At 46.1% G+C, this 60,948-nt stretch overlaps 1 protein-coding gene across 1 annotated transcript; it reads right to left on the bottom strand.

Moving 5' to 3' along the window:
- Window positions 1-718: 718 nt before the first annotated feature.
- On the bottom strand, window positions 719-39,707 carry FBXO32 (F-box protein 32). Its single transcript, XM_028736202.2, has 9 exons — window positions 39,363-39,707; window positions 25,691-25,803; window positions 24,283-24,332; window positions 23,086-23,178; window positions 13,300-13,393; window positions 11,095-11,279; window positions 10,797-10,979; window positions 9,481-9,624; window positions 719-6,761 (listed from the first exon to the last, which is right to left on the bottom strand). Exons 1-9 carry the CDS (start codon window positions 39,485-39,487, stop codon window positions 6,672-6,674), a joined length of 1,077 nt encoding a protein of 358 aa, XP_028592035.1. The 5' UTR covers window positions 39,488-39,707; the 3' UTR covers window positions 719-6,671.
- Between the last annotated feature and the right edge of the window lie 21,241 nt (window positions 39,708-60,948).

Genomic DNA, 60,948 nt, shown 5'->3' with positions numbered 1-60,948 from the left:
AAAGTGTTGGTGCTGACCTTTAAAGCCCTAAACGGCCTTGGCCCAGTATACCTGAAGGAGCATCTCCACCCCCATCATCCAACCCGGACGCTGAGGTCCAGCGCTGAGGGCCTTCTGGTGGTTCCCTCATTGCGAGAAGCAAAGCTACAGGGAACCAGGCAGAGGGCCTTCTCGGTAGTGGCACCCGCCCTGTGGAACGCCCTCCCATCAGATGTCAAAGCAATAAAATAACTACCTGACATTCAGAAGACATCTTAAGGCAGCCCTGTTCAGGGAAGCTTTTAATCTGTGATATTTTACTGTATCTTTGGTTTCTATGGAAGCCGCCCAGAGTGGCTGGGGAAACCCAGCCAGATGGGCGGAGTACAAATAAATTATTATTATTATTATTATTATTATTATTATTATTATTATTATTATTAACTGTAAAATGTTTGGACTGTTATGTAAGAACATGAGAAGACCCTTGGCGGATCATGTCAAAGGCCTATCTAGTCCAGCATCCTGTTCTCACAGTGGCCAACCAGATTCCCATGGCTATTGTGATTGGGGAAGAATGACTTAAATAAAATTAGGAAGAATGGAGACGCACAATGCATTTAAGTTGTCCTCATAGCTGGGTGAGCATGGGAGGGGGGAGAACAGAGAGAGATAAAAGGGACTGAAGCAAAAGGGCAAGTTTGAGTCAAACAAAGACAGGGGGAAAATACAACATTCATAATTTCTGAACATTTTATTTATAATTCAGTGTCAAAAAAGTTTACAAAAAAATCTTTTTACATCGCTGCTTGTTCCAAACAGTTGTAAAAATCAAAAACGGCTGAACATGCAAGAAAAGAATGTGCAACATTTATATGAAAAGATTTTCAAGCACCCCATTATACACAAAAAGGGTTTCAATTACACAACAAGGTATGCTTTTCAACCTCTGAACCACCCTATTGAGCTACATCAAAGTAAACCTCCTTTAAACAAGTAAAGTTTCCACTTTTAGACAAATATAGGCAGCTATATATTATTAATGGCAATGGAGTTCTTAAAAAAAACTTGATTTTCTTTTTTTTTTAAAAAAGAAAATAATTCATTCTTGAGCTGGCCTATTGGCATGATGTAGAGTGAAATATAACTTTTTTCCTGTCAAGACAGTACGTGAGAGGGAAAAGGGCAGAAGGAGCCGGAGGGCCAAACGGATGCCTCTCCCTTTTCCCCAGTTTCCAAACAATGCACGATTCTGAATGAATGGAACGATTCTCATTTCTATAAGGCAATGACGGAGAGCTTTTACGAGCCCTGCTTTACAGAGGCTGCAGCTGAACTCCGCTGATGCATGGGCAACCTGTCGTCCTTCAGGAGATTTTGGATCATCCATGACATGCTGAAAGTCAACAGGTTCCTCATCTCTGGTGTACGGCCACAAGTCCCAGCCAAAGTACTCTGGAGAAGATCTGATGGTAACCAACAGGGTCATTCTGGAGTAAAGGGTTCTGAGGGCTTTCTTCAAACTGGTACATGCTACTAATCCCAAACACCCAAAAGCAGAGATCCATTGAACATGAGGATGGAGGCCCCTGGATGTAGGAATGCTACAAGGGTCTTATGGCTGTATCTTCAGGTTGCTGTCCTCCATCCATTCAGGGATGGAGAAATCTATCCATTTTGGTTCTCCCAAGTTTTCTTTCTTTTCTAAAAAAACCTCAGATTCAGTTCTCCGCCCTTCCACAACATTTTGCAATTCTTTTTTTAAGAAAAAACCTCATGAAAACGCACCAGCATTTCCATGCTAATTTCTCCTAATAGATGCATACCCCCCCCCCCAAAAATTTCAATTTCCTCTTACAGAATGTATTTTCGCACACATCACTTGGCCGGAGAATCTCACTGCAAAATTTCGGAAAGGTGCAAATTTCAAAAGATGGCTTTGTTCCGGTTCACGTATTGCTTCAAGATATGGGGCAAATTTGCCTTTAAATGCTAACTGGATCGAATTGCTCCCCAATTCCTGGCTGTGGTTAAAGGGGGGGGGGAGAAATGCCTGGAAAATATGTCTGGAACAGGGAGATAATTCTTTTGGGAGCGATTTGTGGAAGTGTACTGAGATTGTCATTCTATTTGCTGGATGTTCTACAGAAGGGAAGCCTATGGTTTTATCCTCTCAAAGAGAACAAACCCTATCCATTGATTCCAATAAGAAGAAAAGCCAGTTAAGGGCCAGTGAAAACTCCTCACTGTCCCAAGGTCATGTCAGGAAAATGACCCATGGCACCCCTCCTCTAATTCGCCTCTGCCTTTTCGTCCTCTTCACCATCGGAGCTCCAATTTGGGGGGAGGGGAAGCAATAGCACAGGCATAGGCAAACTCGGCCCTCCAGATGTTCTGAGACTACAACTCCCATCATCCCTGACCACTGGTCCTGTTAGCTAGGGATGATGGGAGTTGTAGTCCCAAAACATATGGAGGGCCGAGTTTGCCTATGCCTGCAATAGCACCAGTTCTTTCCAAGGCGGCTGAGAGGAACCCCCTCTATTGAGAGATGATTTCCCTCTCTGCCCATAGAATACGCGATCCGCCATATTGTATGGCCCTTGGGACACACTGAGGAACCATAGGATTGTGCACCCAAGTTCGTTAACCCTGAAATCAATGGGCCTTAAGTTCATCAGGATCAAGCCCATTGCCTTCACATCACATTTTGCAGCAGTACTCCTCCAAGTGCACATTCCCAGAGTTAAGACGTTATAGATAGAGATTGTTCAATGGGTGAAACTCTAGCAATTGTATGTTCGTTGGACATAAAACCTGTAGAAAAGACATAAGACTCGGTTCTGACGATGGAATGAGAAGGGTGCATTTTCCAGACACATCAGCATCTGAAAGCTAAAGGAGCTCTTTGTCACTTCCAGTTGGAAAACGTCTTTATGACTGCAGTTACATTTAAAAAAAGGGTTCAAAAAACAACCTGGTCGGTATTTTGCCTCACGTATGTCATAGGCAGAACTCCAGAATGCTTAACAATTTTTCTAAAATAGGGGTGGAGGGGGAAAGAGCTAATCTCATCTGCAAAAATTAAAAGGGAGCGTGACTTTAAGTCCTAAAGGCATCACATTGACAGCAACTCATTGTTTTCGCCAGCGAGTCAGCTAGCAAGAGGAGTGGTTTCAATTAAAAAGATGGGTTTATGGCAAGATGCAAGAAGGGTCATTAAAATGAGCCTTGCGACAGGTTGCACGGAAATCTGTGCCAACATCTCCCCCTTCGCCCGCCCGTACAACAAGTGGATGGTTTCAAGCCCAGGAACATCTCGTCAGTTTTACGAGAGACTTAACTGCACTTGGAAGGATCCTGGTTTGTTTCAGCTTAAGCCATCCAGGGTCAGATAAATCTGGAGGCAAAGTTAGTTAACTGTTGGGATGTACTCAAGGAGGAGTTTGGTGTCTGAAGTTGTACAGTACTACATATCCACAGGTATCCATCCTACAGGTGCCCCAGCATCTGATTTTATGTCATACAAAGAGTCCATACTTGCCAACCAAACTCCCAAAATGACCTGAGGTGCCATTGAGGGTTTTTGGTCACCTGCATGCATGTTTTTCGACACATGAAAAGAGATTCTGATTCATCCAATAGCTAAACAATAATATATACAAGGTGCGTACAAAACTCCCCCAAACAACAGGTGGAATAAGTGCTCTAGTAAAAATAAAACATTTCGTAAAAATAAAAAAAAAGTCCTATCCTAATATAAACCAGGGGAATTTGTTTGCCAGAGGCTAGTTTGGATGTAGGAAATGCTCGATAGGTCCAGAAATGTTACCCTACCATTTTTATTTGAATGGGCTTCATAATAAAAACAGATCGGCACACAGATGTAAGCAATCCCTTTAGTGGTCGCTGGCGCCCATTGGTACTGGTAAGGCAGAAGGCAGGGAGGCTAACAGTAGGTGGCGCCAGAGCCCAAGACAGGCACAGCCAACTCATTCTAGGTTTGCCCCCATGCTTCCCAATAGAAGGTTCTATCATGCCAATGCTGAGACCATGGAGGAGGAAGCCAATAGCCAGTGGATGCAAGTAAGAAAGGAGTTGGCATTGGCTGAGGGAAGACAGGATGTTGGTGGGACAACATCCCATTCAATCTAAGGGACCACTGAATCTTCTCCCTCTTTCATTCATGCATCGTCTAAACACCAAAAGCCACTTTCTGCTTCTACTCTCCTAAACTATATAGGCTGCTAAATTCATTTCCTGAAAGACCCAACCACATGGCCAACATATCAGTTCCATAACAACTTACACCAACTCCTCGCGTCAACCACCACCAACGCCTCTGCTCTCAGTTCCCTGTTCCAACCTCACTTCATTTCCGCAACTTCCTGGCTCCAGCAATGCCCCTCAACAACCCTTAGCGTAGTTAAAAACCTGTGCTTCTATATTAAATCTTAGCCCCCCCCCAAAGGTATTTTATGCACGTACCCTGCTGTCAGACTGTACCTTTGTTTTGGTTTACTGCTTTGAATAATACCAATAAAATGATCATGATTATTTGAAATCTTTTACATCCCTGTGCGAGGAATTTATCCTATGTTTCAGCACCAAACCCGATACAGTATATAGGAGAAGCAGCTCCAAAGGAGAAACGTTTTCACACGACACGGGGCAACTTTCATCCTGTTGGTTCTTTGGATAATGTAGCTTGTTTGAGCGCAGCTGTACCCTTTATTAAACCATGTGTTGTACCAACATAGGCTAAGCACAGATACATGTGCCTATGGGGGTTTAGACATTCTTAATGCAGACACCTGCCTGTGGTCTTATTCAAGCAAAAGGTAATAGCTCTTCTACAGTTCTCTAGGCCACACACTTCTCAGAATCCAACATCAACACTTATTAGGGGGACAGAGGCGAGTCCTCCACCTTTGGTGGAGTTTTAGTGTTTCCCCTGCAATTAATTTAATACTGGGCCGGTTCTGCAAGGAAGGAGAAGGGCAGTGATAGGGGCATCCACTTTGCAAACAGAAAGCCTCAGGTTTAATCCCATCCCAGCGGGTTCTACAGTTTGAGAGCAGGTGATGTGGAAGTTGCAAAATTATTCTGGGGGTGTGTGGGAAGGAGGAGGTGGGTTCATGTCACAGGCACCAGCCAAAGAGTGGATCTTCCACATTCAAGCTCCACAGAGCTTAAAGCCTACATAGCAGAATGTATTGCACATTAGAGCTTTCCCAAGAACAGACAAGCCACATCTCTTTGCAAAAAGCAATGCTGGCTACACCACTTTCACAGCACAATGTATTTGTACGTACGCAAAGTCAACCAGTGCTGAAGGCGACATTGCTGCTCCTTCGCTCCTCCCTGGTCATTCTGCTGCTCCATCATGCTGAGAGCTAAGCCATGGCTTGCTTGCGCATGTTGCTTGAACCCGGGCTTGTGGTATAGCTCTTCCACACAACCCGTAAGCTGTAAACCACAGGGCAGACCTTAGGGTACAGCTTGTGGTTAGTCTGGACCATCCATAGGCAAACTCAGCGCTCCAGATGTTTTGGGACTACAACTCCCATCATCCCTGACCACTGGTCCTGTTAGCTAGGGATGACGGGAATTGTAGTCCCAAAACATCTGGAGGGTCGAGTTTGCCTATGCCTGGTCTGGACAGAGCTTAGCCATAAGACTAGGTCTGGAAGACATGCTAATCCAAACTATGGTTTAGTTCAGCACAGCAGCTGAACAACTCCAGAGGAGCAATGCAGCTGCGATCTCCGCTCCCATGCCCATGCCTTCATGCTAAGCCAGCTTGGGCTCAGTGTGACATCTGAACTTGGGCAATGTATTGGAGAGAGATTGAGAGCAACAGCAGGCCTCCAGAAAATACACAGAGCTGATGTAATGTGGCACACCAACCAGAATATCCATCATTAGCTCTTCTTCGTGTTTGTTGTTTTACCAGCAATCACAACAGGCCCACTGTTCTGCTGGAGCCTTTCCTAATTTCTGAGAACCAGGCTTTTCGAACAAAAGAGCAAGCAGACTCTTAAGTAGTAACAAAAAAGGGGTTAAGTCTACTTTTGCCATCAACTTCCCCCCTTTAAATCTCTACAAAGTACAAACACTTCACATTGCATATCGGGTTGGCTGCAAAGCTTTTCAGAGGTAGAAAACGGTGCGGTGTGTACATTTTACATTGATTTTCATTTCATCTTAAAGGATAAAGGGCTATGCCCTTGTAAGCTACCGATTCTAAAAATGTCTTCGGTATAAATATCTATTGTAAACAAAACCCAGAGTGGGAAGTAGTTGAACAGCTTTAGCCTAATCATGGTGTTTTAATTTCTCTAGGCTTTGAAACCAAAGAGACATTTCAAACGGATGCAAAAAAACAAACAAAACAAATTTGAATTTCCTAAGCAGAATAAGGATTCCCCAGTTGCTTGCACTCAGATTCTTACAAAGCATCATATATTTACAGTGTTTACACATTTATCAGTTCAGTTGGAAGGCCATATTCTCAAAAAGAGTTCAATGCCACTGAATAATGACTCCCTTCGCCTCCTAAAATCCTCTTGTCCTCTTGACTCAGGAACTCCAAAGCCGTAATATTTACACACAATATACAGGTTGTTCGGCAGTATAAAGTGTCCCATCAGAATAGCAAAATATTTACACAGTGAAAATTACTTGGGGATTCAAAATCTGAACAAGTTGATGAAGTCCTGGGGTGAAAGAGAAGTCAAGCAGCCCTCTGGGTTGTTAGCTGTGCATGGATGATCGGTGCCCTGAAAAGGAAGAAAATCTGGATGTATAGAGATAGTAGCAAAGTAGATGGCATATCTGTAGGTACCGTAGCTTAGCGACAATGAAACAGCTTACTTGCAGCAAGGGGAGTTTTGCTGCTGCTGCTGCTGGAGGCACAAGCTGCAAACTCAGCAAAGTCACTCATGACGTCAACGTAGTACAAGTGGCTGTTGGTCCACATGCATCAGATATGGGGAACTTGGAACCTCGGGGCTACAATTAGGACCCTCGTACCTATGGGACCACCTCTCCTGGTATGCCCTGTGGAGGACCTTAAGGTCCATAAACAACACCACTTTGGAGGTCCCGAGCCTCAAGGAGGTTCAATTGGTTTCAACTAGGGCCAGGGCCTTTTCAGCCCTGGCCCCAACATGGTGGAACGCTCTGTCACAAGAGACTAGGGCCCTGCAGGATTTGACATCTTTCTGCAGGGCCTGCAAGGTGGAGCTGTTCCGCCTGGCCTTCGGCTTAGACTCAGTCTGACCCATTGTATGGGATTTGGTATATAAATTTTCCCTTGGCTTTTTTGCTGGCCCATGTAGGACCAGCATGGATAGCTGGCTTGGGTGAATATCTGATGTTTCTTCCCTTTATTTTCCTGATTTATGGGCTACTACTAAAATGAGGGGGGACGCGGGTGGCGCTGTGGGTTAAACCACAGAGCCTAGGACTTGCCGATCAGAAGGTCGGCGGTTCGAATCCCTGTGACGGGGTGAGCTCCCATTGCTCGGTCCCTGCTCCTGCCAACCTAGCAGTTCGAAAGCACATCAAAGTGCAAGTAGATAAATAGGTACCACTCCGGCGGGAAGGTAAACGGCGTTTCCATGTGCTACTCTGGTTCACCAGAAGCGGCTTAGTCATGCTGGCCACATGACCCGCAAGCTGTATGCCGGCTTCCTTGGCCAATAAAGAGAGATGAACGCCGCACCCCAGAGTCGGCCACGACTGGACCTAATGGTCAGGGGTCCCTTTACCTTTACCTTACTAAAATGAGGCTGCATTTTAAGCTGTATTTTAAGTCGTATTTTAATTAACTGGTTGTTGTTTTTCTATTACGTTTTATTATAATTTATATTTGGTGTTAGCCGTCCTGAGCTCAGCCCTGGCCAGGGAGGGCGGGGTATAAATAAAAATTAATTAATCAATCAATTAATTAATTATTATCATCATCCCAGGCCATTGGCCATGTTGGCCGGGGCTGATGGGACTTGGAGTCCAAGAACAGCTGCATGCCCACAGCTTCCCTTTTCCCCACCATGGTCTTTAAGTTTTAGGAAGTACACCAAAACCTGTCATTGTGGGCTATTCCGCCCACATCACAGCAACAAACATAGGTTTAAGGATGCTGAGAGGAGTCAGGAAACCCCTCGCAGAGCTACAATTCCCAGCACCTCTAATAAACTACAGTTCTCAGGATTCTTTGGAGGATGTCATGACTGTTAAAGTGGTATAAGACTGCTTAAATGTATGGTGGGGGACTCCTAGCGCAGAAAGTATTGATTTGATGTGTAGCAATCTTTCCTATTCTGCTTCACTCAAGAGGGTTCTGGAAGCTTCTCTGTGTGAGAGAAACTTCCAGAAGGTTCATGATGTTTGGGTTATTCCTTCAGAGAAGCTGAGTACAGCTGCCTTAAACTACAGTTATACCTCATGTTACGTCCGCTTCAGGTTGCGTGTTTTCATCTTGCATCCCACGGCAACCCAGAAGTACCGGAACGGGTTACTTCCTGGTTTGCCGCTCGCGCATGCGCAGAAGCGCTAAATCGTGCTTTGCACCTGCACAGACGCAGCGCTTCGAGTTGTGGGCTTTTCATGTTATGGGCTTGCCTCTGGAACGGATCCTGTCCGTAACATGAGGTACCACTGTAGTTCTCTTATCTCTTTCTGTCAAGGTCATGCTGACTATCAAAGTAAGGCCAGAAGGAGCCTGGGTTTTACTTTCTCTTTCTATCTCTTTTCCTTCTGGTGTGGTGTTCTGTACATAGTATGCTTAGTGCTAAGGTTTAGACGTACTATAAGTTATTGTAAGTTTAACTTAATTCTGCTTCAAGTGGATTTCTTATGGGCAGTGGCAATCCTGAATGTATTGGATTTGTGCTGCTCATTTGCCTTCAGTAACAATAAGGCTCTGCTGGATGAAATATTAATTGTCTATTTTTTGGGAATCCTGCAACGTGTTTAAGTTTTTACTCTGCTAACTATACATTGGAATCTACTCTGGATCAATATGGAGTAGAATTTCACAGCAGGGTTTGCCAGCTCACACTGATCTGTCTAGCTTTCAGTTTATCCCATGGCTGAGATCTCCACCCAACAGAAACGCTTCCACCATTGTAACACCGTGAAAGTGATCGACATCTTGCGGACTAGGCAAAGAAACCAGAGGACAGGAGTCACCTAACCAGCCCCTGTGCAAGGATTTATGCTCAGGCAATGGGGCTCTTGCACCTCCAAGAAACTGGCTCTGGTGGAAGTCAAGAGAACCTTCAGAACAATGCATGGAGGAGGAGAAGAGGGGAGATCGTGTCATCTAGCAAGCAGAACAGCTGGGAGAGTGCAGCACTGAATTCCACCCAGAGTCCAAGAGCTCAAGCTTTAAGACTCTTCAAGTGAGATGCTACAATTGCAGTCCATGCAACATATCCTCTGCCCCAAGCTTAAACCTCCAGCCATCAAGAGGACTTGGGACTGGCCACCTACCTTCCAAGACAAGATATGGCAGTGTCTACAGAGCTGCAAAGAATCACCATACTGCTCCTTCCTTGGGTAGCACCTCACAAGCTTGAAATACATCTTCTTCCAATCCAAATGCCCCTTCTCCGACATGATTAGCCGTTTACGAATCTGAAATGTAAGAGAGTCCCACAATGGAATCACAGGCCTGGGAAATTTGTCCAAGGACTGGCTAGTTTAAGGCAGCTGCCACAGCTCAGTGAGAGAGCCTCTGTTCTGCATGCGGAAAGTCCTAGGTTCAAATCCTTGGCATCTCCAGATTTGGCTAGGGGGAGACCCTGAATGAAGCCCCACGAAGAGCTGTAGGCAATACGGAACTGGGTGGATCCCAATGATCTGACTCTGTATATGGCAGCTTCCTATTCTCCTATGAGCCACACAAGAGTGAAACGAGGATCAGGCAAATCCAAGACCACCCCAGAGAGAATATACGCCACAACCAAACAAATTAAACACCCAAGTGTGGCATAAGTAGGAGACAGGAATAGTAGTAAATTTACATAAATTCAGATCAATAAAACCAGGATTGCTGCCTGCTAAATACTGAGAGTTGTTCAGCATAGGTTATAAGAAATTCAGGCGTTTTTCATGGTGAGTTCTGGAGCAAGCCGCTTTTTCAAATGAGTGGGGTCTTGTCTTTCTGGTGGCAGAAAATGCAGATATCTTGTTTCTTTGGATCCCCACCGTAGGACTTAAGAATGGTACAGGCATGCTCTCAGGAATTTTGCAGAAAACTGGCAAGTACCTTCAAGACCCAAGACTGGTCTGGGCAGTATGGATGGACTAATCTGTCAAGTTAGGTTGCTCATATTTCCTGTCTTAATTTTACTTATTCACATTAAAGTTTACTCATGTGTGTGTGTGTGTGTGTTTTAAAGTCCTCCTGAAAATCCATCAGCATGTAAGTGCTAATTTCGCCTAACACACACACTTTTATCTGCAATTTTGACTCATTGACACTTTTTTTTTGCAAAGCAGTTTTTTACTAATGCAATGCAACTCTGCATGTTACCATCACTAACACATTCATTTCTGCGAACATTTGTTTGGTTGAAGAGCTGAACAGCAAACTTCAGAACAGTGTGATTTTTGAAAGATGGTTCATGTATTGTTTCAGAAACTGAGTTACACAGGTTCGCCTTTAAACGCCTAATTTATCCTGCTTCACGACTGGGCAATAAAACTAAACAAAACCCTGGTCTTATTTTCAGCATTTCTGCTGCTTCTGTGATCATCACTCTCCCCACAGTTTCAAGATTACAGCAGCCTATTATTATTATTACCTGTCTGTCTGTGAAATGGTAGTGACAAAGCTTTTTCCACAGCAGCCGGTCCTCACTCAGCACCTGAAGACTTGGAGCTACTTGCCCAAGGCTCACCAGGTCTCTCCCATCTGTCAGGCGTTGCATGATGTTCAGTTGCAAACACAAGGGCAGGTCTGTGAAAGTCAAGCCCTTAAAGGCAGGCTGGGAAGGGAAAGACAGAGCATGCAAAAAAATAAGGTGTGAAAAGAGCTTCGTGGAAGAGCAAAGAAGCAATGTTTTCAACAAGAAAACAAACAAGGCAGAATACTCCACTCACCCTGGTGATTTGGATATTGTTCAGCTGCTGCTGCCAGTGAAGAATTGTCTCCATCCTATGGACCCACATGTTGATGTTGCCAACCAGGACAGACTTGCCAACGCTTTGGACCAAAGTGCACAGAGACAGATACAGAGTCTGCAGCAATTCCCTGATTAGACGGATATTCTGCTGGTCCTCCAAGACTTTTTGAATAGGAAAAGAGAAGGAATGAAATGAGACACAAAGAAGACGAAAAATGCTAAAGAAGCACGCATTATATTCTTAGCAGTGAGACCATGTTTGCTTATTGCAGGGGTCAGCAACCTAAGGCCCATGGGCCGGAAGCTGCCCCCAAAGGCCGTTTAACCAGCCCCTGAACCGAGACGCCCGCTTGGCAAGTCCCCGCGCAGTGCGCTAAACCGGTGCAGCACGGCACGGGGACTCTCTTCCACGGCTCTGGAAGTTGTTTCTGTGCATGCCAAGACGCCGGAAATCATGTCTGTGCATGTCCGCGGTGCCAGAAATTGCTTCTGTGCAGGCGCGATTTTCGGCATCTGAGCATGCGCAGAAGCAATTTCAGGCACTGCGGACATGCGCAGACGTGATTTCCGGCGTCGCGCTGCGCTGGTCCGGCCCACAGAGGATCTCTGTGGGAGTGATCCGGCCCATGCTCAGTAAGCCTTGCCGACCCTTGGCTTATTGTCCTTTGACTCCAGCAAGATGTGGCTCCACCTCAGACAGCAGGGGATGGCTATTCCAAAGCCATTCCTCCTAAACTCCCTTGTCCATGAAAAACACAAGTTGTGCATCCCACACTTATGGCCTTGAATATCCAAAGCGAGCCTGTAGTGTAGGTACCAGCACTAAGTAAGGACCCCATCTGAAGTGGACAAAAGTGTTCTGTTGCCCTAGCTCAGGGGTCCGCAACCCGCGACTCTGGAGCCGCATGTGGCTCTTTTACACCTTTGCCGCGGCTCCGGGGCGGATACTAGCGAGGGGAGGAGGCGCATTGTGCGCCCCGACACTCCCCACTGTGGCGGGCGCTGTACTGGCTTTGACGTCGCATGGGGGCGGTGCGTGCGTTAGTCACGCACCGTCCCGACGTCACCTTCCCGCCCGCTGTCAGATCGGAGGGCAGCAGCCCGCATGCAATGGTTTTGCGGCTTCCAGGGTTTTTTTCCTTCGGAAACGGGTCCAAGTGGCTCTTTTTGTCTTAAAGGTTGCAGACCCCTGCCCTAGCTCAACAAATACAGTCATACCTCGGGTTATGGACACTTCAGGTTGTGCACCGCACTGAACCCAGAAATACCAGAATGGGTTAATTCCAGGTTTTGGCGCTTTGTGCATGCGCAGAAGTGCTGAATCGCGACCCGTGCATGCACAGATGTGGCGCTGCAGGTTGCGAATGTGCCTCCCGCACGAATCACGTTACAACCCGAGTGTCCACTGTACTGGACTTTTCCAGAGTTAGGAAATTCATTTTATTTTTATTTATTATAATCATATGCCATCTTTTCTTCGAAGGAGCTCAATGTGGTGTACAGGGCTCTTCTCCCCCTCCCCAGTTCACCCTCACAACAACCCTGTGAAGTAGGTTAGGCTACGAGATGGCAAATGGCCCAAGGACACCCAAGGAGCTTCATGGCTGAATGGCAGCATTTGAAACTCAGATATATAATCTAATTGCCAAATGGCATTTTAAACCTAGGTTGAGTCACCACCATGATGATGACCATTATCCATCTAATTTCTACCCCGTTTTATCTCAAAGCAGTTTACAACACATTGAAACGTCAAACAAAACCATCCAGACAAAACAAACTCAAGCTTCTAGGAAAATATTTCAGATCCCTCTCTGACATTTTGCTTTCCCCAGTCGCCAACCAGGCACCCCGAGATCTCCACATGGTCGCAAACTGGACCTGCGCCAGGTGCAAAACACGTCTGGCTCCCGGCTAATTTCTAACACTGCCAATGGGGATTTGAACCGTGGTGTCTCAGGTCATCATCCAACACTCTGGCTCTGCGGAGATGCACTGAGAAGTGTGGGATGAATAAGGGAAGACATAGCCATCGCACGAAGAAACCAGGACGAATGTTCATCATTGAATGACCTCTATTTGAACAAATCAAATGTTCAACAAACAGCTTATCTGGAGGAACCCGCAGCCTATTGCTTGCGAAGTTGGTAACCTTAGGTTTGCACCCCCCTGTTGCCTTTACCTTTCTGCACTACTTTTTCCAAGATGTTCATAAAGTTTTTCTGGGCAATTCCGCTCAGTGACGTTAGCTGAGACTTTGCTATCAGCTCCAACAGCTGTGGATAAAAATAAAGACATTCAGCCTTAAAGAGCACAAAGGCAGTTTTCTAATCTTAGCTTCCTGGTCATGTGATGCACAGTAAAACAGTTCAGAAGCTTGTTTGTTGCTTGACACTCTCTCTCTCTCTCTCTCTCTCTTTTTGGAGGAGGGAGGGTGGGAATGGATAGACAAGAGAGCCAGAAAGGAAAGACAGATGCAGCAGCTTAAGCGATAGCAATCTTTCTGCCTCTTCTCGTTGGCTTAATTACTAAGCCAAGTCATTAAAACTGACAGTAGAGGAGAAAAATAGATTGTGCTCATCTAAGCTGCTTTGCTGAACATGGGAGCAACTTAACCACAAAGAGCGATGTGGGCAATTCGGTGCTTTTGCTACAGCAAGCAACAATATTTTGAGGTTCAGCTGCAGCCTCCAAGGGCAGCTACATTAAAAAAAAAATTGGGGGACACACTCGTTTCCGAAACATCCTTTCATATTTGCTATAGCACCAAGCATAACTTCATGCGGACCAGGGTCCCTGCCCCCTGGGAGCTTGCAATCTGAATTTCATAGCAGGAAATGCAACAGGATGGGGAGGGAGTGACAAGTGTAGCAATGGATTGTTATGAGCAAATGCGGTGAGATAATATGTAAACTCAGTTGGAGGACCAAGGGTCAGGCTTCCAAGGCAATGGAAGATATTGGTCCTGATTCAGTAGGGCATGCACACATTGCCAGCACGGATCAGATGCAGATACGTTGCTGGTGTCTGCTGTCCCCATTCAGGTCTGCACAACATAGATGGTGATAGGTCCTCTCATTTGTCTTGTGACACAGGGAGGGTGCAATAATGTGTGTATTGGCCCAAACTGCATTAAGAAGTGTGCCCATTGGGAGAAATCCACATCATTAACAACAACTATACAACACCTTTTAATAAAATATCTCAGGGTGGTGTGAAACATGAAAAACATATTTTATGGAACATAATAACAAAAACATAAAACAAAGCATAGTAATGGACAGCAATTTGATATAATAATAAAATAATAATAATAATAATAATAATAATAATAATAATAATAATAATAATAATTATTATTATTATTATTTATACCTCGCCACTCTGGGTGGTTTCCAACAGAACACTAAAATACAATAACCTATTAAACATTAAAAGCTTCCCTAAACAGGGCTGCCTTCAGATGTCTTCTAAAAGTTTGGTAGTTGTTGTTCTCTTTGACATCTGGCGGGAGGGTGTTCCACAGGGCAGGTGCCACTACCGAGAAGGCCCTCTGCCTGGTTCCCTGTAACTTGGCTTCTTGTAGTGAGGGAACCACCAGAAGGCCCTCGGCGCTGGACCTCAGTTTCCAGGCAGAACGATGGAGGTGGAAATGCTCCTTCACGTATACTGGGCTGAGGCCAGTTTTGGGCTTTAAAGGTCAGCACCAACACTTTGAATAATCAAAATAACAGCCCCTCCCAACACCTTCAACCTGACCATAGGTTATTCAATGGCTAAAGGCCTAGGTAGAGAGAAATGTTTTTGCCTGGCACCTAAATACATGTAACGATGGCACCAGGTGAGCCTCTCTTGGGAGAGCATTCCACTGATGGGGAGCCACCACAGAAAAGGCCCATTCTCATGTTGCCACCCTTTGAACCCCTCAGGGAGGGGCCGCGGATGAGAAGAGCAGGGTCTGGGTCAGTTTGTATAGAGAGGGGCAGTCCTTAAGGTATTGAGATCCTGAGCTGTGTAAGGCACTAAAAATGCTGGTGAATTTCCACAAGGACCTTTTAAAGGAAAAACAAAACAAAACTCGCAAACTGGTTTGGAAGTGTGGAGATACGAACCTGCGATTAGAAAAATGAGAAAATGTACTTGCCCAATTCACTTATCCCTAGTGAGAAGGGATTTCCCCTCTCTTCTAACCCTCTAGAGATGCTATTGCAGGCACAGGTAGTTGCAGTGGAAAACAGAGAACAGATAAGTTTCCTTCACCTCAGATATGCAGATGACACAACCTTAATGGCAGAAAGTGAGGAGGAATTAAAGAACCTTTTAATGAGGGTGAAAGAGGAGAGCGCAAAATATGGTCTGAAGCTCAACATCAAAAAAACTAAGATCATGGCCACTGGCCCCATCACCTCCTGGCAAATAGAAGGCGTAGAAATGGAGGCAGTGAGAGATTTTACTTTCTTGGACTCCATGATCAGTGCAGATGGTGACAGCAGTCATGAAATTAAAAGATGCCTGCTTCTTGGGAGAAAAGCAATGACAAACCAAGATAGCATCTTAAAAAGCAGAGACATCACCTTGCCGACAAAGGTCCATATGGTTAAAGCTATGGTTTTCCCAGTAGTGATGTATGGAAGTGAGAGCTGGACCATAAAGAAGGCTGATCGCCGAAGAATTGATGCTTTTGAATTCTGGTGCTGGAGGAGACTCTTGAGAGTCCCATGGACTGCAAGATGATCAAACCTCTCCATTCTGAAGGAAATCAGCCCTGAGTGCTCACTGGAAGGACAGATCCTGAAGCTGAGGCTCCAAGACTTTGGCCACCTCATGAGAAGAGAAGACTCCTTGGAAAAGACCCTGATGTTGGGAAAGATGGAGGGCACAAGGAGAAGGGGACAGAGAACGAGTGCCTGGCGTGTTCTGGTCCATAGGGTCACAAAGAGTCGGACATGACTAAACGACTAAACAACAACAAGTTTCCTTCCTTGAACCTCCCCATGTTAACGTATCTCAGGATTTGAGCCCGTGTCAAAAAGGCTAGATCTCTGCTGCAAGAGCTAAAAGGAACCTGCATGTACAGATACAATATACCTTCACGCCCCCCAAAACCCCACATCCTTTTCATGAATTGTCACCTTGCTGTCCGTTGTTGGAACAAGAACAACAACATCAGGCAGTTTGGACTTGTCATGAACCCGGCCAGGAAATTCTGACCATGTTAAAACGCTAAAACACATCAAGTCATGGGTTGAAAAGTGCTTTGCCCAGTGGGAAGAATGATAAGAATTTGTTTGCACTTATCAACGCCTTTCTATAAAGCCAGAACACATGGGACAAGGAGGAAAAGAGGGGTGAGGGGAAGAACAGGAGAAAGAGATTGCTTCAGCTGCTCTCTCCTCTTACACAGCGCTGTCACCACCGTGTGACTATCAGCTCAAGGCGGGGAAGTGGCCGAGGGTGACTGATCCACCCGTCTGTTTATCTCCCTGGCCAACTTTGAACGCCAACAGATGGCTCTCCTACGTGAGCGTTCTATTAATACCTTGCGTGTGGCCACATGACTGGTAGAAAAACCAAGGGAGACCGGGGTGGGTGGGGAAGGAGCCCTGGCTAATTTGCTAAGCCGTCTAACCCCGGCTAATCGCCTTCATTTCTATGACTCACCATTTCAGGGGAAGTTTAAAAAAAACAAAACATGAATACGCACACAGGTGTGCATTTTTCAAATAGCTCCTGATGTGCCAACTAATCGCGCACAGAGACACGACAAGCGGAGTGATACACAGGTGCATGACTTTGAGATGCTTTCAAACGCGAAATCACATTTCTGTGTGGTACAGCCCTTCACAACTTGGGGCCTGTTTACCTGTGAGACTGCCTTACACCATGCATGCCCAATCAACTTCCTTGATCAGAGGAATCAGCACTATTACAGGTGCCACACGACACCTGTTCTGCATCTGTAAGGACCTATTGATATCATTTGTATTGCCTTCATTTGTATGCACTGCCTAAAAACATTTTTGAAAACACAAGACTACCTGGATGTTTAGAAAGCTGATGAGAGTCTTAATCTGCTTCTTAAGTCTATTGCCATTTTTACTTTTCAAACGTTTAAATTGCTGTTAATTTTGCTTAGCTGCTAATTTTGTTGCTTGGCCTTTTTTTTGTAAACTGAGGATTTTTGACAATCTGGCAGTGTATACATTTTATGGAAATAAACAAAAGTCCTGGGGAACTGTGCTACATGACCTGCTTGGCATCTGAAGCTGCTCCAAGCATGGTGGTGTTGTGGTGGTGTTTTTTAATTCAGCTTTTAGACCTTAAGATTGTGGGGTGGGAAAATGTCCTATATGGCTTGGTACCAGGATATCCTGACCCCACACAAACTTGCCTGGGTTTCTAAGAGCTTATTCACACTTACATTTTCTCGGCTCTTTCCAGGCCTTGTCCACGCTCCTCGTCCCAAGTGCTCACTCTTTTTTTTGTTTTTGCTCCAGAGCTTCCCCTGTGAAAATCCCCTCTTTACAGCTGAATCGGGAGGAAATGGCAAGTTGTAGAAAAAAACTAATTGCTGTTTGCTCCGATTCAGCTTTAAAGAGCAGTTTTTTGTGGGGAAAGCTCCGGAGCAAAAAGGGGGGGGGGTGCTCAGACAAGGAGATTTAAAGCACAGACCTGTGCCTAGAAACATTAGTACAAAAGGTAGGTGTAGATAAGGCCCAAGATCATCACCTGAGGTCCTTCTCCAGGTACACAGCTATCAGAAGTTAAATGAGCAGTAAAACAAGAGTGAGCTTTTTTAACCATGGCAGCCTGCCTTTCAAGGGGAGCCTCCCCAATTACTTTTGCATATCACACAAAGATCTCTAAATTTGCTCAGACCTTTTCATGTACTTTCTGCTGCTACTCGCTGATATTTTACTAGTAAATTTTATAGGTTTATTTTTTTAAAAAAAATATTGTTTACTTTCTTAAGACACTAAGACTTCCAAGTTCACCGAATCCCAAGAGAGGATAAAGGGGTACCTTAAACAAAAGTCAGTAGAGCATGAGTCTCTTAATCACAGGGTTGTGAGTTCGAGTTCCACACTGGGCAAATGATTCCTGCATTGCAGGGGGGTTGTACTAGATGACCTTCGTGGTCCCTCCCAACTATAATTCTTTGATTCTATGAAAACAACATTTTTATTCCATCTTATATCCTGTATGGGGACGCAGGTTGTGCTGTGGGTTAAACCACAGAGCCTAGGACTTGCCGATCAGAAGGTGGGCGGTTCGAATCCCTGCGACAGGTGAGCTCCCGTTGCTCGGTCCCTGCTCCTGCCCACCTAGCAGTTCGAAAGCACGTCAAAGTGCAAGTAGATAAATAGGTACCACTCTGGCGGGAAGGTAAACGGAGTTTCCGAGCGCTGCTCTGGTTCGCCAGAAGCGGCTTAGTCATGCTGGCCACATGACCCGGAAGCTGTACGCCGGCTCCCTTGGCCAATAAAGCGAGATGAGTGCTGCAACCCCAGAGTCGGCCATGACTGGACCTAATGGTCAGGGGTCCCTTTACCTTTTTATATCCTGTATGATCATTGCAGCAAATATTGTGTTCTGCTAGATAAAGACCCCAGACATTGTCTTCTTTTGCCTCTGGCCCCACTGGTACATGGTGCCCAGAAAATTGTCCAAATGGGAATGTGAGCCTTGTTATGGAAAAGGCTCTCTGCCCCTGTTGTCCTAAAACTGTAGAAGCCAGTTTGGCCCACAGGATCCCGGGATATGTGGCTGGAGCCTCCAGCGAATGGTGTTAGCCTGCGTGTAAACAAAAAGTGAGCCAGGACCTTCTCCCCGTAACACAACACCTCTGGAATAAGTTCCTTTGGATTTCCCCTTGTAAATTAAGACACACATTCTTTCTCCTGCTTTTGCAGTGCAGGCGAGTGAGCGCTTGCAGAACATTGCTTAAAAGCGCATCACACGGAAAATTCTTCTGGAGTAAGGAATCTGTCACTGTCATCTGCCCGTACATAACACCCCTGACAGTGAGCCAAGCTGTCTGAAACGGGACAGTTTTGCAGGCCAGGGGGAGGAAGGAAAGAAAAGGATACACTCAGGCTCAGGTTCAAATAAAGTGGCCTCCATTCTAACTAACTGGCTTTATTTCTAGGACTCAAAACAGGAGAGGCACCTATGGAGGTGTTATTACCTCGCCAAACAGGCTTTCATCTTATAGTCCGGCCTGTTAAGTATAATTGCTCAATTCATACTGAAATGGAGAATGACTGTGTGTATTACTGAAGGCTTCAACATGTGGATTTTCCATTAAGCTCTCTGAGCTCCTAGATAGTTTGATAATTAACTACTGTTGTTCTCTGCTAGCTAACACGTGAGTGTTTAACCTTAGATCACATGAGAGGCATTGAATTGCAAATCACCACCTTGGGGAGCTGGTCTTTGTCTTTTGTTCCCGGGCTCCGTGGGAGAAGGAGGTGCAAATGAATCACTCCAGGAGCTCAACAGCCATGGGGCTGGAATGCAGGCTAATGGCACCTGTGTGAAAGAGAGCTATGCTTCTCAGCTCTGATTATACGTTATTTTATTCCTAGGAAGATGCTGAACCTGTGCCTTGGAAGGCACATGTCCAATGGAATTATTTGCAAATATCTTTGATTGCTTTTGTTCTCTTTTGAAGAAAGTTCTGCAAGTAAAGCTTTGAGTAATATCTAATGGGTCTGGACAAAGTTTTATTCCAAAAGGAGTCAGTTTTCATACACCCAGCTGCTTCAAGCTGCACAATATTAACACCTGCAATATAGCCTTTTAAGCTACACGTTTGCTATTAACGCACAGGGAAATTGTGTAAGAATGCTTTTAAGCATGCAACTTGACGGACACATGTTTGAAGTGGTAAAATCTTGCATGGACTGTTCTCTATTGCCCTGCTCAACAAACATGAACTCTTAAGTATGCAGATATAGCTATAGATATATAGAAGCAGCTTCTAGTTGTGGGGTGGGTTTTTATTTCATTTCATAAAATTTATACATTACTTGATTGTTTAAAAAGAGAGAGAAAAACTTCAAAGTAGTTCGCAAAAAGATAAAAGCATCAACCATTTGCAACCATTTGCATTCCTCCAAATCATACTCCTTATCCAAATTGCACCAGAAGCACTGGAAAAGTGCCAGAACTTTGCTCTTTTTTAAACTTTGCCTCCCCTCCCCCCCCCCCGGCCCAAAAAACCCCCTCTGGCCCAACAGCTAAAGCCAGCCTGCCAGTCCCATAGACACGGCTTGAGCCATAGGAGGGTTAGTCACAAAACAGCAGTCATTTGCTTCTTCTTCTTCTGCATTGCAAGTGAATGACTCCAGGCATAGCAGAGGTTTTCCAGACACACACACACACACACACACACACACCCTGCTCAGCCATTTATGTGGTATCTGTGACGTGAGCTATTATTCACCAGGGACTTGGCTGATAGGATCAATTCATTTTTAACACAGTGTTCTTGTTTGAGTTGCGGTGCTTGGCTGGAAGGTTTCGTTTTCTCTCTGCCAAACCGACAGCCAGTTTGAATTAAAGAGTTTTCAACTTCTAGGTACCACTCAGTATCCGAGGCTCCAGGAAGTTAGAGGATTGGCTGGAGAAACACAGGCTTTTGACAATTCTTAAATGCTGCAACTTCTACATGTATTAATCTTAGTGTGGAGAAAAATAAAGGACTTCGGAAATGGCCTAAATGAAGATCCATTCCACACGTTACATGCCGCTAATATTCTCCGCAATTTTATTTTTTAATGTTGTTTGAACTTTTTCCTGCAGCTTAATTTTTATCTATTGCTATATTATTCTGTTTTTGTATGACTGCTGCTGATTTAATATTTTTAAAAAATTGTTTTCTAAGCCATTTTGAAGGCTCTTTGGGGCAGCCTATACATTTGAATACAGCGGTACCTTGGTACTCGAACAGCTTGACTCCCGAACACCGCAGACCAAGAAGTAAGTGTTCCAGTTTGTGAACGTTTTTCGGAAGCCGAACTTCGGGCGCAGTTTCCGCTTGTGTGCAGGAAGCTCCTGCAGCCAATCGGAAGCCATGCCTTGGTTTTCGAACGGTTTCAGGAGTCAAATGGACTCCCAGAACAGATTAAGTTCAAGAACAAAGGTACCACTGTACAGAGAAATTAATTTTCTGGAGAATTAAGAAACTGGATTTCTGGACGGTACCTTTTCAAACCACAGTGGAAGTAGTGTTTTAGAGAGAGAGAGAGAGAGAGAGAGAGAGAGAGAGAGAGAGAGAGAGAGAGAGAGAGAGTGTCTGTGAGAAAGAGAGAGAGAGAGAGAGAGAGACAGACAGACAGACAGACAGACAGACAGACAGACAGACACAGTGTTGGTGTTGACCTTTAAAGCCCTAAACGACCTTGGTCTTGTATACCTGAAGGAGCGTCTCGACCCCCATCATCCAGCCCGGATACTGAGGTCCAGCTCCGAGGGCTTTCTGGTGTTTCCCTCGCTGTGAGAAGTGAGGTTACAGGGAACCAGGCAGAGGGCCTTCTCTGAAGTGGTGCCTGCCCTGTGGAATGCCCTCCCACCAGATGTCAAGGAAATAAACAACTATTTTACTTTTAAAAGACAACTGAAGGCAGCCCTGTCTGACGCTGTATTGTTTTTAATATTCGGTTGGAAGCCACCCAGAGTGGCTGGGGGAAATCCAGCCAGATGGGCGGGGTATAAATAATTATTAATTATTATTATTATTATTGCAGAGACAGAGACAAACAGACATGTAAGGCAGGATTATTGCTTTGCTGGCTGATAGGAGTTGCAGTCCAACACATCCAGAGGGCACCAGGTTGGGAAAGGCTGGTGTGTTCCCTTATTACAACAAAGCCAATCTTCTCTGCTCAATTCTGATGTGAAAAGCAGGTGGAGGGGAAGCTGTTTCCTAAAACGCCATGCCCTTCCTGTTGTTCTGCCAACTCCATTTTTAAAAAGATCACATGTCAGTGAAAAAGGGCAGTAGTTGAACTGAAGAGTTAAGAGTCAGAGTGACACCAAGATGGATCATGGCAAGTTTCCAGGCAGTGAGTCAGACAAGGGGGGAGCAAATTGCCTGCTTGGTATATATTGTGCAGTTCTCCACTGTAAGCAACTTTGTTGCGTTCACGCAACACACAAAAAGAAAGGAATATTTTTTTAAAATTCCAGGTGGTAGCCTGGAACGTAGTTACGTTTGTTGCAGCAAAAGGCAAGAGAGAGTCTTGTGGACCTTAAGGACTAACACAGTTTCTTATGGGCAAAAGCTTTTGTTAACTAGAACCCACTTCATGAGATGCATGGAGTTAGGTACATACTAAGGTAAAGGTAAAGGGACCCCTGACCATTAGGTCCAGTCGTGACCGACTCTGGGGTTGCGGCGTCCATCTTGCTTTATTGGCCGAGGGAGCCGACGTACAGCTTCCGGGTCATGTGGCCAGCATGACTAAGCCACTTCTGGCGAACCAGAGCAGCGCATGGAACCGCCGTTTACCTTCCCGCTGGAGTGGTACCTATTTATCTACTTGCACTTTGATATGCTTTTGAACTGCTAGGTTGGCAGGAGCAGGCACCGATCAATGGGAGCTCACCCCGTCACGGGGATTAGAACTGCCGACCTTCTGATCGGCAAGTCCTAGGCTCTGTGGTTTAACCCACAGGGTGAAAAAGGATGGAGTTAAGTGGCAATGGATTTTTTTTTTAATTGTAGCCTGTGGCAATTCAGTTAAGACTCAACACATGCGAAGTTTGTCTGAAGCTCACACTGGTGATCTTAAATAGAGGATGATGTCCACAAAAATCAAAGAGACTTCTCTTAAATGGAAAAACACAATTTAAAAGGCTATGCTATGCAGACACAGGTTGTTTTCTGTCTCGCCCCTGGATTACCTGAAAGCCGCAGCTAGATTTAACAATTCAGCGGTGCAAGTCGTTGGTGAACACTCACCCGTACGACGTAGTTGAATCTCCTTGAGTCTAAGATGGCGCTTGAGAAATCCAGCCTATTGAACGCTTCTCCAAGAGTGCAATAGCCATGTCGCTGAGAGGAGGGTGGGTGGGGAAAGAGAGGAATACCACAAGTGATTCATTTGTACTCAGGATCTGGAACAGAGGCAGTAGCGGCATGCTCTTAAAAATAACACTACAGGCCGAGTTTGGATTCCAAAGGAACTGGATTCCTTGCTTGGCCTCACCAGAGATTGACCAAGCGCTTGCAATTCCCTTTCCCGCCTCCCAACACCTTAAAATGGTCCAAGAATTCCTAGGGCAGAATTATTCTTTCAAGCTCCACATCTGGAGCAATTGGATATAAACCAGCGGGCTTATCTTCTCTGAGTCAAACCACAAATAGAAGCTACCTTATAATGGGTGACATTTGTCCTCTTAGCCCAGTATCTTTCATTCTGACTGAAAACGACCCTCCAGGATCTCAGATACTGAATGATCTTTTGCATAACCTTCTACACATTCATTTAATTGGAGACTGCAGGATTTGAACCCATGGCCTTCTGCAAGCAGATCACGTGGCTCTTCAACTGAGCTACGGTGCCATCGCATCAGCCTCTAGCGTCCATGAACTTAAGGCATATCCACACTTCCTCTTGTTCCTCTGCTCCCTTCCTGGGGGAAACCACTCTTTAGTGCTCAATTGGAACAAACAGCAATTTGGGGTTTCTCTGGATTGACGATTGCTCCGATATAGAGCTCAAGAGCGGGTTTTCGCTGGGAAAGGAGCAGGACAAGGAGGAAACCCTTTGCACGGGTCAAGCAGGAGTGCAGATGAACCCTTAAACAGATGATCTATAATTTTAGCAAATAAGATAAAAAAAGGCAATCCAGAGGCACCAAGAGAATAATGTGTTTCTGGGCTGAACTGGTAAAGTTGTGATCTCTCTGCATCGGGCAGTTCTCTAGATATGCCAAGTCAAAAGTCGAAATACGATGCAACAGGCCACATTCGCTTCTACCTTTACTCATACTTAGGTTTGTTGAGAAATGACCCAGAACATGCCAAGAATGATTGTTGACTCAGCCCTAAGCCATTTTGGTTATGGTAAATGGAAGCAAAGTGGGCTATTTTAGGCAGTTTTAAATAACAATTTTGAGCAAAGCTACTACGTTTCACGTAATAAGGGATACTCACCTCTTTCGTGCTTCCTTTGTGCACATAAATCCACTTTTCTTGGTGAAAATCTGTGGAAATGAAACCGCATTTTCTTGATTTAAAGCCATGCAAATTATGATCCTCGCCCCAATTTGCTTCAGTCTGTCATTGTTTGCCAACAGCCACCACCATCCTGGTTTGCATCAGGCCTCATGGACGAATGAGTTTAATACACCACCACATACTTCCACACAGACCCTCTCGGGTGTTTAGATTGGCAGAGAGGGCCTTCTTGATAGTTCCCCTGCCCTCAAAATTTGGAGAGGAGCAGTGGCCTGGAAGACGGCATTCCCTGTGGCAACACCTTAGCTGCAGAATTCCCATCGGTGCTTACATTTTAACAAGAACAAAATAATAATAATAATGAACAGGAGAGGTGGCGGGGCTTTGGGATTCCTCAAGGGCAGACCATGAGCCTCTGGAAGCACTTTTTCTTTGGGCATGGTGTGTTGGGAACCCACTCTGGGTTGTAGGCGCAAAAGCTTTGACCTCTATGGTGAGTCAACCCTCCCTAAGCCAAGCTCAAAGCTGGAAGATATTTAGCTCTCTCAGGAATTGCAGAGACACTCTGGCGCATATCCAACACAGCACTAAATAATCATACCGCCAGCACAAGGATTCCCGCTTCCACAAGAGGCCATCTCGTCTCTTCTCCTCAAATACACCCCCCATCATATTTTCTGGAATTCCCCCAACGCCTGGGAGATTTGGGGAGGATGTGGGGGCAAGGAGAGTGGGAGGAAAGTCCCACTGTGCAAGTGGGGATCCTTGCACAGCACTGCAACTGGATACGAGCCATTAAATAAGACTCTAGGCCAGCGGTTCGCAACCTGTGGGTCCCCAGATGTTGTTGGACTACAACTCCCATCATCCCTGAGCTCTGGCCTTGCTAGCTAGGGGTGATGGGAGTTGTAGTTCAACAACATCTGGGGACCCACAGGTTGAGAAAGGCTGCTCTGGGCAGTCTGATTAGAAAGGGAGTCCCCCACTTTGAAAGGGTTCAAGTGAATGGTTTTATTCCCTCTCCCCCATCTGGTTTTAGACACCATCTTGTGGTTTCAGGGTTGCATGTTTAAAGAACATTGGGGAAGGGGACTGGTTCAAGCTGTGGGGTTATGTACCTGCCAAGTGGGCTGGGGGGAGAAGAAGTTGGAAACAGATTGCTCCCCCCCCAAATACAAGTGATAAACACAGAGCAAAGATCCCAGGCATAAGATTCTACATTGCAACGGATCCAAGTTCTCCGACTAAGGGTCAAAGCATAAGTGCAAAGCCTCTCCAGGGTCAGAGGTCAATTCACGGAGCGAGAAGTTTGGGTTTTCTCCCGCCCCCTCTCCAAACACAGCTGTTTATTGTTATTAAAATAAAAGTATCTCCCCAGCCTTACACTGAATCTTTGTCTTGTTGTTCAGCTGGTCCTTCTTTCTCTTCTTCACAGCAACATCACAGTTCATGCTATTCAAAATATTCTCCTTATTGTAGTCCTCTTTTCGGCAGTAACTGGGGAAAATGAAGGAGAAAGGTTTAATCTCTTCTGCAATCGGACTAATCTCTTCCCCAGCTCCATTAAGAGGAGTCTGGAATACAAACACCAACAGTTAAGTCAATATATGAGACAAGATTGCCTCAGCAGCTTATTAACTTTTGGGTCCGTTTCAAAGAGATCTAGTTTCTAAAAGCAGAGTTGGGGAACCTGCACTAGGGATGGAGGAGAAATTCGATCCAGTTCACATTGAAAGCTGGCTCTACCTAATTCACATTTTCTGAAACAATACGAGAAGCACAGCAGAACCAGTTTCTAAGATTCACAGTTCTCTGAATTTTGCAGCGTGGTTTTCCAGCAAAGTAACGTGTGCAATAATGCATATGCTGGGGGGGGGGGTGTACATCAAAATGCACACATAAGTGCAATTTAACATACAAAAATGTATTACGTTCGGGGAAATGGCTTTTGCCAAAATGTGTCTAGTAGGCAAAATTGCACACAAACCTGCCTATGTGAAGGAGAGAGTCACCCTAAAACGCTGGTGAATTTTCAAACAGGTTTCTTTTTTGAAAAAAAGTGCAAGTTGATGCGGAAATGTGAAGAACTGAATTTAAGACTGGGGAAAAATGAGGAAACCCAGAGAAACCAAAATGGGCAGATTCGACCATTTCTCCAGGTAGCCGTCCAGAAATTTCTGGACCACTGCTCCTATATTGCTGGTGCGAGTTGCAGTCCAGCAACACCAGGAAGAACAGATCCTTTCCCTAAAACTTGGGTTTTGAATACTCAAGGAAACAGCTCCTCCTTCATGAACACTCCCACACCTTAAGAATATCATGTGAGGCTCTGGTTTGTGGTCCAGTCACTTATGTGGGTGAGATCATCAAAGGCAGCGAGCAGCAGCAGCAGCAGCCTTGTAATCACCGACGTCAACTGCTCTCTGGGAATTCCCCACCTAGAGCACCCAGAGAGGCTACCTTCCCCTATGCTTCCCTCTGCCAGTTTGATATTATTATTATTATTATTATTATTAATTGAGTTTATATACCACCCTATACCCAGAGGTCTCAGGGCAGCTCACAGAAAATATCACAATATATATAAACAGAACAACAACAACAACAACAACAACAACAACAACAACAACCACCCAATAACACACCCACACCCCAGAAAAGAGACACATTTTAAAAGGGTATAGGATTCCAAACAGATCAACCAAAGGCCTTGTTAAAAAGGAATGTTTTTGCCTGGCGCCTAAATGGGTATAATGAAGGCACCAGGCGAACTTCCCTGGGGAGAGCATTCCACAGGCGGGGAGCCACTGCAGAGAAGGCCCATTTTCGTGTTGCCACCCTCCGCACCTCTCAAGGAGGAGGCACATGAAGGAGGGCCTCAGAAGACGATCTCAAGGTCTGGGAAGGTTCATATGGAAAGAGGCGGTCCTTGAGGTATTGCAGTCCTGAGCCATTATCCTGTCCAAGTTAAATGAACTTCTGTCCTTCGGAAAGCAGTAGGCTGAGTTAACCACAACTTAGGCCACTAACGTCTTAAGGAGTTCTACTCCTGTGTTAAAGCAACATGCAAATAGGGAGAAGGGCAAGAAGGACCCTCTGCGCTGCTCTCCGCTCCCTCCCTCCAAAAGGTTCAGTCTCTCTGCGTGATTTAGGACTAGGTCCTTCCAGGGTTCACACCAACAGGACCTCCATTGAGTGCAAGAGGCTCCCCACTTCAGAAGATCACCCTCCAATTCAAGGAAGCTTCCCACCAAATATTTAGAAGTTGTTGTTGCTGCTGTTGTTGATATTTATCCATCCCTCACCCTACGCCCATAGCATTAAAACACAGTACTAAAAGCAGTTTAAAACTTACAATCATAGAAATAAGGTGGGTCCTAATATATACACATTGAGGGACAGAAAAGAGGGTCTGGGTAAATTACTGGGTAAAGTACTTAAGATATTGGCTGCATCTGTTGGAAGAGCTTTCCACAAGACAGGGCCACAAGGGTCAATTTTGTACTGCCATTAGGCAAGTCTCACCAATCCAGGAAGACACCCAAAGATGCTCCTATAGATTATCTCAAAAACTTAGTCTTAGAATTCCTGCTCCATGATTGCAGTCATGGGATTGTTGTCTATCACATGACGGATGGTGTATGTTTTAACTCCACAGAGTGGGAAGTGACAGAGGCTGGATGTTTGTGTCACTGTGTTCCGTGAAGTGGGACTATTGTCCTTTGTTCTCGCTCTTTGCTGTCTGATGCTAGAGAGAGAGGGAGCCATGTTGCAGTGCTCCGTGTGTGTTTATATGTAAATAAAGTAGATTAGCCAAAATGCTGAGTTGCTGAGTTCAGTTACATGAACTGCGGGTCCCTGAGTGTGCCGATGTCTGTTGGCATCGGTCGCTGTGATGTTCGGGCAGAAGAAAGCTTGTGAAGCTCCCGAACAATTGATCAGGAGGGAGAGAACATGCCAGGCATGTGTCTCTGCCAGGGTCCTACTCGAGTGTAGGATGAGCTCCTGACACTTAGTTGGTAAGTAAATGTTATTGGGGTCAAATTGGAAGAAGAGAAATAGCTTCTGGGCAGCTACTGCAACATACAGTAGAACCTCATGTTACAGACGGGATCCGTTCCAGAGGCCCGTCCGTAACAAGGAACTGACGCAAGCTGAATAGCTGCATCTGCACACATGCGCGACATGATTTATCGCTTCTCACATGTGTGAGCAGTGAAACCCAGAAGTAACCCATTCCGGTACTTGCCATGGGACACAACACGAAAACACATAACCTGAAGCGGACGCAACATGAGGTATGACTGTACACAGTTTTTAAGTTGGTACATTGGACCTCAAGGGACCAAATAGATTTCTATAGGAAATTAAGTCTGCTCCAAATCTGATTCAATCTACTAGGTGTTGGCACCAACCGTGTCCTACACATCTGAAAGAATTTTATTTAAATGCTCTTTTATATAAACAAGATGAACCGTAGAGCAAACTTCCTTTCCTGTACACACCCTTGCACGTTCAGGAAATGTACCAGGAATTGTCACTTTCAGGACAAGCTCCAGTGACACTTTTATAGACTGTCCTGATGAAAAATGGAACGAGGAGGCAATTACACCCATAATTAAGTAGCAGTTGCATAACGAACCTCGTGACCTGGGTGCAACATCAGTGCCCTTTCTTTAACCTCCCTCCTGCTCACCTGATGTCATCGCTTCCTGCTTGTGCCATGAGATGTCCTCAGGCAGAGACACACGCAGGTTGCAGGCATCTGTCTATTGTCAGACATATTTTGCAAGGCCTGCAAATAATACTGTGTCGGGAGAGGAGCTTCAGCAGGTCAAGGATGGCTAAGGAGAGCAATGTGGGAATATGAAAAGTTCTATACACTGAAGATAAAAAATGCTCAACGCCCAAACGGAACTTGGATGCAAGGAGGAAATGTTCTGGTGTAGTCTTCTACCCGCTGTGCTGTTGTTGTTGTTGTTTAGTCATTTAGTCGTGTCTGACTCTTCGTGACCCCATGGACCAGAGCACGCCAGGCACTCCTATGTTCCACCGCCTCCCGCAGTTTGGTCAGGCTCATGTTTGTAGCTTCAAGAACACTATCCAACCATCTCATCCTCTGTCGTCCCCTTCTCCTTGTGCCCTCCATCTTTCCCAACATCAGGGTCTTTTCCAGGAAGTCTTCTCTTCTCATGAGGTGGCCAAAGTATTGGAGCCTCAACTTCACGATCTGTCCTTCCAGTGAGCACTCAGGTCTGATTTCCTTAAGAATGGATGTGTTTGATCTTCTTGCAGTCCATGGGACTCTCAAGAGTCTCCTCCAGCACCATAATTCAAAAGCATCAATTCTTCGGTGACCAGCCTTCTTTATGGTCCAGCTCTCACTTCCATACATCACTACTGGGAAAACCATGGCTTTAACTATAAGGACCTTTGTTGGTAAGGTGATGTCTCTACTTTTTAAGATGTTGTCTAGATTTGCCATCGCCTTTCTCCCAAGAAGCAGGCGTCTTTTAATTTCGTGACTGCTGTCACCATCTGCAGTGATCATGGAGCCCAAGAAAATAAAATCTCTCACTGCCTCCATCACACCACCCGCTGTGCTACTTTTTTTCTAATCGCAGGGAGTTTACTCCCTATGGGAAACACTAAAAGCATACTGTTTCCATTTTCAGCCTAAACTGATTCTGACAGAGATCTCTGTACTACAAGCTGAACTGCACTTGTAGAACCATTTTAAGGCTGCAGTTTCCAAACCATTTTTCTGTAGAGGTCTGTTTCACTTGGCCACCAGGCAATTTAAGAATGGTCCTCACCATTCACAAGTCTGTTGTGGGGTTGAATTGCCTCTCTGAATCTAGCCTAGCATGGTTGTCTTAAACATCCTGCCAAGCTCACACCCATGCGAGTCAGTCAATGAGAGTCAGGAGCAAAAGCAAGGTTGTAGACAGGTGAGCCAAATGCAAAATGGAGGTTCACAGTACAAATCTACATCTTGGAGACTACAGATAAGGATTTCCAGAGGTTGTTTCCCAGAGGGTAGTGGGGCAGGAAGATTTTGTTCGTTGCTGCAAAACGTTGAACTGAAGTCTGGGAGTCTGGGAGAACTGGGAGTCTGGGAGAACTGAAACGTTGGGAGTCTGAAATCTTTCCCAATCTGTGGCTGATCATCTATCGGGGTGGGGGGTGGGATTTTTGATTAGTAGATCTCAATCTAATGTCCTTTTCTTAGACCTCCACACCCTTCGGAGTCCCCGTAGATCAGGCATAGGCAAACTCAGCCCTCCAGATGTTTTAGCACTACAGCTCCCATCATCCCTGACCACTGGGTCCTGTTAGCTAGGGATGATAGGAGTTGTAGTCCCAAAACATCTGGAGGGCTGAGTTTGCCTATGCCTGCCATAGATTAACGTTACAAGGGGGCAGAGAGTCACCCATAGTTTGCATCGCTTTTTCATTAGACTTTATTACTTTATACTACAAAGCCAGTGAAGAATTGCTCTGAAATGGAAGTTAAAGTAAAGGTAAAGGGACCCCTGACCATTAGGTCCACTCGTGGCCGATTCTGGGGTTGCGGCGCTCATCTCACTTTATTGGCCGAGGGAGCCGGCGTACAGCTTCCGGGTCATGTGGCCAGCATTACTAAGCCGTTTCTGGCGCACCAGAGCAGCGCACAGAAACGCTGTTTACCTTCCCACCGGAGCGTTACCTATTTATCTACTTGCACTTTGACATGCTTTCGAACTGCTAGGTTGGCAGGAGCAGGGACCGAGCAATGGGAGCTCACCCTGTTGCGGGGATTCGAACTGCCGACCTTCTGATCGGCAAGTCCTAGGCTCTGTGGTTTAACCCACAGTGCCACCCGCATCCCTGAAATGGAAATTGGGTTCAGCCAATAAAGTGACAGAACTGAAAGTTTCAACACAGCCTTGACTGCAGCATTGCTCCCAAGGATTTCAGCAAAACCACCTGCAAAATGTGTGTCCATGTACACATACACAGCACCCCCACAATGGCTTTTCTTTCCAACGGAGTGGAATAATTGCATCAGGGTAACCACATTGCAGTTCTATCTACAATTTTACAGCTTCATGCACAAGTTGTACTTATTTACATAGCGATCTGTTTCATTACCCCATGCTTAATGCTTGGGTCGTAAACTATTTTAAAAACTTGTCTAAACGGAGAGGGGGGCGGGCGGGCAGTACAACAAAATAATGCTCTGCTACAGAAAGATATCACATTCCTTCTTGTATTTGTAACAAGATCCTGTTCAGAGTCATCTTTAGACAGCTGCCTCTATTGCAGAATCTCCTGGCCAGAGCTGGAGTTTTATATTCAATTTCATTCTTGACTGCCTCAAAGTAATACAAACAAATACCCAAAGAAAATGACTTGGTCCTTTACTAACGTACAGCATAGCAGAGATCAGTCACCTAATACTTAAGATCTTGCTTGTTTGGGCAACAACTGAATAATCTTAACTTCACATATGCGCTCATGGGGTCTGAAGTGTACAGTGACTCACCAGGAACATGACCTCGGGGTCGTAGTAGTGAATATATTGACCCAGTGTGTGGCAGCTGTGAAAAAGGCGAATGCTCTGCTAGGGAACAATAGGTAGGGAACTGTAAATAAAGCTACCAATTTCATAATGCCGTTATACAAATCTATGGCACAACTAGATTTTTGGCCACGCTCTTTAAGGCAGAGGTGCGCAACGTGTGGCTGTGCAGATTTTGTGGACTTCAACTCCCATCATTCCGGAGTACTGGCCATTCTGGCTGGGGCTGACCGGAGTTGGGGTCCAACAGTTTCGAGAAGGCCACAGGTTGTCCACTTCTGCATTAAACTAGTGAAGCTCTGAACTTCATGGGATCAGCACTTTTGGTACTGGCTTCCAGTGAAGCATGGGATTCAAACTTGTGTTGATGCAGCCATGTGCATATTAAAATGACACTGTGGGACACAATGTGGTCAGCAGGGTGCCTTGAAGCTCTGTAACTGCAAGGTGTAAATTCAGAAGCAGGTATACTCTGTAAAATCCAGCTCCTCACCCCCACCCTGCTCAGTTGCTTCTAGTCCCTTAAGGCTGAATAAGAAGAAAAAAGGCATGGAATGTAAATCTCAGAAGACATTCCTGGTTGGGAAGGAGGGCTGAGCTGGATTTCTAGTGGTCAGGAAAAACGTTTTGGCTCCCAAACGCTGCAAACCCAGAAGTGACTGTTCTGGTTTGTGAACTATTTTTGGAAGCCGAACGTGCGATGGGGCTTCCGTGGCTTCCGATTGGCGGCAGGAGCTTCCTGCAGCCAATCAGAAGCTGCGCTTTGGTTTCCAGACATTTTGGAAGTTGAACGGATTCCGTTCGACTTCCAAGGTACGACTTTATATGATTTGGTTGTAGCTCAACTGTTCTGCTGGAAGGCGGAACTGTGGGTTTATAGCAGAGATCCCTGACCCTTGGACCCAACTAGATGTGCACCTCTGTTCTTAGGTGCCAGAGTCCAATATATTTTCATGGGCTCTAATTCCACAAAAGTTTATGTCACAATAAACCCACTGGTCTTTCAAATCAAGACTCTGTTATTCTTGTAGTAACAGACTTAAGATGGCTTCCTTACTAGAAAGAACCTGATCTGCAAATCACAGTACAGTGGTACCTTGGTTTAAGAACAGCTTAGTTTATGAACAACTTGGATTAAGAACACTGCAAACCCGGAATTAGGCGTTTTGGTTTGTGAAATTTGCCTTGGAAACAGAACATGTTTCGCTTCCAGTTGAGTATTGTTCCATTTGTAAATTGAGTCCCCTGCTGCTATGGGAAAGCCAGCCTTGGTTTAAGAATGGACTTCCGGAATGGACTAAGTTCATAAACCAAGGTACCACTGTATAAAGTGTTTAGGGTTATTTCCAGCCCTTCATTTAGGCAATCGCAGGAGGAATCAAATTATCTGATCAAATACAGAACAGAAAATACTTAACGCCCTGGGGAAGTGACCAGGTCTATGCGTATGCACAGGGAAATTCCCAACGCCACAGGTGTGAAGAATTGATTCTGGCTAATCCAGAAAGGCACTGTTTTCAGACAGCTCCTCAGAAAATGCCCAGAAAGCAGAGGTATTTATGGAAGTGTCCAGTAATATACTGTTTGGCTTGGCTTATAAACTGATGGTGCAGCAATAGAGAACAATTGAAGAGAACAGGTGCTATTTGAAACCCGAAGGAGCTACAGTTCTGCTGTGTTGTCCAAGGAACCCTCACCCTTCCCCCATCCCCTTCTCATCTCTTTGTGTTTTCCCCAAAGCAAACGTCACCCACTCCTTATCTTCAGTAGAAACTGTATCTCTGTTTACTGGGCTACGTTACTAGGACATAGAAATGTCACTGGATCAGATGATTCAACAGCGCTTTATTGCCCAATGTCATGTGATGTGACCTGGAACTTGTTAACAGTCCCAGCTTGAGGTGCCAGGGGCAAATTTATGCCCCAGAGGTTACGGTGAAGGCTTTTACCGAGATTTCAACGCGTAGAGAAGCAATCATGAGAAGCAGACTGAGCAGGGTCTATCAATTACCCCAGGGTTGCTTACTTGGGTCTGCAGCAACTCCGCAGAGCTCTTTCCCAATAAAGGTCACCTGATTCCTTGAGCTGCAGATGCCAGGCTTTGAAACTGTGGTTTTCTGCATGCAGTATGTGCTCTACCCACGCCACAAGCTACAGTTCCTTCCCCTATATTTCCAAAGAGGAAATCCTGCCTCTCAGGGAAGGACGGGCGGGCGAGGAAGACCCCCCCTCCAGGGGCACAGACAAGGAGGGGGCGCAATATCTGCTGAAAATATTTCCCTAAATATGTCTATAAATAAAAATATCAATTATTGCCTCATAAGAAAAAGGTTTTAAACAGAGGGTCTTCACAGTATATGTTGGGACGTTGGTGGCGCTGTGGGTTAAACCACCAAGCCTAGGACTTGCCAATCAGAAGGTCAGCGGTTCGAATCCCCGCGAAGGGGTGAGCTCCCATTGCTCGGTCCCTGCTCCTGCCAACCTAGCAGTTCGAAAGCACGTCACAGTGCAAGTAGATAAATAGGTATCGCTCTGGCAGGAAGGTAAACAGTGTTTCTGTGTGCTGCTCTGGTTCACCAGAAGCGGCTTAGTCATGCTGGCCACATGACCTGGAAGCTGTACACCGGCTCCCTCGGCCGGTAAACCGAGATGAGCGCCGCAACCCCAGAGTTGTCCACGACTGGACCTAATCATCAGGGGTCCCTTTACCTTACAGTATATGTTATGCAGGGGCCCTGTTTTTCCCTATTTTTTTTCCTGTGCCACATTACCTAGGGGGCGCAATCTGGATGGTTCTGCCAGGGGCGCAAGATCACCTAGCTACGGTTCTTCTGCCTCTTCCTACAGGAGGGTTAGAACCAGGGCCAAGCAGTGGTCTCTCCAAACAGCCAGCCATAATTCCTTCCTCATCCCTAGCAATGCCACCGCAATGTACTCTAACTTTGATATAGAGATTTAATACTTTGGCAGCTGTGCACCTAACTTCTCTTGTTGTGCAAGAGCCCACATCTAGCCAGTTTTCTTTTTCAAACTGTGAAAATCAGCACAGCCCCAAGGCAAGGCTTTTCCTTCCAGTCTATTTCATATGGATGAGCTACTGTTGCACAAGGAGTCGGTGGAGCATCACACAAGGGCTCAAAGACTGGTGTGTCAAGGCATGCTTTGACAGATGGCATGTTTAAGCAGTGAGAGATGCCAAGCGAATGACAAAGAAATGATCAGGGCACCGTTCCCATGTGCTATGTCATACTGTTGCCACTCACGTCTAATCCAAAAGTGGCTGCTTTTAGTTTTGCCTTTGCAGTTTCAAAAGCCAGGAATTAAAAACAAAAAAACCTGGGTTCACTTTCTCAGTAGAGCTAGTAATATTTAGCAATGCAAACTTTTAGCAAAATGAGCAGCCTAGACAAAAAAGTTTGGGCTTCAGCTTACTAGCAGTAGAATTGTTTTTAATTTGGTTGTGAAATCCCCTGCATGCTGCACAAGCAAATTGAAAGACTTTCCTTTATTCCCCTCTCTGATCCTGATTCTCTTATGACACCTGAAACCAATAGTTGGTCCAACCAAATCTATCATGTAACTTGTTCACAGTTGCCACTAGTTTCGTGGGAGAATGTAAACAGCCTGCTCTGTGGCATTTCAGTATCGGTCCCTGCTGAAGACAGGATAGCGGAACTTGATGGCCCATTGCTTAACAACATTTCATTTTGGGGGGTGGGGGTGGAAGAAGCCTTTAATATGCAACGAATACAGGCCTCTGCTTAAGTGGCCAACATTCTGTTAGATGCCAAACAAAATAAACCAGAATGCCCTGCCATAGCCAAGGCTTTTGTTAACTAAACACAGTAAACCAAGAGAGCTCCGAGTTTAAAAATAGACTCAACCCATTTTGTTAAGTTCCACATCTCAACTACTGCATGCTCTGAAGCCACTTGAACTGTCAGTATTGATTTCTTGTAATTAAACAGATACCCGTCTGAGCGAAAGTTTTGAAGCACAACTCCGCTAATGGGGAGGCAGTGTTCCCGCTGCCACAAATTTATGTTTCAACTAAAGAACCACCCACCGAGGATTTTGCAAAACTAACCCATACATTACTCAAACTGATGTTTTCCTGGAAAGCATAAACAGAAGTTACAGGAAACAAGCCTTCCAAAATTATCAGACAGGAGTCTCAATCTATATTGCCTAGTTAGATCTGACATACTTCCTTCCCAGATAACGTAATGCTAAATTAAAAGTCCCACTAAATTCAGTGCTTGCATTTAGTTTTGCAACTCTATTTCCAAAAAGCAGGTATTCCAAAATAAATTCAGCAAGCCTAGCTACCCAAGTGAGCAGCTTTGGCAGTCCAATTCTATACCTTACTCAGAAGTAAACTCCACTGTGTTCACTGGGATCTACAGGCAGGTTGGCGTGCAAAGGATTGCAGCCCCATTAAATGGAAGGGGATTTGTGTCAGTTTAAATCCAAACATTGTGGCCTAACTAGGCTGCAGACTGGGTTGTATCTGTTTTCTCTTCATTTTCTTGCTTGCTCAGCGAACTCATCCAAGAAGCTCCAAAACCCTAATAACAAAAAATCTGGCTCTCATACAGAAACCATCCATCTAAAATCCTGGTTTGCTGCACATTTTAGGCAGAAGCAGAGGGGAAATATCTGTGCGCCAAGCAAAATTCTCACCGTGAACTGCATAATGTAACATGCACATGCTTCCATCAAAATAATCCTCACTAAGGGGGCTGGTGGGTGTTTTAATTCATGAATAAACTTCATACAAATCGTAAAATTTTAGAGTTTGAAGGGACCACGAGGGTCATCTAGTCCAACCCCCTACATTGCAGGAATCTTCTGCCCAATGTGGGGCTCGAACCCGGGAACTTGAGATTCCTGAGAGTCTAATGCTTTACCAACTGAGCTATCCAGCATTCATGCTTAGCAGATAACCTGCTTCCTCAGTAACTGACATACTATCTGCTGCTGTTCCAACTCCTCTGTTCTTTGGTGTGCCAATTTATTATTTAAGTTTCTCATTAAGTTCTAGGAGGAGTTGGTTTCCGAGGAAAGCAATTTGCAGGATTGTTCGCTTCCCTGAACCAAAGCAACAACATTTTGAGAATATTAGATTTTCAAGCACTTTTGCCCAGCTGTACGCTGTGACTGAGGGAACCTGGGTAGGGATGGAGGCAGAGCAACACAAACTCTCTCTCTCTCTCTCTCTCTCTCTCTCTCTCTCTCTCTCTCTGTGTGTGTGTGTGTGTGTGTGTGTGTGTTGCATCAGACCAAACAGTCTCCAGGGACATGGAGGGACTTAGCAGCATCCTGGACAAAACCTGGGGGAGAAGACAAAGGTTGGATAGAGTAATGAGAGGTGGAGAAATGGGTGAAGGTTGGACAGAACTGGTACTTATTTTAAAAAGGTACTTTATGGCTGAGTGTCTCTGAACATGCACAGAATTATTTTCCCAAAGGGAATACTTCCTTGCCTGTTCAGAAACAGTCTGTCCTGCTGTGCTTTGGAATCTGGTGTTGCACAATCTGCTGCTAGTGGTCCCATGAGATCCCTGTTGCAAAGCAGCCTGGAAACCTCCAGGTATCATTGGACACCAACTCCCATCAGCCCCAGCCAGCCTTGCCAATGGTCAGGCATGATGTGAGTTGTAGTCCAGCAACATCCAGAGACCAGAAGATTGGGGATGCCTGCTCTAGGTCATCTCAAACTCGGCCCTCCAGATGTTTCGGGACTACAACTCCCATCATCCCTAGCTAACAGGACCAGTGGTCAGGGATGATGGGAATTGTAGTCCCAAAACATCTAGAGGGCCGAGTTTGGGGGTGCCTGACCTAGAGCATAAGGGCAAGCAGGTGTTGTCTGATGCCCACTGCGACTGATAGGGTGGAGGGCAAGGAGACCAACATTAGGTGGCGCCAGAGCCAATGAGCGGCAGATGTAGTTCACTCCAGTTCTTCTGTCCCCCTCCCCCTCCCTGCTGAGTTCTGCAAGGACAACCTGAGGCTGAGGAGGAGGAAACTGATAAGCCGTAGAGTAAGAAGGTAGGCAGATGAGGGTTGGCAGAAGGCCATGGGGGAGAGAGGCCAAGGTTCTGGGGTGGCTGGTGTGCTTGCACAGCAGCTAGGAGAAAAACACACACACACAATGACAGAGCCACAGCATGCAAACCAACTGCAGTCAACCACCTCCATCATCCTCTTATCAAGGGGCAGAGTTCGAAACAGCAACAGAGGACATATGCATGCATTTATGTTCACAACACACCTGCTTTGGAAGGCACAAAGGTTGTGACATGGTGCCAAAGATACAACCAGAACAGGTGACACCTAAGATGACTAACAACAATAACTGTCCGGCAAGGGCTTATTGTCCAGCTTTGAGTCTCACATTTCCAATGATCAAATTCAAACTGGCCCAATAAAAATTCTGGGTGGGTGGCAACCTCATGGAAAGAATGGGAGAAGATGAGAGAAGAGCGCCCAAACAGCGCCTGCTTTTTAAAGAGCCGTTGTTGCTTTTGCCAGAATATGCCTCTAGGACAACTGAAGATTTCCGGTGACTTTTTTTTTAGAGCTCGGGATTTCTGGAAACACCCAGTCCTACTCCTGATCACTTAATATCAAATTGTTCTTGGGGACATATATGAACACACACACACACACACACACACAGTTCCATCCAACTATACTCAGAGAAGCCCAATGAAGTTAATGGACCCAAGTTAGTAATGCTCATTATTTTTAATAGGTCTGCTCCGCGTAGGACCAACCTTAAGATACAGCCCTCCACTCCCTCCATATCGCGATAATAAAATGGTGGTTCTCCGATCCACAATCCCACAGATTTGCTTCCACACTCCAACCAACCCCAAATACAATAGACGGGTGGGCAAGACGGACATTTCGCTGTTAAGAAATCTGGAGCAAATGCGCGAACGCATTTAACGGGCCGAGAGTCACATCTGGAGAGCTGGAAGCGGCACGTTCCTGGTAGCGCTGCAGGAGGTGGGCGCTGCTGCGCTCTCGCTCCTGCCTCCGCCTCCGGGTTCCTGGAGAGGGTTTAGCTCGCCAGATGATCCTCCTTCCCGCAATGACGCCACAACCCCAAGAACAACACAAACCGAGGCGTTGCAGCCTCGCACGGGCAGAGATGCACTCGGGGAAACAACGGCCTCCTTAAGAAAACAACCGCCATGTCTGCGCGTTCTTTGCAAAAAGCAAGGCTTGCCATTTTTTTTTTTTTTGTTGCAAAGATGCAAACCGGGGTGTATGTGTGTGTGTGTGTGTGTGTGTGTGTGGTACGCCACGTATCTCTCTGCCTGCTACCACTCGGCAGCCCCAACAACAGCTACAACAACAGCATTTGCTAGCAACTATGTCCGGGGTTGGGGAGACGACACCCCCACCTGCAAGTGGGGCAAACCTCTCCAAAGGCGCACGCAGCGCGCAAGGCACCCGGCTCTCTCCGCGCCGCTCTCACCTGTTCCGCTCGCTGGCGAAGCTGCCGCTGCTGTTCTCCCTCTCGGCCAGAAACCTCGTCCACCCATCCGCCGTCTTCACCCAGTTTTGCCCCGGGGAGCGCCAGTCCTGGCCCAGAAAAGGCATCCTCGCCAGCCAAAGAAATCCAGCAACCAAAGTTGTCCTTGCGCTCCCTTTCGCCGCCTTCTCCCAAGCGAAGATGCCTAGGAAGCGCAATGTCCTTAGCCAAAGGGCTACACAGAAATTATTACTATTATTCTTTGCTCTCCCCCTCCTCTACTAGGATCTCCTTCGCCCTTGCTCCACCACTCCGATCCTTGTCTCTGCCCTCGCTCCGGCCGCCTCCGTATTTATCTGCGGGCTGCAGGGGCTCTTTGTTGCCGGAAGAGCGCCTGCAAGCTCCGCCTCTCGCCCGGGGAGGGAGGAGAGACACGTGGCTTTGTTTATTGCTGCGCTCTTTCCTCGGGAGGAGCGGCGGTTGTTGCTGGGGCTGCTCCTTGCCTGTTGCGCAATCCCTGGAAATGGAAACTTGTGCTCTGGCGTCGGGGTCCCCTCTCTCAGCTGCTCGGCTTCGGTTTATTTATAGGGTCCCCGAGCCAAGTTAAAAAAAAAAACCCCACAGAACAACAGCAAATGCCCCCAGCAGAAGTAAAGGGTGGGAATATGCATTAATTGTGCTTGTTGTGTTTTACCTTTTTCCTTCAAGGAGGGCAAGGCAGGGGCTCTGTCCCACCTCGTTTTTGGTCCTCCACAACAACCCTGTGATGTAGGCCGAGAGGCTGGCCCAAGGCCACCCAGTGAGCTTCATGGCTCAGGGGGGATTTGAACCCAGAGCTCCCAGGTATCCAGTAAGACACTCCGGCACAGGCTGAGTTGTTGGTGCAGCTGTTACTCAGCTGTAACTAAGGGATGAGTAACCTGGGAGCCAAATGCGGCCCTCAAAGCCTTTCTGTCTGGCCCTTGTAAGTCTTCCCAGGCCACACCTGCTACTGACCTTGCTTTTCTGCCGCCTGGAGTGTTTTTGACTCTCTGGAGTGTGTCCTTCAACTCTTGCTTCCCTGAAAGGAGATTTGGGTGGGTGCATGGGAGGGAGTGCACGCAGAGCAGCAAATTTAAAATTTGCCTTTGTGGGATAATTTATGCATGTGCTCATAGACTCCTCTCTACTTTCCATTGTAGCAAGCAATAGCGAGGAACACACTCCAGACAGGCAAAAGCATGTTGAGGCTTCTGAGGAAACACTGAAATACCTGCGGGGTGGACACCTTTTGCTCCCAATGCCTGAGGTTCCCCATCCCTGATTCTCCATGGAACTGTGGACTCCCTCCACCAACAATAGCTTCCTGTACTCAAGAACAGTTATGTACATAGAATCATAGAATTGTAAGGGACCGCAAGGGCCATCTAGTCCAACCCTCTGCAGTTCAGGGATCTTCTGCCCAGTATGGGGCGCGAACCCTTAAACCTGAGATTAAGAGTCTCATGCTCTACCGCAGGCATAGGCAAACGCAGCCCTCCAGATGTTTTGGGACTACAACTCCCATCATCCCTGACCACTGGTCCTGTTAACTAGGGATGATGGGAGTTGTAGTCCCAAAACATCTGGAGGGCCGTGTTTGCCTACGCCTGCTCTACCGACTGAGCTATCAGCAGCACATCTGTGAAAGTAGCTATTGAGATTTCCCCACAGATGGAGGGACCTGAAAACTACTCCTAAGCCAGGCATAGGCAAACTCGGCCCTCCAGATGTTTTGGGACTACAATTTCCATCACCCCTGACCACTGGTTCTGTTAGTTAGGAATAATGAAATTTGTAGCCCCAAAACTTCTGGAGGGCCAAGTTTGCCTATGCCTGTCCTAAACATACTAAGAGAAAACCCTGCCTAGGAAATACAGGTGTTCCAATCATAAACTTGTAGATTTGGGACCATGAGGGTCATCTAGTCCAGGGATTTTTTTGCCCAACATGGGTCTCAAACTCACAACCCTGAGTTTCATGCTCTGCGCATGAATTTTGCACTTAAGCACCTGCACATTACCCTCGTAAACTAAAAGGACAAATTAGCCCCTGTTCCTTTAATTTGCTTTCCATTGATTATTTACCAAGGATGGTATGAAACTAAGTTATACTCAGAGTAGACCTGCTGAGCCTAGTTTAGTCAAGTTCATTCATTTCACTGGGTCTGAGTAAAGCTTAGTTGAATGCCACCCTTCTCTCCCCCCCCCAAATAATTAAAATGTATACCCGTGTTCTTCTCTTCCACAAAGGGCTTGCTCAAAGCAACTTACAAATAGAAAGCAAACATAAAAACAGTTCTACACGCAGGCCATGGGGTGTCTGCATGGCACAACAGGACACCCCCTCGACATGCGCGAGTGATGTTGGCATGCCCTGGGCACCCTCTGTTGCAGGGGCAAGGCAGCGCTCCAGCACACAGTCGTTCTAGAGTCTAGAACATCCCTCATGATCCCCTGCTATGCATAGGGAATATGCAGCAGGCGCTCAAATTCTTTGGCAGGCAACCAACGTGGAAAGAATTTCCTGAAGGTAGAAAGTCTGCAAATCACTGTCTTAGGGCGAGTGATCGTGTAACAACAGATCTTCTCCTCCTCTCCCAACTTGCTTCACAGGGCTGCTGAGAAGGTTAGCTGAGGTAAGGTTAATCAGTCACACTGCACCCTGAAAAACATCTAACAATAACACCACCTTAACTTTTGAAATACCTAACAATGTAAGTGCATCTAATGTTTATAATTTCCCTTTGTCCTTTCTGTTTCTTAACGCTTTAGGTATGCAAGAAGGAACCCAGTCTGTATTTCTCAAAACTTTCAAAGATCACACACTTTTGGGTTCTCTCCCCTAAGCCGTCACCAACCGCTTATATTTATTTCTGTCAATCAAGCGTCTTGCTTTTTGTTTGAGCTAGCTGTCAAAATGAGAGCTTGGTTTTGTACACGCTGTGCAGCAAAGCATAAATCAGCTACAAAGTCCTCAAGCGCCTGCTCAGAGCATTCCTGGAGCAAACCTTTACTTGCCACAGAGTTGAACTATGCGTTATAGGCATATGTGTGCAACAAAATCCCATCGGGCATTTGGAATCCCTTGGTGGAAAAGTGGCTGGGCATAAGAACATAGGAAGAGGCCTGCTGGATCAGTCCAAAGGTCCATCTAAGGTAAAGAACCCCTGGACAATTAAGTCCAGTCAAAGACAACTATGGGGTTGCGGCGCTCATCTCACTTTCAGGCCAAGGGAGCTGGCGTTTGTCCACAGACAGCTTTCTGGGTCATGTGGCCAGCATGACTAAACCACTTCTGGTGCAACGGGACACTGTGACGAGTGCAACAGCGTACAGAAACACCACTTATCTTCCCGCTGCAGTGGCACCTAATTATCTACTTGCACTGGCATGCTTTCGAACTGCTAGGTTGGCAGAAGCTGAGACAGAGCAATGGGCACACACCCCGTCGCATGGATTCGAACCGCCGACCTTCCGATCAGCAAGCACAAGAGGCTCAGTGGTTTAGACCATAGCGCCACTCCTCTGAAAGGTCCATCTACTCTCATGGTGGCCAATCAATATGCCCATGGGAAGCTTGCAAGCAGGAACTGGGCACACCACCACTCTCTCCAGCTGTGATTCTCAGTGATTGACATTCAGAGGCACGCTGCCTGTGACAGGGTTAGTAGCCATGGGTAGCCTTCTATGAATTTGTCTAATCCTCTTCTTAAGCCATTCAAGCTGGTGGCCATCACTGCCTCCTGTGGGAGCCTGTTCCATAATTTAGTTATGCCTTGTCCTGGCCATCCTGAATCTTCCAACATTCAGGCTCATCAGATGTCCTTAAGTTCCAGTGTTAAGAGAAGGAGAAAAATTTCCTCTTTCCACTTTCTCCAACCCATGCATAGTTTTATTCTATCGTGTCTTCTCTTGCTCGCCCATCCTCTAAATCAGGCATAGGCAAACTCGGCCCACCAGATGTTTTGGGACTACAACTCCCATCACCCCTAGCTAACAGGACCAGTGGTCAGGGATGATGGGAGCTGTAGTCCCAAAGCATCTGGAGGGCTGAGTTTGTCTATGCCTGCTCTAAATGAAAAAACCCCAAATGTATTCCTCATAGGGATGTTGCTCTATTCCAGCGGTTTTCAACCTTCAACCTTTTTGAGTCCATTGCTCCCTTGACTAAGCACATTCTTTCAGTGGCCCCCCCTGTTCTGCCCCTGTCCCATTCCACCCTGCCCCTTTTTTGAGTGGGCTCAAGGAAGGAAGGCTGCCAGGGAGAGAGAAAGAGAGAGATGCAGGAAGATATTGGACTGTAGGTTAAAGCCACAGGCTCCCCTTAATGAGGAGAGAAAGAGAGAGAGAGATAATGTAGAAAGATTTGGGCTGCAAGTTATTGAAAGATGGCTCCTTGGGGTTCCCATGAACGTTTCTCAAGTCTTCCCAAGGTGCCACAGCATCCTGGTTGACAACCAAGGCTCTATTCCCTTGAGTAATTGGGCAGTGGAAAGGGTTAAGCAACCCCTAACAACAACACGATGGACGAGGGTGGCGCTGTGGTCTAAACCACAGAGCCTAGGGCTTGCCCATCAGAGGGTCGGCGGTTCGAATCCCCGCAATGGGGTTAGCTCTCGTTTAGGCAGCTCCTGCCCACATAGCAGTTCAAAAGCACATCAAAGTGCAAGTAGATAAATAGGTACCACTCTGGCAGGAAGGTAAACGGCGTTTCCTGTGCGCTGCTCTGGCTCGCCAGAAGCGGCCTAGTCATGCTGGCCACATGACCCGGAAGCTGTCTGCGGACAAACGCTGGTTCCCTCGGCCTGTAGAGTGAGATGAGCGCGCAACCCAAGAGTCGTCTGTGACTGGACCTAACGGTCAGGGGTCCCTTTACCTTTAACAACAACACTCCTACATGGCTTTCAACTGCATTTTGTCTCCTCCCAAACCTGCCTTTCCCCTAGAAGAAGCAGGTGCTGGGCTATTGCGACCTGAATATGCATGTATAGTTAGCTCTTTAGCATCATTCACAAGCCCTGTGGGTGGGTTTGGGAAGATTGCCTGCATGAGAATCTAAGCAAATGTAATTTTGATTATGTGATTATCAGCTACACCTGCTTTTTTAAAGAAGTCAACACTAGAGACATAGCAGATGGGTGGTGGTGGTTAACCCTTCCTTCTTCAGCCATGATCCCAGCACAAATGTGCCTCCTGCTTATTAGCAAAGAGAAACCAATGGGAGCTTTCCCCCTTAAGCTTAACTGCAATGTGAGGGACAGGATCCCAGGTGAGGAGGGAAGGGGTTACAGATTCCCACATGCAGAGGTCCTGATGATGGGAGGAGGAGGGGAAAACCTATTATTAAACAGTTCCTTTTAAACCCAAGCATGGTTGCCAATCATGCGATTAAAATACTAATCATGCAATTAAAGAATCCCAAGAACAAAAGGCAAAGCACAATTTGGTAAGGAGGAGTTTGGATTTGATATCCCACTTTATCACTACCCGAAGGACTCTCAAAGCGGCTAACAATCTCCTTTTCCTTCCTCCCCCACAACAAACACTCTGTGAGGTGAGTGCGGCTGAGAGGCTTCAGAAAAGTGTGACTAGCCCAAGGTCACCTAGCAGCTGCATGTGGAGGAGCGGGGATGCGAACCCGGTTCACCAGATTACAAGTCTACCACTCTTAACCACTACACCACACTGGCTCTCTGGTAAGCCTGAAGTTGGCTGCACATGGTGTTGGTTGGCCTTAGAGGAATGTAAGGCTCTTCTGTAGCAGACCACAGACACCTCATGCCCAGCTATCTATTCTCATAGTGGCCAATCAGATGCCTATGGGAAGCTCTACCGGCCCTTACCAGCAACAGAGGCATTCTGCCTTCAACAGCAGAGGCAAGACATAGCCATTGTGGCTACTAGCCATTGACAGTGGCATAGCATGGGCGGTTGCACGGGGTGCAAAATTGTTAGCGGAGCAAAATTTCAACACCTGGTGCTGCCTCAATATAACTGCATGCTTCTGTTGCTGGGCTCTGTGGGAAATGACTTCTCCGTGTGAAACAGGACGTGATCTCTCCAGACAATGGAATGACTCTTCTTTTCTTATTTCTGTGGTTGCAAATCTCCTGGGTAATGCAGATGCCATTAGGCAGTTGAATGCACATACGTACTCTGTTGGTTTCCTTTATTCTGTGTAGCCCCGGCTGCTTGCAACCCACGCTACACCACTGGCCATTGAAACTCTTTATCCTTTATGAAACCTCCCTCTTTCAATTGTGAGAACAATTTTGCTCTTCTTCTTTTTTTAAAAAAGTCCCATGGTTACCCTTTTAAAAACAGCAAGGCAGCAAAGAAACAGGTATGTGCCTTTTTAAAATTAAAAAATGAAGAGCTGACAGCTTACATGAAGCATAGGACTTTCATTTTCTGATATTCTGGTGTGTGTGTGTTTTGGAATCACACAATGTTCATGTTGTCAGCTGCCTTGGGTGCTTAACTGAAGAAAAGCAAGGTATAAAATGAACGGAACAAGGCTGATTCCCAGGCATCGATTTGCTGTTATTTATGTCCGTCATTTTTAGTTGGAATGCTGGGCCCACACCACAGTTATAGAGGACCTGCTGTGAGGTATCTGCAATTCTTGTTGTCGTCTTTGCCTTCCGTCTTTCTCCTGAGGATGCTGGTTTTACACAACTGGTCTAAATAGACAAGCCCTCCCTTTGCTACTAATGGAGGAAGAGGAGGGAAGGTGGCCTGAGTTTGCTTATGTAAGAGTGCTTGAGAGATAAACACCCCCACAGAAGTCTCGCTGCCCTAATCCCAGTCACGCTGTCACCTCTTCTCCTGGGGGTTGATAGATCTGCTGACTTGCAGAGTTACAACAACAGCTGGCATTTGATGTACAAGGTGATATGTGCTCTTTCAAAACAACGTCTCGAAAGCCAAGAGCTCAAGGTTGTAAACATAAATCTCTCAAGTTTTATCTCTCCCTCGGGGTGGGGGTGGGCAATGGCCTCGTGGGCACCAGCGCCAAGTAATTGAGAATGGGAGAGCAACATCTTGTAGTTGACTAGAACGGACTGTTTAAGTCCTTCAGGCCTGTTGGAATAGACTGGGAACAGAATTGTGACTTTTCAGAGAGTTGAAGATGATTTGAAAGAAGGATCGTTGCTTTTGTTGCATTGTGTTCAGACATCTGAAGGCAGCCCTGTATCAGGAAGTTCTGAATGGCTGGTGTTTTATTACCGTATTGGCCTGAATATAAGCCGCATTCCCCCCCCCCCCCCCAATTCTGACTGTGAAAAGTTAAAGTACGGCTTAAATTTGCGACCTTACAAAAATTTGCTTTTTTACAATATCGCTGCTGAAACAGACATATGGTGAAACAGAATAGGTGTGAGTGCTTGCAGAATTTTAAGGGAGCGGCTTATATTTGGGTATTCGGGTACGGATCATATTCAGGACAATACGGTATGTTTTTATAGGTGTTGGAAGCTGCCCAGAGTGGCTGGGGAAACCCTACCGTATAGGTGGGGTGGTAATAATAATAATAATAATAATAATAATAATAATAATAATAGTAAATATGTTCAAATTATGTTCAGATTTCTGTAGTGTTTCAAATACTGTTTTAACCAGAAGAACTATGTGTATACTTGATGGGAAACAAACTACTTCCAAGACTTTTTAAAAAACGGCATTCTTTGTGGGACATCCCAAAGACACAGTAAGTGAGGTTGATTTGCAACTCGTAGTTGCTGTGATCACTGTCGCAAGGGCAGTCAGAGGAAGAAATCGGATTAAACAGTTGACACTTTGCAATGGTACAAAAATGTATGGGATATAGTATTATTGACAAGCATTACTTATTATAAAAGAGGGTCTGAGGAATCATTCCCATTAATGTGGAGGAGACACACACTCATACACCTGCTATTTACGTATAAGTCACTTTTCAGACCAAAGTAAAATATGCAGCTAATCTGGAATGGAAACTGGACCAACAGGTGTGTCAACATCAAGGGGCAAGTTTAGAAGTGCATTCATGCTTCCAGCAAACATAGAATCATAGAACTGTAGAATTGGAAGGGACCTTGAGGGTCATCTAGTCCAGCCCCCTGAAATGCAGGAATCTCAGCTAAAGCATCCATGACAGATGGCCGTCCAACCTCTGCTTAGAAAGAGAGTCTATGCAAGGGAGAAGCTCTGAACTGGCCCATACAGTGGTACCTCTGGTTAAGAACTTAATTCGTTCTGGAGGTCCTTTCTTAACCTGAAACTGTTCTTAACCTGAGGTACCACTTTAGCTAATGGGGCCTCCCGCCGCCGCCGTGTAATTTCTGTTCTCATCCTGAAGCAAAGTTCTTAACCCAAGGTACTATTTCTGGGTTAGTAGAGTTTGTAACCCAAAGTGTTAGTAACCCGAGGTGTTTGTACCCTGAGGTACCACTGTACTAGTATTGCCTGCATTACCAGTGAAGATAAAATGTTTGGGTTACTTTGTTCCAGTAGTTGAGTGGATAGTTTGTGACAGGCACCCTTCACCCCAATTCCACACTTGGAAACATTTGTGCCACTATGGGCTTCCACAGGTTACAGTGGTACCTTGGGTTAAGAACTTAATTCGTTCTGGAGGTCTGTTCTTAACCTGAAACTGTTCTTAACCTGAGGTACCACTTCAGCTAATGGGGCCTCCTGCTGCCGCCACGCGATTTCTGTTCTCATCCTGAGGTACTATTTCTGGGTTAGCGGAGTCTGTAACCTGAAGCGTCTGTAACCCGAAGCATCTGTAACCCGAGGTATCATTGTAGTATACTTGAAAATTTCCTAGTCCTCTGGAATCATCATCATCATCATCATCATCATCATCATGAGATGTCCTTATAGATACCACAGCCATCATTCGATGAACTACCTGCCATTTAAACACACACATATGAAGAGTTGGGCCATGTTAAGAAGGCACATGACAGGCCTGATTTCTGCAACCAACTCATCCTCTCCCATTCTGATTCACGAAGTAGTGGTTTGTGGCAACACAGGAGAGGCAGACCAATTTTCATTCAGAAGGTAACCCTAACCCTGCTATATATAAACACGGCAAGCATGCGTTTGGATCATGCTATTGCCCACACCTGTTAGCTGCTGAGTCACTGTCTCGCTTGCCACCTCTTCTGCCATGTGGTTCGTTGACACATAAACCACTTGGTTCTTTCCGAAAGGTTGCTGACTAAATCCTCATCAGAGCTATTCCCCTGCAGTCAAAGTCAATCTTCATCAAAGCTATTCCCCTGTACGATAGGTACAAACCATGGGAAATATCTGCACCTGAAACAATCTAAGGTTGAAATAGAGACAGCAGAATCTGTCAGTTTTGGTTTCTTTCTGTTTCCCTGCTTGGGGGAGTTTTTAATGTTTGATGTTTTAATGTGTTTTTAATATTCTGTTGGGAGCTGCCCAGAGTGTCTGGGGCAACCCAGTCAGATGGACAGCTTACAAATATAATACAGTGGTACCTCGGGTTAAGTACTTAATTCGTTCCGGAGGTCCATTCCTAACCTGAAACTGTTCTTAACCTGTAGCACCACTTTAGCTAATGGGGCCTCCTCCTGCTGCCGCGCCGCCGGAGCACGATTTCTGTTCTCATCCTGAAGCAAAGTTCTTAACCTGAGGTACTATTTCTGGGTTAGCGGAGTCTGTAACCTGAAGCGTATGTAACCAGAGGTACCACTGTAATAACAATAACAAGAATAATAACAAGAATATCCTCATTTTTCCAATCTCCACATTTCTGCATCAAGGTTGTGATTATTATTATTTAAATAAAAAAGTCTTCATGAAAATTCACCAGCATTTTAGTGTGAATTTCTTCTGAGGCACACATTTGTCTGTACAATTTCCCCCGACATTCACATTTCTGCAAGCAATTTCCCCTCACATAGTGCATTTTTACCATGTTATTTTCGCTCTGTTATGGACCTGTGGCTTTTTGTCCGATATACGGGCACACCACAATAAATGTCAGTCACGGCAGTGGGCGTGCTGTAACCCAGCAATGAGCATCAACGTTGGACAGCATTGCTTCTGTTTCCACCATGAGTACAGCAGGAAAAAACTGTGTGCCAGAAGAGCACCTCACAGGCATCTGGTTAGTGACCAGATGAATGGACTAGGTGGGCCGTTGACTTGATCCAGCAGGCCCTTCTTGTATTCCTGCCAGTGGGTTTGCACCACACATAATAATAATAATTTATTATTTATACCCCGCCCATCTGGCTGGGCTTCCCCAGCCACTCTGGGTGGCTTCCAAAAAAATATTAAAATACTGTAATACATCAAACATTAAAAGCTTCCCTAAAGAGAGCTGCCTTCAGATGTCTTCTAAAAGTCTGGTAGTTGTTGTTCTCTTTGACATCTGGTGGGAGGGCGTTCCACAGGGAGGGCACCACTACCAAGAAGGCCCTCTGCCTGGTTCCCTGTAACTTGGCTTCTCGCAGTGAGGGAACTGCCAGAAGACCCTCGGTGCTGGACCTCAGTGTCCGGGTAGAATGATGGGGGTGGAGACGCTCCTTCAGATATACTGGACTGAGGCCGTTTAGGGCTTTAAAGGTCCGCACCAACACTTTGAATTGTGCTCGGAAACGTATTGGGAGCCAATGTAGGTCTTTCAAGACCAGTGTTATGTGGTCTCGGTGGCCACTCCCAGTCCCAGTCTAGCTGCCGCGTTCTGGATTAGTTGTAGTTTCCAGGTCAACTTCAAAGGTAGCCCCACGTAGAGCGCATTGCAGTAGTCCAAGCGGGAGATAACTAGAGCATGTACCACTCTGGCGAGGCAGTCTGTGGGCAGATAGGGTCTCAGCCTGCGTACCAGGTGGAGCTGATAAACAGCTGCCCTGGACACAGATTTGACCTGCGCCTCCATGAACAGCTGTGAGTCCAAAATGACTCCCAGGCTGCGCACCTGGTCCTTCAGGGGCACAGTTACCCCATTCAGGACCAGGGAATCCTCCACAACTGCCCGCCTCCTGTCCCCCCAAAAAACAGTACTTCTGTCTTGTCAGGCTTCAACCTCAATCTGTTAGCTGCCATCCATCCTCCAATTGCCTCCAGACACTCACACAGGACCTTCACTGCCTTCACTGGTTCTGATTTGAAAGAGAGGAAGAGCTGGGTATCATCCGCATACCTTCCCTGCTGCCTTGCCCCCTCCTTCTGGTAAGATGCAGCAATGCTAGTCAGGTGAGCGCTGCTGCCTGATTCCTGCCTTATCTTTCCGGGTAATCAAAGCTGGGTAAACCATATCACAGGTACACACCCTGGATACTTCCCAGTAATCATAATTCAGCATTACTTGAATCATAAATCTGCCCGGCTGTGATGGAAGCAGAAAACATACCGTAATTGAATCTGGGGACAATCCAGCCTCTGTTGAGCATTTGATCTCCCCAGAGGTAAGCCCATTCCCAATGCTCGCTCTCTCCAGCTGAAATCAGCAGGTCTTTAAAATGGCCCATGGGTCTTAAGCATGACCAATAGTCAAGTGGTGATGGATCTTTCAGTCCAACAATGTCTAGAGGGCACCATGTAGACATAGGATGTTCTAGAGCAGTGTTTCCCAGACTTGGGTCTCCAGCTGTTTTTGGACTACAACTCCCATCATCCCCACCTAGCAAGACCAGTGGTCAGGGATGATGGGAACTGTAGCCTGAAAAACAGCTGGAGGCCCAAGTTTGGGAAGCACTGTTCTAGAGCTATATGTGCACTGAGATATGAGTTATCTGTGACAGAAAGAGCTCCCTGCCAAGAACAAGCACGTTCCAACAATGTGCCTCACTCAGAACGTCTTTCTTCCTCAACAATACGGTGAGCTTACCGTCGGCATCACTTCCAGGTGCTTGCAAGGTGATGTCATTATAGTCACAGTTCTTGGAAGTGTGCAGGTGAACCTGTCCGTACAGGTTATACACATGGGCTGTTGAAACACTGCAGCCCGGAGGGTAGATGAAGTCATCTCATATCATCCTTCCATCATTCTGTGACCTTTGTGGTGCAGTGGAATACACACATGCAGATTATTGCAAGCCAAGAAAAGTGAGGCTATGGCTTGACCTTTCATTGTTTTCACTCCAGGAAGGCAGCCCCTGTGTATTATAGGGGTGGAATCCCATTCCTGTTGTCTGTCTCTCCTCTGTCAACTTTGGAGCTGGAGTCTTGAGGTCGGTATTGCTTAGGCACCTGCCAAGTCCCACACCCCAACAGGGGTTCTGTTGCTGATCCCTGGGCCAGTTTCTCCTTCCTGTTGCTGCCTGTTCTTCTATCACCTTCAAGTGTTTGAGTGGTGAGAAGTATTGTCCACTTACCTTGCTTATTCCTCCTTGGCAGTGGTGAGATTGGGCATAGAGGGCAATGGAAAGACAGTGGTGACGGTAGCAAGGAGGTGGGCTGCTTAGATCTGGGAGCTAATGCTGGTCAGTTTATAAATTATAAGACCTTTGTGGGCAGGTGCCATCAAGCCACAATCCAGGCACAGATTGGGAAGCTGCACAGGAACCAGCTAAGAACCCAGATCAAGTTTAGGGCTCGGAACTGATTGCTGGAGACCAGGAAGTCAGTGTTCCCGAGGCTGGCAGACTGGAACCCTCCCAAAATCACGCCAGGCCACCAGGACCTCATGGACCCCCACAGACACCTTCCCCCGAGGAACCAGGTGCTTTCAGTCACACACCACCTATCCAGCAGCATAGAGAGTACACCAGGAAGGAATCTATGGAATGGAGGAAGGTTGGGGGGGGGGGTTGGCCCTTTAAGACTCTGAAGTTCATCACAAGAGGGCGGAGCCTGGAGGGGGAAGTCTGGAGACAGCAGCTTAAAAGGCTGCAGGCTGCTCTTGGCCTCTGCTAGAGCAAGTGGCTCACTTGGAGCTGTCCGTGGTCCTGCAACTTCTAGCCAGCCTTTGCCTTGCTTCCATGGGATCCAGCATCGGACCAGAACTTGAGGTCAGGTTACTGTCCACATGTTCACTTTGATGCACCATGTTCATGGGTGGCGCTATCACACCCTCTAATAGTGAACTCGGTGCCTGCTGTGCCAACATGGCTGGAGCCAAACTGGGGCCACCAACAAGTAGGAAAGAGGGTATCATTATCAATCCCTACTTTGTAGCAGAAGTACAAAACTGCCGGCCCTTCAAATCGAACAAACCTAAAAGAGGGCACTCTCCCCAAAATGGAAAAGAATAGGTATACTACACATGCATGAGCATTTTCAGTTTTGTATTTTGTTATACAGTGGTGCCTCGCAAGACGAAATTAATTTGTTCCGCGAGTTTTGTCGCCTTGCGATTTTTTTCATCTTGTGAAGCACGGTGTCGGGAAAGCTTTGGAAAAGCTTCAAAAACCACCAAAGTCTTTAAAAACCTCAAAAAAGGCTACCACACCGCGTTCTATGAGTTGCTCCTCGAAGTCAAGTCGCAACTGTATTAACGGTGTTAAGAAAAAGGAAACAAACTTGCAAGACGTTTCCGTCTTGCGAAGCAAGCCCATAGGGAAAATCATCTTGCGAAGCAGCTCAAAAAACAAAAAACCCTTTCGTCTTGCGAGTTTTTTGTCTTGCGAGGCATTCGTCTTGCGAGGTACCACTGTATGTCCTTGACATCGCTGTAATTGAAGTTTTTGAGGTCTGCATGACATAAATCAGGGTATAAGACTTCTAAAGAAGCAATCACCAAGAATGCATGGCCGACAAGCTGGAACCTGTATAGTGCTGTTGGGAGGGGAAATATGCTGCAACATTTTGCTGCAGGTTCCACTTGTAATAGAGCAGCTGCTGACAACACAGTCACTCAGCTCTTCTAGACAAGGCCTTTTTTTTCTGGAACCTTATCAAAAAGAGGCTACTGTCCCTTTAAAAGGAATCCATCCCTTTCAGTCTTTGTTGAAGAGCCTAGAATCAATATTTCAGGAGCCAGAGCTTGTCAGGGTTACCTGTACTTTGTCCAGCCTCAGGTAATCGACTTCCTCCAGACCCTGTGTAGTCCTGCCAACATCAGAGCATCCATAGAATCATAGAATCATAGAATCATAGAGTTGGAAGAGACCACAAGGGCCATCAAGTCCAACCCCCTGCCAAGCAGGAAACACCATCAGAGCACTCCTGACATATGGTTGTCAAGCCTCTGCTTAAAGACCCCCAAAGAAGGAGACTCCACCACACTCCTTGGCAGCAAATTCCACTGTCGAACAGCTCTTACTGTCAGGAAGTTCTTCCTAATGTTTAGGTGGAATCTTCTTTCTTTTGATCCTTTTGATGCTATACAAGTGAAAAATACTCCAGTAACATCTGGGAGTGTAACTCTCTGTGTTAGCTGTGCCTACTCACAGGTGAACACAGACTGCTTAATCACAGAGGTCCCTGCACTTTTTGTGTAACTTTGAGGCTTACAAATAATTTGGGCACGCATTAATCAGCTCCAAACTCTCTTTAGGAAGGTAAGGGAGAGTCACCCTCTTCATTCCACAGAGAGAGAATGAATGAGAATTAATACCTGCCCAAACTATGATTCAGTGCCCTCAAAATAAATGGAATGCAGGACATACAGATCTCCACATTGACTCACCATGTGGCTTAGCTCATGAACCAATGCAAAATTACAGGAGGACATTATGGGAAGCACCATAACTCTGTGGTAGAGCATCTGCCAGTTTCAAGCTTGCAAACAGTCCTGGTTTTCCAACCAAGACACCCTGGGAAATGTAGTTCTGAAGGGACCTCAAAGGCAAGACAGAACTATCAAAACTACAACTCACAAAGTCCACCAAGAGTGGTGAATGGAGTCCCCGCGTTTTGAAACTGGTTTAACTTTGCAATATACAGTATTAGGTATATACCCAGTTTGAAAAGTTTTCAGAGCGTGTTTGACACTGCTGAATCTAAAACATTCCACAATTATCAGCTAATTAGTATTAGCGGGTTCCGATTCTCGATGCGGTCAGAATGTTTTGGCTTTTGCAAATATTTTCCAGCCAGTCTGCATTCCCAAAATATACATTCTTTGCTTGCATAGCTGACAAAAAGCTGGGCCAGGAATGTGACATCAAAGTGGAGTTTATGAGGCTTTTTGCTAACCAACCACAGCACAGCTTGCAAAGTTTGCCTTCAAGTAAAAGAAAGGGAAACTCTAGTCAGGGGTTGACAGTGGTGACATTTTTAAGATTTTATCCATTCTTGATTTCGCCCCCAGCCCCAATCTGTCGCTTTAAATATTACTCATCTGCTGCCAATTTCACAATTCGTATGCTTTAAATTCCAAAGCACAATGAACACATGCACAAATATATATGTAGAGGAACTGCAAAACAATGCAGTGGGTTATTACTGCATAACTTTGTAATATGCATATTATGGAGACAAACAAGCACGTATATAAATGCCGGGTGGGGAGGTTTCAATTTTGCAAGCGAGGAAATCCACCCTTCTTCATTCAGAGATCATTAAAGGAGGAAGTTCCACAGCCCCTTATTATGTTCTTGCCACGAGCTTGTTTTGTGTTGGAATGCTTGTGGTTGTTTCGAAGCAATCTTCATGTTCCTTTGCTAAGCCTTGCTAAGTCTCCGTTTTGTAAAGCAAAGTGAGGAATCTTCCCTGAGGATTCTAGAAGGCTTCTTTCGCCATCCTCTCCTCTGTCTGGAACAGGGCGGCCGAACTTTCCATACCGAGTGGACCGCAAGAATACTTTGATGCGGAAGCCGTAAGCTGCATACCACCTTGTCTCACGGAGGGGCAGGGGCGGGGAGGCCAAAATTTGACGCCCCTCCAGCTCTCATGCTGCCTTCCCAAAGCTGGCTAAGCAAGGCATTGGGCATTGGAAAGGAGATGTAAGGCTCTGGCCAGGCCCTAGATCCATCCTTACCTCCTTCCCAAAGCCGGGAAAGTGCTAACTAGGCTTTAGGAAGAAGGGAGGAAGACTCTAGGACCCTGTCAGAGCCCTCCTGCCTCCTTTCCAAAGCCCAGCGCCTTGCTTACCGTCTTTGGGAAGGCAGCACGAGGGCTGGTGGGGTAGTGGCTTGAAATGTTGCTGAGGGCCACCAAAAAGACATTGAGGGCCGCATTCATGTGTGTTGGACCACCTGCTCTGGAACATGGGGAAGTGGCTTATGATTAGCCAGAGCATCACTGAGTGCTGTCAACATTGGCCGGCTTAATACCTTGAGGGTTTCAGGCAGGAGAATGTTTCCAGCCTTACATGGAGATGCCAAGGATTGAACTTGTGACCTTCTGCATGCAAGGCAGATGTTCTGCCACTGAGCTATAGCCCTGACCTTAAGCTACGGTGCTTTCCCATCTCTCTCCACTTGGCTCCATATCTGAAAACTAGCCATAGAAGTAGGTTGGAGCATGGATTCGTTCTGCTTTACAAGGCCCACAAGTTGCCTCTGATCATTTCCTATCTCATTTCGGGGAAACTTTTAGAAATTTTAAATGCTGTCAGTGTTTGTGCAATGTCTATTAGATGTACTAACCCATTGCCTATCCCGAGAGTAAACATTGATTAATGCATTTGTGTGTCGAGGTCCCCAAGCCACCCAATAAATCACAATTCACACAGAATTTTTGTTTCAGGTTTTTGGCATAATTTTGGCCACAATTCTATTAAAATACAAAAAATGTGAGTGGTTGCTTAGGCATTGGTTGCAACTATCTGTCCCCACCCGGGGAAACACTGACATTCACACACTCGTGAAAGTCAGAAAGGGAAAACATTTTGGGGAGAAAGATGGAGCTGGGAACCATGCCCCCACCTCTCCCCAAATGCTCCCAGGGGCTCTTGCGTGGCCCTAGCCCCTTGACAGGGGTTTGGACAAAAGGATGGCAAGTCCCTGGATTTCTTTAATGGAATACCATTGCAGCAGCAGCATTGGAGAGGCAGCCACAGCCAATCCATGCCCCTCCACCAACCGATTCATAAAACCAATGCCTAACCGCAACCTTACAAGTTGTGACGATTTGCTACGCAGTAGGCAAAAAGAAATGGCACCAGCCAACCAGCCAAATGGACAAAATTCCTACCAGGCCCCTGCCCAAAAGCAGATGACCCCATGACAGGCATAGCAAGGTCAATGCGAACAACCGTAAATATAGGGAGGGTGGGCTGGTAATCCGATGCATGCAGCGAAAAGAGGAAGCTCAACGCTGCGCGCAGGGAATATAAAACTTCTTGGCTGTCAATCAAAAAATGGCAACATCAAATTCTCCCCAACGACAAGGGGAGCCCAATTGCAATGGTGGCCAACTACCTTTACCTGCCCAGCAACAGTGGGATGTCTTGTAAGACCCCACCACAACATGTGCTCTCTGCGAAGGAGAACACGCTTTCATAGAATCAAAGAATCATTGAGTTGGAAGGGACCCCAAGGGTCATCTAGCCCAACCCCCTCTCAGCTAAAGACTCCATGGCAGCTATTTTATAGTGCAGCCAGATTCATTGTGAGATGGGCAAAGTATGTGGGACCTCACATACACTAACTTCATATCTGCTGCTAGTCTATGCCGCCCCCTAACACTGATCAGATGGCATAATGGCAGAATAGAATTGTGTCCTAAACATCTACTAAACCTTATTTGTTTTTTTGAGTGAAGTACACTGTGACGTTGGTTTATTAACACACCTGCTTTGACAGCCGATACAAGACAGGCTGCTGTTTAGAAGAAACTGAATTTGGGGTGAATTAGGCACAGTGAATCTCTAGCAAATGTTTTATCGGGTGTTATAAGAATCCAAAGTTCAATTCTCTACATTTCAACACAAGTTTGCCAATCTTTTCAAAGTAATGAACATTCACCAGGATTTTGTGCAAATTTATTCTAATACAAACATGTTTTTAAAATGCAGTGCTCCCTAATACAGTGGTACCTCGGGTTAAGAACTTAATTCGTTCTGGAGGTCCATTCTTAACCTGAAACTGTTCTTAACCTGAAGCACCATTTTAGCTAATGGGGCCTCCTGCTGCCGCTGCGCAATTTCTGTTCTCATCCTGAAGCAAAGGTAACCCAAGGTACTATTTCTGGGTTAGTGGAGTCTGTAATAGTGGAGTCTGTAACCTGAAGCGTCTGTAACCTGAAGTGTCAGTAACCTGAGATACCACTGTACAAAACATTTTTGTATGTTCTTTTCGCAAATATATTCATTTAATGCACACTTCATCTAGTATATGCATTTTTTTGGGGAGAGGGTACACATTACTTAGAGAACTGAACTGCAAAGTTCAGAAAAGTGCACATTTTGAAGGATGGCTGTGTGTTGGTCCTCATTTTTGCAAAGCACAAATTAGGGAGCTTTGCCTTTAAATGCAAACTGAATTGAATTTGACTCCCCCATCCCCATGCTAAATGCAAACCCTCCCCTTACTTAAGGGCATCTGCAAATTTTGTGAATTGCTGCACAAGATAATTAGTCCCAGATAAACAGAGCCCATCTTTTGTGCACTGGAAAGTCGGGAGCGGTGGGTGGGATCCTGTTCCAGGAAATTCAACCCAAAGCTTTGGTAGGGTGGGGGATGAATGGTGTCAATCAGAGGAGGCTTAAATGAAGCTCTGGCACATATGTTTGCGGAAAATAACTCTCAACCAAGGTAACACTTGAGAATTACGAAACCACAAATAGATCGCAGCTGAGCGAACAGCTGAATTGTTAAGCTCCCGAGTTCATGGTAACAGCAGATAGGTGTCACAACACAGCAGTGTGGCTTACAACTGTGGAAGCCATGTGTATTTTGTCTCTGAGTTTGTGTAACAGCTTGTTGCCCATTTAGTTCATACAGTTCCAGTTCAGTCCTGGTTCAAGAAACTCCAAGCTCTGATTCCCAGAGGTGTTGGCTCCTAAAAGTCTGTTTCGATAGCTGCCATTCCACGGGATGGTTGAGAACATTTGTAGAATGAATGCTCCTTAAAATCAAGGCAAGAGGTTTAGTGGGTAGAGCCCAACCTTTGCATGTAAAAGGTTCCAGGTTCAGTCTTCTCCATCATCCTCCAGGAGAACTGGGAAATGCTTCTACCTGAAACCTTGGACAGCTTGCCTCAAGGGTGGGCCGGTGCTAGCTTTGCCTGCATGCAATTATCCACACAACAGACTTAACTGGTTGTTCCCCCATTCCAAAGCATTGTAAGTTAGATCTGAATCATTGTTGTGAATCAAAGATGTAACTGGCTGATAGCTTGTGCAAGCAAGCCATTCCCCCGCTTTTTATTGATCTATCAAGAAGATCCACAAACCTGCTTTCCATTCAGGACACTTATCCACAATGGAAAAATATACATTCAGTTTGGACCTGATGCTCTTGGACTCCAAATCCCATGAGCCTCAGCTGGCATACTAGATGGTCAGGGATGATGAGAGTTGCATGAAACATCTGTCGGGTCACAGATGCCCTATTCCGCACCAACAAGAACTAAGCACTGTTCATAAACCCAATGCGAAGCATGGTCCAAATATGACCGGACACACAAGGGAAGGGAATGGGTGGGGGAAAGTAATAATAATGGTCCGAGGGCACATTTTGCAGCCACCTTGCTGAAGCTAAATCCTCCTGGAGGCTGTCATCCATCTCAGGTTCCTCATCCCCAGTGTAGACAGTACGGAGCTAGAGGGATTGGTATTTCTGACTGTCTGGAAGGGAGCTTTGGGAAAGATTGAGGGCACAAGAAAGGGACGACAGAGGACAAGATGGTTGGACATTGTTCCTCAAGCTACCAACATGAGTTTGACCAAGCTGCGGGAGGCAGTGGAAGACAGGAGTGCCTGGCGTGCTCTGGTCCATGGGGTCACAAAGAGTCGGACACAACTAAATGACTAAACAACAACAAGGGAGCTTCCTGTGTCCATTTGCTTGGAATATAGTCTCTCTTTCACACACACACACACACACACACACACACACACACCTGATTAGCAAAGTTAATCTCCACAGTGCAGAATCACATCTCAAGGGCTGTCACATGGAAGAGGGAACATGATTGTTTTCTCCTGCTCTGGAGGGTAAGACTCAAACCAACGGCTTCGAGTTGCAAGAAAGGAGATTCTGACTGAACATCAGGAAGAACTTTCTGATGGTAAGAGCTGTTAGACAGTGGAACGGTCTCCCTTGAGAGGTCATGGACTCTCCTTCCTTGGAGGTTTTTAAGCAGAGGTTGGATGGCCATCTGTCATGGATGCTTTAGCTCAGGCTTCCTCAAACTCAGTCCTCCAGATGTTTTTGGCCTACAACTCCCATGATCCCTAGCTAGCTGAACCAGTGGTCAGGGATGATGGGAACTGTAGTCTGTAAACATCTGGAGGGCCAAGTTTGAGGAAGCCTGCTTTAGCTGCACATTCACCGCATTCATCACTGCCACCGCAGCAGTGGATAATGCATTCCTTGGAGTCCGGATCTGCTGTCAATGTGGATTCTGCCACCTGAGGTGGTCTCTTAACCTTGCCTCAAGTGTGGGCCGGCGCTAGCTTTGCCTGCATGCAATTATCCACACAACAGACTTAACTGGGCACAGTTGTTCCCCCGTTCCAAAGCATTGTAAGTTAGATCTGAATCATTTTTGTGAATCAAAGATGTAACTGATAGCTTGTGCAAGCAAGCCACTCCCCCGCTCTCCATTGATCTATCAAGAAGATCTGCAAACCTGCTTTCCATTTAGGACACTTACCCACAACGGAAAATATACAATTTTCATTCGCTCTTTGGCTAGGGATGAATACAGCACATTATCTAAATGTGGGTGCAACACATTGCTGCAACTACAGATGGGAAGGTATAGATTTTTGCAGAGGGCAGGTATTCTGGTATGTAGCTCCTCGCCCCCCATCCCTGCTTGTCTGCCCGGCCCATGTAAAGTGAAAGGTTGTCTGGTCCGCTGAGAACACGGGTGACAATAAAACGCTCAGAGCATTGACACCTAAATACCAAGTACAGCTGCAGATCTCTCTGTCCAGTTCCTCTTGTGGTCCTCAAGATTTGTGCAAGAACGCTGTGTTCCAGACCAAGAAAGACACCTGGCAATGTCTTTCTTGGAGGAAGATAAGAGGAGTCCATTACAATTAGCAATAAGACCAGACATCAAAGCTCCCATCTGAGCCGAGCTGCCCCCAAATGTCAAGGGTACTTGGATCTTGGGTGGTTATTCTAAATGCCATGGATTGCTCCTGCCTATCATGTCCCATGTGTGCTGTTCCAAACAACTGGGAAATAATCTGAAGGCAAAGGCTTGATTAACATCTAAACAAAATATGGAGACAAATGGGTGTGCCCCCCAGTGCGACGATACTTCATCCAACTATATTTCTGTTGGATTCGTGTTGGATTTTGGGGGAAGGGCTGTAGCTCAGTGGTAGAGAATCTGTTTTGCATGCAGGAGGCATAAGGTTCAATACCCGACATCTCTAAACAGGGCTAGGAGAGACCCTGGAAAAGCCACTGAAGCCTTGGACAGTCACTGCCGGTCAGTGTAGACAATATTGAGCTACACCAGCCTTTCTCAACCTGTGGGTCCCCAGATGTTGTTGAACTACAACTCCCATCACCCCTAGCTAGCAAGGCCAG

This window comes from Podarcis muralis, chromosome 8 (genome assembly GCF_964188315.1).
Source record: "Podarcis muralis chromosome 8, rPodMur119.hap1.1, whole genome shotgun sequence".
NCBI classification, from domain to species: Eukaryota; Metazoa; Chordata; class Lepidosauria; order Squamata; family Lacertidae; genus Podarcis; species Podarcis muralis.
The sequence above is the reverse complement of the archived record's forward strand: the minus strand, read 5'-3'. Positions and strand labels throughout refer to the sequence as shown.

What these genes read in the sequence shown, in the direction of transcription:
- FBXO32 (XM_028736202.2), bottom strand. Translation starts at nt 39,487, where the DNA reads ATGCCTTTTCTGGGCCAGGACTGGCGCTCCCCGGGGCAAAACTGGGTG. An exon ending in CAACAAGACAAAGATTCAGT is followed by an intron (nt 24,333 to 25,690) that starts GTAAGGCTGGGG and finishes TCATTTCCACAG; the next exon opens with ATTTTCACCAAGAAAAGTGG. An exon ending in GCCATATCTTGTCTTGGAAG is followed by an intron (nt 6,762 to 9,480) that starts GTAGGTGGCCAG and finishes CTTCCTTTTCAG; the next exon opens with GGCACCGATCATCCATGCAC.